Raw genomic sequence first — 72089 nt, 5'->3', positions numbered from 1 at the left:
CATCTTTAGAGGAACACATATTGTGTTTGATCTTTAAGCAGATCACCAGCTCAAGCATAGATATATATAGATATAGATATTTTATAAATCTATAAGTTACTAATAGAATTTCCTTTTTGTTCTATCTAAATTGAAAACTGTGTGATACACATCTCTGTACAATACTCAAAAGACTACCAGAGGACTCTAAAATGTATTATAATTCATCACAGAACTGTTCATTGCTAAAATCATGGGCCAAATTGATTTAAAACCAAATAATACTCTGGAGATTGTTTTACCCAGATTTAATATTATTTAAAGTATGATAGAATGAAATCAAATAGAAAATGTTTTATATATTCTCTCCCCACCCTCCCCCTCTTTGTATATTACAATAATTCCATGCAATATTATTATAACTCTATATATGTTTGACTAATAGAGCAAAAACAGTTCCTTATCTCATTTAAAAACATACTTAAAATATCTGTTTGGAAAAACATTACTTGCCATAAAATTTCAAATTAAAATACTGTAACACTTCCAGTAGCTAAATGATTATATTTTTATAGAATTTTAATATTGTAATTTATTCAATTTAGAAATTCAAAATTTAGAAACTATATTTTTTCTTTTCCCATTTTAATATTTCTACTTTTTGTAAACAACTTCATGTTAGAGTTCTAAAGATTTTAAAGCTTTTTCTACTACGCAGCCTCCAATTTTAGAATATTGGAAATTCCAATTATTAGATGTTAACTCAAATAGCAGACTTGAGCACAGGTACAAGATTATACCAAGTTGTTTAATATGTTGATTATTGAGTATTTTTCTAGGTTAGGTATATAGGCTTTGGATAGATAAAATCTAAATTGAAATCTGGATTGAGACATTCATGTACCAGACAAATATGTCCCTATACTACTGGTCCCACTGTAGTAAAGCTTTTATATATTTCTTCTTTTTTTTAGAACATAAAAACTAACCTTAAAAAACAGGGTTTTTTTTTTTTTTTTTTTTTCTTTTTTGGCCACATGATAACAAATTTCATTGAATTAATGGAAGCACTGTTTGGCTTGTGTTATTAGTAATGTGAAATTTTTTTAATTTTACTATTATAAGAGAATATTATATGTTTTTAAAAAAGATTTTACTTGAGAGAGAGTACAAACAGGGGGAGTGGCAGAGGGAGAGGGAGAAGCTGGCTCCCCACTTAGTAAACATATTTAGTCTTTAAATTTGCATTTTTATAAAGCTTTATTACCATTGTCACTACATTTCATACTATTTAAAATGTAGATTTTGGCATAATTACCATCCAAGAAGCTCACAAACTAAATGTCAAGTCTGCCAGTTAAACTAATGGTACTCCATGACTAAGATTTAAATCAAATTATTTATTGTTTACGGTATGTGCAAGAAACAATTGATGGTCCCACTAATGCCAAGGGGTGAACTCTTTCCCTTCCTTGTAGTTATTGCTGTAATAAATGTTAATAAATGCAAATTACAATTAATCCATAGAAGAGCTTTGTTTTAAAGACTACGTTATAATTAAATTGCTTGATTATCATTTGTTACCTCAGTTCTACTAAAGATATTTACTTTGGTTCAAAAAGGATTCTGTAACAACTAGTAGTGATAATAGTCAGCCTCAATATAACTCTTAAACTATATTAACCTACCTATCCCTAAAGCAAACTCATGGGATAGATAATACCATCATCTTGTTAGTTGTGATAAAAACTGAGACCTTAATATTCTTTCCCAAGGACATAGAATAGGACATTAGTAAAGGCTGACCTATTTTAAATTGGCTTCAGTTAATGCAACAGGGCTATCTAAAATGGGCTATGCTGGAGACCCAAGGGTATAAATTCAACTTCCTGAATAGTAGTTCTATATTCAGATCACTAGTTTACAGTTCATGGCCCCCAATCTGTCAATATGTGAAAAGATTACATAAGCAATGGAACAGATTGGACAAAATAATTCAAATGAGATGAAAACATTCATTTTGTCACTCTTAAATGTATATTCTTGTACTAAAATACCTGGGAGAGAAAACCTCTCAGAAAAAAAAAAAAAATGGAAACAAGAAAACACTGGAAAACCATTCTCTAAGTTATTCTGGGAGGCAAAGATCCTAAACATACAACCAATAGCTTATAATAAGATTATCAATATTGTCTGTCCCTAATGAAAGTATAAATTAGCCAAGGCATTTTTTTATCTTATTTTTTGGAATTTAATTTTTCAATGTATTTAATCAGTAAATGCCACTTCTGGAAAAGCACTGGAAAGCACTGGAAGCACTGAGGAGTGACAATGTGAGGCACTCTTCAACATTCACATTTTTTGCTTGTCCAAACTGAAAACACCCCTTATTACTTCTCATGGATAAAACATATTAAAATAAGGAAAATGTTTTGGGCAATTATAATAACATAAAAGAATCTTTCCTGAAGCAAGCAATGTTTTAAGTATATTTGAATTCATTGTTATGAGCTGAATAATTCTGACTACACTTTCAAAGGATAACATATTCTCAAAACTAATAGAAGACAAATCAGTAATTGATTCAAAAATGATAATCATAACCCTTTCATTTGAAACCAGTAAATACTGTGTATCAGGTATATCTTTAATTTTTATGAGAATAGTTCATCAGTGTGCATAATTCTAAATGGTTTCAATTCCAGTTGTTCTTTGCAAGAGTTATTAACACCATCAGAAACATAATTGGTAATTTTTACAATAAACTTAACTTCTTTTATATAATTTTAGGAGTTATCACCGGAGATGAAAACCTTTGTGGATCAGTATGGGCAGAGAGATGATGGAAAAATAGGAATCGTAGAGGTAAGGAACTAATGCATTTTTCTGATCTACTTTTTTGACAAATGAACTTCATTTTGTACTTGAATCCAACTCAAACAGGATGTGGCAAGACCAATTTGCAAAGGTTTATTTTGCCTAAGTAACATGTTATCTTCTATTCAGAACTATAAAATCAAAAATGCTCAGAAATGGAAGAGACCTTAGAATTTGCCTAATCCAGAGCCTAAATTTAATATATCATGAAACCAAAATGTGGAGAAGTGAAATGATTGGTCTTTCTTTGGTCATGCACCCATTTGCCGCCATAGGTATAGTTAGAAGCCCAGGTCCCAGACTTCTGAATGAGTATCTAGGCCATTATGTTACCCTGCCTCCCTTGGATAAAATACCAACCAAGTACCTGGTTCACTGGTATTTCTTGTTTAACAATGTGGAGTTTTCTATTAAAATATGAAAGGATATATTTGCAGTCCCCTTGACAGTGGCAAAAAGCTGCCACCTGGTTCCTGAAATTCTATTTTAGATTGACAGTTGGCCTTAGTAAAAGCAAAGAACTTAATTAAGTTAATGAATATTTTAAAATGTATTGGAGGTAAGGATTTCTTTTGAATCTCTAAAAGATAAAACTGTGGGTGTCAAATCTTATCTTCTGACAAAGACTATTCCTATGGAGGACAACTTTTGTTTATGAATCAAGGAAGCTAGACTTTGATCATACATCAGTTCTTCAGCATTCTCAGATTTGTGCAAGAGCTGTTGCTTTCCTAACTTGTACTTTTGGAAACTCTGGTGTCTCAGCTACTTTATCTCTACGACCTATTAGAGAAATTGAGTGGACAGCTTTGTCCAGAAAAATTAATAAGGTTATATTTTAAAATATCCCACATCAAAGTATAATTATTGTGATATGCTTAGTATATTAGGTTGTGATGTATTCTGTCAAAAATATGTAGTCATATTTGCCTTTGACTCAGAATTAACCCGGCTTTCAATTAGTTGATCTTATATGACATCTGTCATGTCAGAGTGAAATACTTATTTTTAAGCAGCTACTACAAAAGGAATTAAGAAAGGGCATACTATTATTATCCTTGTAATTAAAACATTTCCCTGGAGTATACATTTTCCCCTTTACCTATGTATAACTCATTACAATATAAATGAATAAATTAACAGTACTGGGACTTACAGATTGATATAGAGGCCAACTAATCAAGATATGAAACCATTAAGGATAAGAAAATAACTTTTAAAGGGACACAGATGAGGTAAATCTGTTCAAAATGAGCTGGAAAATCTAAAGTCAGTGAAATTACAGAAATGGTTATTTCAGAGTTTGGCATACTTTATAATCCCAATAGAGCAAGGACCATCATCCTACATATAACATGCTTCACCTTAAAGGACTCCAATGGTCTCAGCTCTTTATTTTCATTTCTTCAGTGATACATTAAACAATAGGATTTAAAAGCATGGGTCTCATTCAAATGCATTTCACACTTTTAAAAGGATTAGATGAATCTGTTTGAATCCAGATTTTACTATACATGATATAATCACTTGTGAATTATAATTTGAAGCTATATTTAAATGAGAGGCTGGGGGGGGGTGGTCACATTGTCCTGGAGGTTTGAGAAAAGAAATTTCTCTAAAAGTTTGAGATAAGAAACTGTTATAGAAAACTTTTACGTGTGAGAAAAGATAGGTAACAGGAGAGGATAAAGGAAGGCTGAAACAAACTGAGAAGCTTTTGTAGCAATCACAATAAGAAAATTTACACTAGTATGACAATATGTAATTTCTAAACAAATATATTGTCTCATTTGACCCTCCTAACAGAATAAAGTAAGCCTAAATATAATATGTGGATCTATTTTTATAGATGGGGAACCTGAGGCTTCAATAGACTTCGGCTAAAGTTAAAGAAAAAATATGAAATAAATGGTGAAACAGCCAGAACCCAGCCATGTTCCTTTAAACTACTTTCTTGGGAGTAATAAGTAATCTGTGCATTTTCTGCATTAAAAGAAAATAGTTTCAAGCTTCAGCTGGTCAATTATTTAGGGCAAGGCTTTATGTTTAGCCTGGTTGAACAGGATGCACAAAGTACAGAGAAGTTATCCAGCCAAAGCAGTTGAAACATTTGGGCAAAACTTTCTGTAGACTCTTCTTCAGTTGATCTGAAAGAATAATTCTTATGTGTCTCACTTAACTATTCCAGGATAGAATTTTTTGCTGGAGAGGACTCCTAGGGAAAAACTAACCAAAATTCCTCATTTTCAGGATGAAGAAACTGAAACCCAGAAAGGTTAAATGATGTGTCCAAGGTCCCCCTGGCCGAGAGTGACAACACATGTATACAAGCCTAGATCTGACCCTGATTCCAGAATTCTTTTCTTTAATCTGAATTATCAGCTACACATAAGACGGGTGGAATGGTGATTAAATGAAGAGAGGAGAATTAGAATGGGAGAAGAATAATCATTGCAGGAGTTTATAGGCATGTTGATCCGGTCTAGGGTGGGTAAGAGTGAAGAGAATAAAGAGAGGTTCTGAAAATCATTGGAAAGAAATTGAAAGTTACAGATTACATGTCGAAAGTGAGGGAAGTAAGAGTGGGAATGCCCAAATTATAGTGTCACCAGGAAGTTGTATAAAATGAAGTTCATCTTTTCTTTTTTTCCCCACTTGACATATATCACTTGCTACGAAATCCTATATATAACATGGGACACAAATACACAAACCCCATTGTCAGCCACGAAGGAATGGGAAACCCCATGTTTTCCAAAATTTTTACTGATTTACCTACTCACATCAGGATACTGTAGCTTTGATGTTCAAAGGGAAAAGAGGTTAGATTTGCCTATATATTTAATAGGCATACTGATGGGCTTCTCAAAATCTAATCAAGGTAAACCAAAGGATATTCATGTGGTAGTCTGCTTTCTTGTTGGAAATGGGCCAAAGTGATTTGGCTTTAATTGAAATATGTTGTTCAAAAGATCAGAAAATATAGTGATTAATTTTCAAAGTTCTGTCCTGAAGTAGACTGACCTTGCCAACAACAAGCTTTTGCTATCTAGAAATATATAAAATGAGGGGTGGTATGTAGATGTCATTCTTCTGAATTTTTAAAATGTCAGGTCTTTAGATTTTAAAATCCACATAATTACAGTTCATTTATAAAGAGATTGTTAATATGAACTCAAAACAGGAGCAGTAAAATTCTGAGATACTTTAACAAATACCATGACAGTCAAAAAATGTTCTAAATTTATTCAGACTAATAGCTCTATTGCAAGAAGGCTGATTAAAATAATTAGAAAGGAAGACTGAATGATTCAACAGATCATGTGGGTACCAGAGAAGAAATTTCTAGTAAGTATAGATATTTCCCTTAGTTGGATATCAGATCTGTTAGCTTTTCACCTGGTCCCTTGGGCAACGTGTGGGAACCTACCATCCTCTTCAGGTTTTTTGTGTCTATTTGTCCAGGTCAGTGCATCCACTGAAAATAAAATAGACCTAAAAGCTATTTTAATCCTGAAATTGTAACATCTCTCCCAGGGAAGCAGACACTAAACAGCTTACCCTCTTTTCTTCCACAGTAGGATTTGAGAATATGAATTTAGCTATAGTGAATGTAATTTTTCATGGCAGACTACTTTTCCACCTCAGAATTTGGAGAAATGATGGCCAATAGAATCAGATTAAAAACTTGCCTCTGTATAAATATTTTTAAGTGATTAGGAAAATATTTTTGATTGAAGATTTTAATGGAGGCTGATGGCTACAGACGAAGGCCTCAAAAGTCAAGAAAGTCAGATGGTCGGATTTCAAATCTGGCTCAAACTATAAACTATATAATAGCAGTTCATTTATTCTCTCTGCCTCTGTTTCTTTGTAATAAAGGATCGTATAGAAGCATCAACATCAAATGTGATAATAAAGCACGTCAAACAAATAGATCAACCCTGGCACACTGTAAAAGCTCAATAAATATATTTGCTATAATTTTTTTTAAAACTGAAAATCTACACCTTCTGAATGCCAAGACTTCTAACCACCTCTTCTATAACTTCTCATATTCAAATTATTAAACTCAACTAGCCTTAAATTCATATAAAATTATTTGCCTTCCAAATTTCCTGAAATCACTTACCTAGGAAAAATACTTCTCCGGTTCCCAAATGAAAGAAGTGAATACTTTGCTAATATGTGTTGAAGGAGGTTAACATGCACCAGAAATGTCTTTAGGAGTTAAGAATCATGCCTTATGTGTGCTTTGACTGACTGACCTCAGTCAGTTCTGTTTCTAGTAAAATTACCCAGTGTGTGTGCGCTCTCCATGCACCTAATACTTAGCTTTATCACTATATCTCCTTTTTTGAAATTGTGGGAATAAGATTTGAAATTATCTGCCTCCCCATAAGGTTCTTAACCACAGTGACTATGAATCCCCAGCATCCAGCACAGTGCCCAGTAGCTTCTGAATCATAGCTGCATGAGCTGTAGCAAGGAATTTCAACCTACTCCAACACATAGGCAAGAGTTCTACATTATGCCTAGGAAGAGGACAAAGATGTAAAAAAAAAAAAAAAAAAAAAGCCCCTGTGACATGTTCAGTTCCCTGGGAAGCAGATCTAGGTTGAAAATTAGTAATAAGCAAGTTTATTAGGAAGTATGTTGGGACCAATACCTGTTGAGGGGAAATGAACAGAACTGGGCAGAGGGAGATGATGGGCCATGGTGATAGTCTCAATAGAGACTTCAGCTGACCCTACAGTGGGCTCCAGAGCCTCAACAGCCCTTCATAAAAGTCCCAATTGAGTGACAGGGCTGTGCCTTTTTCTCTTCATGTGGATCAGTCATAGGACATAGTGTCCTTGGGAAGGCAGTGCTCTTCAGCCTAGATAATCTCCCAAAGGCTCTCCCAAAGTAACACTCCCAGCACCTAAAGGGAGCTCTGGGTGGAATAACACAATATCCACCCCAACCCTATCCACAATTCAGTAATAAGTTATTTGAATTATCTCCCAAGGAACCTTATTTATCTATACTCTGCTGACTCTAGACAATAGCCATTTGCCTTCATTCATAAGTTCAGTAAGTGCTGGGCAAAGAACCAGTAAGACAGAGATCCTACCCTCAAGAAGTATGTATGTAGTCTTCATACATCTCGGGGAGACATGCCAACTCTCTTCCCCACTCTCAGTGACAGGCACCAGTTCTTAAAACTGAAGCTCTGAGGGGTTCTGGTCACAACTGTCTGCCCTCTACTTATTCCCTGGATATTCTCTTTTCCAACCCAAAACAAATTTGGGGGAGTTCAGAGCAGGCAGGCAGACTAAGGATTAAGAAACTACCAATAACATTGGATCAGGCATTATTGAGTACTTCCAGGGACAGCAGAGACTCAGCAAATCGAGAACAAAGTGGCCTTACTTGACACCTATGATAAAAGACCTCTCCCTACTTTGTAGATACGCTCTAAGGCACTAGAGCTAGAGACTTCCTGCATCCAGCTCTGAAATTTGAACATTAATTCCCTATGTATTGATGGAAGCAGCCACAGCAGGACCATTACATTGTGAAACACACCCTTAAGAGGATTTCTTTATGTTCACTATAGTTACATCCTATCCACATGTATTCATTGCTTCTCTTTGAATGGCTGGCTTGTCGTACTAAAATCTTTTACATGTTTGAGACTCATTTCTAAGGTCCAAAATAGGATGGCACTATATTCAGTGTAACATTAACGGATCAAATTAATAGATTCAAAATGCACATATAGACATAATCTGTATTTTTTCAAAATAATGAAACTGAGTAGGACCAAAATGGCATGAGAAAGGAAATATATATTTATACTATATATGCAGCCCAATTTTACCACCTCTATATTTGATGTTCTAGAGACCTCTAAGCTTTATGCAATTGTATGAACTTTGATTTTTGAAACTTTGATGGTTATGCTTTCCTTTAGTCTACATTTGGTAATTGCTTACCAGTTCATTAATTTTCTTCTGTTTTCATGTATTTGGAGGATTTAGATAAGGGTAATTTTTTAAGAAAGAATTACTTTTGTTCAAAACAAAAATTCAAGTAATATAGAAAATTGCAATGAAGATAGTAAAAACGAATACTATAAATCATGTTAAGTTGGTATTTTTAATGAAGTAAAATTATCAACCAATCCACGAGCATTTACGTCAGGCATATAACGTGTGGAGCATCCAGCAGATGGACATTCAGCAGATTCAGACAAAGAATGATCCCTGTGATCCCGAAATGGATGGTCCAACAACAACTTACAAAGTGGTATCTGACAAGTTACATACCAATAAATAAAAGAATTGGCATTAGCTATTTCTTATCTCCTAAATGAATCCTTATGTTCGTGCACAACTATACTAGTGAACTCTATTTCAAAGTAACAAAACGTTTTCTGGCGGAGTCCTGTTAACATTCTAGTAGGATATATGGCCCTGTTCCTTAGTTTCACCTGCATATGTAGTGTCTGTCTGTAAACTGAATGGATCTAGTTTGAGGTATTATTTTCAAGACCTAAAAACAAGTTAAAGAATCTATTATATGACATTAAAAAAAAAAGATTACTTACACATAAATATAAAATGCACATAAATATAAAATCATTTCAACTTAAGGTTTTTAATATATCTAAATGGATGAAATTTTTTTTAAAGAGGCAGAGGCAGATAGCCTTTCCTATAATTTGGTAGAAATTTTGGAACTTATACTGAACTTAAAGTTGATCCATACCACAGGCTCTTGGTCTAAAATACAGAGATAAGGGTCCACGCCTGAACTTCAAGGAAACTAGAGGAAATACAATGTGTGTAGGTTCATTCTTTAATGGTGAAGATGTCGTGATTGTAACAGATTCTCAAGGTCATCTTGAGCCCAGTACATTTAAGAGACGTTGGTTTCTACTTCAACTCCTTATTTTAGTGATAAGGGTAGTAAGATCCAGAAGTGGCTGAGGGAGTTGCTGGGGGACCACAGCTAATTAGGAGATGAGCCAGGAATAGAACCCATGCCTGCAGTGGGGCCATCAATCCAGCTCCCTCCTTCCCTGCACATAATAGATAATGGTCATCTTAAAATGGGATCTAGAGCCCTTTTTTCCCCTTAAAAAAAAGGGCAGGGGGGGGTTACTGAAGTTATGAAAGGAGAGCTAAGGAGATAGGTCATAGGGTCACGAAATGGAAAGCATAAACCCAAGCCCTGGATCCTGACAGGGGACATCCTCTTAGCTGAATCCAACAGTTTGAAAATCTGATTTTCCCTATTACTATTCTATTTCCACTGTTCATTGTGAATTGGCTTTTCCATCTCTCTTTCCACTGCCTTACAACTGTCTTCAGTTTATCTTCTTTTCCTCTCTTAGGCTGTCTCCTTAGATCTGGGAATGCATTTTTCCTTCCTTCCTTCCTTCCCCCTACCTTCACATTTCTCATCATTTCCTTCCTTCTACATGACAAAGATTTCCCCACATATATGACATTCTATGCACCCTTAGAGGAGCAACACTGCTGTATGGCACAGAAGAGGTGAAAGGTTCAAGCCATAGGGATGAATGTGCTTGGGTGTCCAGCAGATGAGTAGTCAAACCAGTGCTATCTGAGCTTTCTGAGCACACCCATCTCAGATGGCTGCAGCCATCTCACTGACCAGACAGCCCACCACTCAAGGCCACCCAAGCATTGGAAAAGACAATGGCTCTCAGTGGGGACAAAGTATCAGAAAGGGAAGGTCAATCCTCATGTTTTTCCTCTCCTAGTTTTCTAGGTAAGAGAACTGCCTTGAACAAATACATTCAAGAAAAATTAAGCAGGAAGTAATGACAGAGGCTTGCTTTCCTTACAGCTTTTTAAATCTTTTTCAGTTGGCTCATGTATTACCCACAGAGGAGAACTTCCTGCTGCTCTTCCGATGCCAGCAGCTGAAGTCTTGTGAGGAATTCATGAAGGTAAAATAGAGCTCTGTCAATGAGTGCAGTCTTCTGAAAGCTACTTAATGTAGGAAAATTGTTGGCTTTTTTTAAAAAATATGTTTGGTTTTCTTTATCCAAAATGATTTACAGACATGGAGGAAATATGATACTGATCACAGTGGCTTCATAGAAACTGAGGAGCTTAAGGTAAGCAAATAAAAACCTAGGTTAAGTTTTTTTTTTCCTTTTAAATAGAATTATGAACTTTTTAAAAAGCCTCCCACAAAAGAAACTTATGTTGAGCAATGGCATATTTTCACCCACACTTCCACATCGTTAATGAAGTTCCAGATTAAAAAAAGAGACTTCAAGTACTTCTTCAAATTCTATTCAGCAGTGCAAAAAAAAAAAAAAAAAAAAAAAAAATTAGCATTTTCTGTGGTATAAACAAGTTGTTAGACTAGATAGATATAATATACTAAACCAAATAAGATACTCCTTTTCACTGAAATTTGCCATTTTATTTTATAAATTAAACAATATAGATTTCTCTCTCAAGAGAAACAATTGTTGAACACCAACTATCTGCTATGCACATTGTTTTATCTAATCTTCATGTGAGTTCTGAGATTAGTACTACCCTCATAAGGAAAAAGGTTTAGGGATAAACTGAGGCCACACAGAAAGAAGATCCTAGGCTGCAGTGTTTAAACCCACACTACTCTCCCTCCAAATCCCTACCCATTCCATAAAATCTCCTGCTTCTCGACAAGAACAAAAGCCTCATAATAATCAAACTTCTGAAAAATTGCAACTTTGAAAATGAATTTACCAATTCATCTCTCCCGGACGTACAGAGGACCTGGTCGGGGAGGAAAGGGGGATACAAAGGAGAAGGCAAAGAGATCTAAAAATCAAGTGATTTGGTCTGATTTTTTCATCTCTTTAATGAGGATAATAACTAATAGCTTCCTCTCATATTTATTGTGAAGCCCAAGTAAAATTCTGTACATGAAAGATTCTGTGAAATACACAAGGCACAATAAATTATATTATTCATGAACTCGATAATTTACTAGTCTTTCAGAAGTACGGCAACATCTTTCCCTCATTTCCTTAAATTGACCCCAAGACCTCTCAGTCCAGAGATCCTATTTTGTCTATCTTCAGGATAGAGAGTAACCAAAAGGGAGGCAAATGAATACTTATTGAGCACCTATGTGGTCCTCAATACTATGTGGCAGGTATAGCACTAGGTGCCGAAAATCTATTTTAACATTTAGTCCTCACAGAAAACTTGCAAGGCAGGTATTGCCATTCCCATTATACTGAGAAACAGAAATTTAGAAAGATTAGTTTTTCATTTACCCAGCTGCTTATGAAAGAATCTAGATTACCTGATAATGCTAATTATATTTTTTCCACCACCACACCACATGCTTCCAAGCTTTAGTCATGAAGAGCCGCCTCTCCTCCTGTCATGTATGGAAATAGGAATATCAAACCCAGTTTCCTTGTCATGGTTTAACGTGGTTTGAGTCACATACAGTTTTAGAGATAGATCTAGGACATTTGCACCACTGTAAAATCGCTAAAAACACATTCAACAGCAACCTCGGAGAAACAGAAAGATTTCTAATGTGAAAACATGATCTTTGATACAAACTTGTGGCACAACAACCCAGAACTCACAAGGCGACAGTTAAGCTATTGTGTTTTTATTCTGTAGAACCAAAAAACACAATCTATTAAAAATCATTTCAAGTTCATAATGAAAACCTTAGTTCATTTCTAAAACTGACCTTCTTTGTTCTACATTTTATTCTCAGAAAGAGAGTCTAAATAGAAATCCTCCTCTCTGGGGAATTTTGAAGATAAGTTGGTATTCTTGTTTAATGGATCTTTCAAGAAAGCTAATTTTAAGATCCATAATAGAGTAAAACATCACTTGTTCTCAGACACGACTTTGAATCTCAACGTCCCGAGGTTTCTCTCAGGCTATTTTTGTGACCACCATTTTAGTCTCTGATGAGGCTTTTTAACCCAATTAATCTCTGACAAAAGACTCATAAGGCTCAAAAATAAAATTCACCCCAATAGATAATTTTGAATTTTCCATGCTTCACTCTGGATTTGAAATGGAATGTTTGAAATGAAAATACATTTAATCAAACCAAGAAAAAGGTCTCCATCCTCAAAAAGAATAAAGTTAAATCAGCCCAGGAGAACCGGTACATTTGGGAAGAACATAAACCACTGCAGAACCAAAGAAACCCAATCCTTCAATAATATCCCAACACAGTATCTGCTTAGTTTTCCAGAACTGCATTAATTAATTTTTTGAAAAAATAAAGGAGTTGCAAATGAACAGCACTAGACAAAATGAATATTATATGCTTAAGTGCTAACAGTGTCATTTATGTGCCTTTTGTAAAGCTTTTGATTTATTTCTGTTTAAAAAAAAATTCAATTCCCTCCTAAACTCCAACTGTCAAATTAATAATTATCTTTTCCACCCTTCCCACAATAATCTCTATTTTAAATATGATTCAAATATCCTTCAAGGATTAGAGAGAACATCATCTGTGTCTGTCTTAGTCTGAACACAGCTGAAGCCAGCTGAAGCCTTCTAACCAACGTGTTTGGGACTGCATCCAGCCCAAATGCTACCTGACTGGCCCTTCGGTGCAACAATGTCCTACTGGCTATAAGCTAAGGTGAAAATACAGCTTGTGAGGGTAGAAAATACACTTAAAATTAGAGGTAGCTCTCCATCCTGGCTTACTAATACTTTTCACTTACATTACAAAGGCATAGAGAGGGGGCCTTGTGTTTCTTACAGAAGAGTCATGTGAACCTTTGTGAAGGTATCATTATGTAGAAATACATCCACTGGGCTGGCTGGTATACTAGCTTGTTCTCGGATTCCTGCACAGTGCTCAATCCAGATACTCATTTAATTGAGGTCATAAAAGCCGTGCAACACAGACCACTGCAGATCAGGTCTCAGTAAGAGGCAGATATCGTACCTGTCAAAGGCAGCATCATGGCTGGAATGCCAAGTGAACCAAGTGGAATAATTTCCCTTCTAAGGTCCTCTCCTCACCCAGTTCTAGTCTCAAAAAGAGGCCTTCTTTGCGTTCTTGGGACATTCCATTTCAAGGCAGGCTGAAATGGAAACAGACCGTAGGTGACTTGTGACATTTATCTGGGTGTTCTTTGTCTTAACAGAACTTTCTAAAGGACCTGCTGGAAAAAGCAAACAAGACTGTCGATGATACAAAACTAGCTGAGTATACAGACCTAATGGTAAGACTGATCTTGGAGAGACTGTAGACAAGAACCTATGAAACATTACTGTGTTCTCATTAGTTCTCAAGACTATGGAGAATGAAATAAGCCATGTGGGCATCACATGCATACAGGCATCATTTCACTTTTCAAGTGAAATGTGTAAGGATGTTTATACCTCGTAAGGTTGAGTGAATGCTGTTGTCATTGGCTTTAAGGCTCAACCCACGATCATTTCCTTTCTGGTGGAGCTAGGTAATTTATACCTATCAAAAGATCACTCATTTTTCTTACAAAGCCAGTGTAAGTACATCATTAAATTATATAATTTATATATATGCAAGTTATACTATAGATATCTATATACATGTATATAGATATATATATATTAGATCACTAAAAACATTATGGAGATTCTTAATCAGCTTTTATGATGACTCACAAAATCATAAATTTTTTTAGAGTTTAAATGCAACTTACAGTTACTTTCCTTACTGAGGGACTTAAAAAAAAAAAGAAAAGAGTATTTTGCAATACTGTCTGGGTGCTTTGGGTGAGGAGTTCCAAATGTACCCTGAGCCTGATGCTATGATAAATAGTATAACCAAGATCTCTCCTAGAATATTGATTATAGAACCAAGGAAATTGCTTTACACGCAGGCCCTTAATGTTTTAGGAATGAACACATTTATGAAGTTCAAGATAGAATAATTCAATGCCCATGAATTTTGTGAATTTCAAGTAGGCAATCTCCGCATTTTGACTCATAGCATTAGGGCTGTGAGGAAACTGATTAAGCTATGGACCAATATTTTGGAACATTTTAATTTTTGAAATTCAAGCAACATTTTAAATTATCCAGATCAGTACATATATTTATACATGTTTTAAGTGCTATAAAGGTACAGTAAATTCTTACCATAGATTTAAATAAATAACCTATTTTAAAAAGTGTATATTATAAAAACTATGACCTATTAGATGAATAAAGGAGTTAGACTTTTTAGTCACCCTGGAAAATCATGTTACACAAGATTTGATTACAAACCTTAGTGAGGAGGTTTACTTTCAACCTGTCAGCCTACAAGAAAAAAAACCCACTAGAACTTTACTATTGTCTTATTCACTATATAATGATATTTTAAAATGAGACTAATCTTTAATTTCAAAACAATTGAAAATTTTTCATTGCTAAGCAGCATCCTTTTTAATCTACTTATCAGAGCACTAGCATACAAATGTGTCACGGTGGGCAGGCTAAGCTCTGAATAGCATATGGGAAATGGACAATAACCTACATTTATCAATTTTGTTTTGTGCCAGCCTTATGGGATGTCTATTTAAAGTAAAGACTCCTTTCCAGGTAGAAATATGAAGCAGTCTTTTAAAAACTACTCAGATGGGAGTTTTCCCCCTGTTGGACTGGCCTGGCATATCTGATTCAATGTCATAAACCAGTTCAAATCTGAGAGGCAAGTTAATCAAGAACTAATTAAGGTTTAAATATATATGTAGGGAAATATTCCCCTATGGACACTAAATTGCGTGATCGGGTGTCCAGTGTCTTAGTAGACAGTTTAAGGATATCAGAACTATGGTCAACAGACTATAAAATGTGTCAGTATCAGATCCTGAAAAAAAAATCTGCCTCTTACAAAGGATTCTTAGAACATTTCAAGCCACAGACTTTTTTTTCTCCCCAGACTTCACTGAACCCATAAACATTAGGACCCTGATCACATTCCTTTCTGAAAAAAAAAGTTGCTTTTTCACATATGTAGCATGCAAACTTATTTTAGTACATTTCATCTATTGTCCCTCCATGTACTTTAGTAGAGTAGCAACTGTTACATGAATGCCTCCTGAATAAGGGTCTGAGTGCATTTATACCTGGACAGGTCTTGGTGTAGGATATGAAAATAAGTGCAACAAGGAGGTATCTAGTATCCAAGGGAAAATAAAACAATTGAAAATTAGTCAGAAATTCTGTTCTCTAAGAATTTATTCATACTGTCTGCCTGTTGCTTTTCTTTATACTTTTATGCTCTAAAAAAGGGAAGTATTTCTTTTCACATCATTGTTTGGAGAATTTTAGAGCATGCTGTGTATTGCCAGACACCATCTCTCCAACATCATGACACACACACACATTTGCAAGAAAAATGAATTATGGGCAGCCCTGGTGGCTCAGAGGTTTAGCACCACCTTCAGCCCAGGGCGTGATCCTGGAGACCAGGGATCGAGTCCCACATCGGGCTCCCTGCATGGAGCCTGCTTCTCCCTTTGCCTGTGTGTGTGTCTCTCTCTCTCTCTCTCTCTCTCTCTCCTGTGTCTCTCATGAATAAATAAATAAAATCTTTTTAAAAAGAAGGAAAAAGAAACTATAGTATTCTAGAACCTAAGAGTATGATTACCGTGTTGGGTTATTCTATATTGTCCTGATAAACTTTGACAACTGACCCAACTACTAGAACTGAAAATTTGCCAAGTCTAGTAAAAGCTGGTTTCTAGATTTTTCCTGTCTATACAAGAAATTGATAACTAACTCAAAGTACTTTACTTTTTCTTCTCCTTCCTGCAATAATTCTTCAGTGGTTACAGTAACAACATTCTGTCTTTCAGCTGAAATTATTTGATTCAAATAATGATGGGAAGCTGGAATTAACTGAGATGGCCCGGTGAGTTTAGGAAGTACATGAATATTAAAATAAGTTGATCTTTGTCCAAAAAAAAAATCTAATCTATTAATATCTCTCTCCCAAAAGGTTACTACCTGTACAGGAGAATTTTCTTCTTAAATTTCAGGTATTTCTTTTTTCCCTACCACAAACAATATTTTTCCATGAAAAGTTAGACTGTAGAAGATTTGCCAGGGTAGACAATGAAAAAAATAATAGTACTTTAATCTTTGCTCTCTTCTCTATCATCTAGGGAATCAAAATGTGTGGGAAAGAGTTCAATAAAGCTTTTGAGTTATATGATCAGGTAAAAATTCATTCTTATAATTTGATTGTTTAGAAGAATTTGGAAAATACTCACTTAAGCGGGGGGGGGGGGGAACCCCCAAACTCAAGGTCCAAATTAAAATAAACAAGAGCTATTAGAATTACTCAGGCAATTCATTCTTGTTGTAGGAAATGTATTATGATATCCCCCCAATTAGAGCAATCTTGATCCAAATCCCATGCTACAATTTCTCTATTTTGAGGCTTTGAATAAGATACCAAACTCCTCTAAACCTCAGGTTCCTCATTTGTAAAAAGGAGATTATATCCACTATACAGGGTGGAATGAGGATTGAGGTAGTTGAAAATATCCTGCAGAATCCTCCACCATGTGTATGAGGAAAGGTTTGCGAGGTCATTAGTTACCATCCTTAATTTTCTTCTAATTCCTCTACTCCTGGACCAAGTCAGTCCTCGTGGACTCTCGCACAGCTCTGCGCCTACTTGGTGTGGCATCAGGCTAGTCACATAGCCTCCCCAGGCCTCAGGGAATTCATTCACCTCAAGATATTTATGACCACCTACTTCCTTCAACAGTATGTGTTACTGTTAGCATAAATGTTAAATATGAAAATGTTAAATATGAAAGTACTTCGAAAAATTCAAAGCACTTTATAAATGCAAGGTGTTGCAGGAGAGGCAATTCGTGTGTATTTGGGGCCTTTGGAGCAATTAAGATCAAGGGTCTGACATTAAGATGTTGGAATATCCGCCAAGTATGCAGTAGGGAGATTTTCTGAAGAATCCATTTTTTCCGTTTTATTACATTCCTCATTGTTGTGGAGTTGGTTGCATACTGGTTTATTTCTGCTCCCTCAGGATGGCAATGGATACATAGATGAAAATGAACTGGATGCTTTACTGAAGGATCTGTGTGAGAAGAATAAACAGGTAATCTAGTTATGCCACTTTTTAAAGCAGACTAGAAGGATCCATCCAGAAGCACCGCACATCCGTTTTTGGAAATCTACTTTAAAGATTTATAGAGCAGAAGTAGAATTCAATTCTTAACCTGATTTGGTACTGGCCTAAAACAGCGTAACTGTGATAAATAGATTTTAAAACAACCTTGTGGTTACTCACATCTGTGTAAGAATTTAATCTAGCTCTTAATGGACCGATGTAACAAGCAGTTTTCATCCTACATTTTATCATTTGACAGTGGTTAATGGACTTCCATGTGTAGCTGGATAACAATGCCATCTATATTCTGTACAGGATCTGGATATTAATAATATTCCAACATACAAGAAAAGCATAATGGCTTTATCGGATGGGGGGAAGCTGTACCGAACGGATCTCGCTCTCATTCTCTGTGCTGGAGACAACTAGAGTTGGTGACCATGACTACTTACTAGTGATACATCGTATCTAAAAAAATAACTGTGCACTATAAGGGAGTAGGCTGTATTTTCTTTTGTATCTGTAATTTAACTGCATATAGATGATTACCCGGGATGTGTGGCACATTCTTTTCAGCTTGTTTCTACACTGTTTGTAATGTACAGTTTTTGTAACTACACGACTGGGGGAAAAAAAAAAGAAAAGTCTTAGGCTTAGGCCAGTCAACAGACCCAATTGATAAAAATTAACAACCAAACAGATTCCTGTTTTCACAAATATAGTTGGACAAGATTTCCCTGAAGATTCCACGAGGATCAGTCTCTAAGATTCTCGTCTGATGTGTGAATGCACAGGTCACCGAATAGGAGACTTCTACCCAACCAGAGACAATCATAGGTCTGTCCCACAAAATAGTCTTAAGCTGTATTTTCGATTATTAGGAAGAATGTGCTTTTACATCTAAAATACCAAAATATCAATAGTTAGCTATTTGTGGCTCTAGGAGTTTAAACAGTCTCACTAGAGAAGACTTAGTTCATCAATCAACATGTCTACTGCTTGAATCCATACCAAGCTATTGGTTCTAGGTAATCTGATGACAAGGAAAGGTAGCACCAGATGAAACAAATCTGTCTGATTCCACATCTGTACTTCCAAGAAGCCTACTGTCAGAGTAGGACCTTAATTCATTTTCTAAACTGTTTTCACGTGTTGCAGATTATAATTATTCTAGTCACCTGCTGTTTTTGTCATTGTGTGATCTCTGATTAAATTATATATGCCGAGTATCCTGGTGTCTACTTTGCATACTTCCTGGAGTTTCTTTCTACGTAGGACTGTCCATTTCCACCAAGGGTATCTGCTGCCTCTGAAAATATTTTTTTCTAGCTATGACAACTCTATTTTTTACTACATAATTAAATTTTAATGTAAAACTCATAGCACCCTGATTGTGGGATGTTCTATCATCAATAATTTTGTGTATTTTGCGAATTCTATATATTTCGTATTGAGATCAGCATTCAAGACAGCTCTATTTCTATCTGCAAATAATTTCAAATGAGTTAAAAAGGACATCTGAAGAGAATTACTAATGTAATTGTTTAACTTATTTAGCAAGGGAGGTTCTAAAACATTCTTTTGACCTACATCCAAGTCAGTTTCATAGATTTGTAGTTAGAACATCCTATGCTGGTTATACTTGACATGGAATGGGTGGTAATTTGATTCTTTGTGAAGCAAAGAGCTAAGAGATATGTGTCTGTATGAAATTTATAGTTACCTCCAAAGAGTTAATGGCTCTGGGTCAGTTTGAATGTCCCCAATTCTATAGATTCAGGACTACTTTTCTCAATTTATAGAAATCGCGAAGGAAAAGTAAGGTATCTCTTTCCCCTAAGGATGAACAGAAAAGAGACTTGCCAAAAAACAAAATTTATCAAATGATGTGTTAGATTGGCTTTGCTTCTAGTGTGTAAATGGAAGCACGGACCTTAGGTTGAATCTAACAACTAAGAATCAATAAAGAGGAAAATAACTCTAATCTCTTGTATTTTTGTTTCTTCCTCAAAAAGTCAGTTGACACATTAACTGGTAATCAATCCAGGTGAAAATGTAGGATGCTTAAGTTATGATGACCTAAGGAATCTAAGTAAATGTAAATCTGCCCGATTCAGTGAATTATTGGATGCCTTAAGAGGAGCCTCTGACATCAAGATTTACAAAGAAATCTCAAAGAATCCAAATATTTGGGAGTTTTCTGCTCCGACTGACATGATCAAATAGTTCTTCATGAAAGATTTTCTCCAAAGAAATCGGAATATACAGACTTGCCTGCATTCATCTGTTCGTTATAGATGCAATAGCTGCTCATTACCAAGTATACAACAAAATAAGAACAGGTTTGGCACTCTTAAACTTGTAGTACTGAAAAACAAAGAAAAAAACAGCAAAAGAAGTCTGATAGAGGAGTATATCTGGAGCACTTCCTAGAGAGACAATGATAGTAATGGTCATGTGGGCACCTGGGTGGCTCAGTGGTTGAGCGTGTGCCTTTGGCTCAGGGAGTGTTCCCGGGGTCCTGGGATCCAGTCCCACATCAGGCTCCCCAAGGCAGCCTATTTCTCTCTCTCTCTCTTTCTCTCATGAATAAATAATAAAATCTTTAAAAATATTAGTAACAGCAATGGTGATGACGCCAGCCCCTGGCCTATGACAGTGACCTTTAGCCCCTGAGCACTATGCGCAGAAGAGCCTCTTAGAGCTCAGCTAAAGCAGTCACACTTACCTGTGGGGAACAGGCCCGCCTCCTGGAGCGGAGAGCAGAATCGTGGAAAGTGACCCTGACAAGACAACCGTCGGGGAGCTCGTACCCACCTACCTCCCGTCACAACGTTCATTCCAGGTATAATCAATCCGAAGGCAAAAGGTATGCAGACAACAACCTATTAGGCTACCTCCCAACCCTCATGTGTGGAAACATTCCTCAACAACCAATTATGGGAAAAAAAAAAAAACAACTAGATTGAAAATTGGATCCTGTTAAACTTAAGATTTTCCCCCCCTGAAAAGTCACTATTAAGAAAGTGAAAAAAATCAAACATGAGAGTGGAAGAAGACACTGAAGTTGGCTCAAAGCCTCGGGAGCTTTCCGGGTGAAATCTGAAATTTCTTCCCCATACGTGGAGGGCGAGGAGGGACGAGAAAGAAGCGAGCCCCTCCAAGTTACAGGCACCGGATTCATAAACAAGGGGCCTTACTTAGGAGGCTTGTCTTGAGCAGCCCCACACCCAGCGCCCGAAGCTTAAAGCTCATATACAGGCCTTAAGTGGCTTCAGGCACCTGCATACCATCCAGGTGGTTTCCAACACATTGCCGTCTCCAGGCTGCTCCTTGAAAACCACTCCAGCCCCAAATGGTGGGCACGTGGAACCCACATGTCAATAGGGGGTGGGGGATGAGAAGCCTCTGATTGCCCAGGTGGTGCTCTTGGGTCAACCAGCGGTCATGCCCTCTTGATGACCTCCAACAATTCGCTACATACCCAGAGAGATATACAAACGTCCCTCCAAAAGTAAATTTTAAAAAGCATGATCCAACGGATGCGTAAGAAAGGTGAACAGGCTTTTCACAAATAAAAAAGATCTCTAAATAGCTAAAATAAATAAAAGTAAACGGCTTTACTAGTACTCAGAAGAAATGCAAATTAAAATAAATGAGAGAAAAAAAAATAAAATAAATGAGAGTGCCATGCGCTCATCACAAAGGTTTAAAATCAAAGAGATTTTTGATTGGCGAGTACTGGGGAGGGTGTGGCACAGTGGAAAAATCTTACGACGGGCTGGGAAGTTAAAGAGACGATGTGGGAAAGCACTTTGGCAATATCTCCTACTTTTGAATATATATACACACCTCATAACCCAGCAATTGCACTTTTAGGTTTCACCAACCTAACAGAGAGAGGTCTGTGTTGTCATCAGAAGAAAAGAATGTTGACGGTGGTGTTGTATCTGGCATAGCTCCAAACTAGAAACCCAAATGTCAGAACTAGTATATGGGGGGGTGGGGGGGAATGCAGAGACAACTGGCTCACGGGTAAAAACCAGAAGCAGAAGAACATCTAGTGTGTGATTCTATCCATATAAACAAAAGTGGCTTAGCTATGGTGTTAGCAGTCGAGATGGTGACTAGCTTTACAGGAAGGGGAGTCACGATGGGAGACGAGCAAGGCTTCTGGATTCCTGGGGTTTTGTTTTTTTCCCTGGGTGGTGGTTACACAAGCGTATTCAGTTTGTGACCACTGATGATTTGTGGATGTTAGGAGATCACACATCAAATAAAGTCTTAAAAAATTGATGGTGTGTGAGCAGGGATTTGGGGAAAGCCTCTCTGAAGAAGCCGGCCCTACAAAGATCAGGAAAAGTGCATTCCTAGGACAGAGAAGGAGGGAGGGCAAAGGCTCTAGGTCAAACAACCCCAAGAAACAGAAGGAAAGCGGCTGAGGCACAGCCTGGGGCCGGGGGAAGGCGTGTTTGGGGCGGAGCAGGCAAGCTCTCCTCTGCCAGGGTTAAGTTGAGATTTGACACTAAGCGCCATTCATTCTGTCTCCAAACATAAAGATTATTTGACCTCACAGTTGAGAAATATAAGACTTCAGAGGAAAATTCAAGGCAAAGGGACTGAAGTTGAGAATGAACTGATGAAGCCTAATAGTTTTATGTTCAATAAACAAAATAATAAAATTGGTCAAGAACAAAAGAAACTTACAAGCGCTTCCCTTCGAAGGCTTTCGCAATAAGAACCGTACCTCATAAAGACCCTGCTATTGCCTCTTGGTTTTAAATTATGATCCCAAGAAATGGCCAAATTGGGAAGGAAATGACCTTGACTAATGGAGTGACCTGGGGCAAGTCATAACTTCCCTGAGCTCGGTTTCCTCAACGATCAAATGAAGGGATTGAGAAGCATCTTCTAAGGTTTCCCAGCTCTAAAAGTCTATTATTCAAAGTCTCACTTAAATTCTTGCCACTTTAGTTTTTTTCCACAAGAACAATGTAACAACAGCTGTTACTCCATGCCTGAAACATTTCCTGGAGATGTTTTCATATTTAATTCTAAGATTGATGATCTTGTTACCAACAATTCTCACTTAATTTACTATTAATTCTTCCATTAGCGCATTGGAAGCAAGACCCTTCAAGAAGGTACTAAGTAGAATGACAAAGTCATCATTCTTAAAGCGAAACGTTGATTTGGCTACAGCCCCAAGGTGGTATGTCATTAAATATAGGAACTATTGATCAATAGCATCCTTTTCATACTTCCTGAAAACATTTCTTTCTTAGGAAGAAATTTCAATTAATTGATATCCTCATAATCTCTCTTTTCTGGTCTCCTCTTCCATGCTCACAAGCTTTTCTTCATCATTTATCATTTGTAATAGAATGTAATGACCAGGGGGCACCTGGGTGGCACAGTCGGTTAAGCGTCTGTCTTGGTTTGGGGTCAGGTCCTCATCTCGAGGTCCTAGGATTGAGTCCAGAGTCTGGCTCGCACTCAGCACGAAAGTCTTGCCAAAGTTTTTCTCTCCTTCTCTCTCTGCCCCTCCCCCTTGCACTCTCTCTCTTAAATAAATAATTATTGAAAAAATATATAATGATGAAGCAAACTCAAGAGATGATTAATAAAAGAAAAATGTATTTAAAAACTTGGATGAAACATTTTTACAATATCCAATTAAGACACCAATAGGTAAAAAAAAAAAAAAAAAAGGCGAATAGGACATTCACATGTGTAGAAAAGTATTCAGTATCACCAATAAATAAACACATGCTTGAAGAGAAGCTATTATTTTTTTACTTATGAAATTAGTAAATAGTTTGAAAATGAGAATACCCCATGTTGGTAGGTCTTTGTTGGAACTGACACTATCACACACAGCTTAGAGTGTTCTAAACCCATACAAATCTTAGGCATAACAATTTGGAAATGTGTATCAAGGGTCTTTAAAAGCTTTATAACCTTGGATTAGTAATATTACTCCCGGAGGGACGCCTGGGTGGCTCCGTGGTTGAGCATCTGCCTTCAGCTCCGGGCATGATCCTGGGGTCCTGGGATCGAGTCCTACATCTGGCTCCCCTCAGAGAGCCTGCTTCTCCCTCTGCCTGTGTCACTGCCTCTCTTTCTGTGCCTCTCATGAATAAATAAATAAAATCTTAAAAAAAAAAATTTCTTCCAGAAATCTGTTAGAGGAAAAAATTCAATTCTAAAATGTTTCATGTACAAAAATGTAAACCATGAAATACAAAAAAGTCATGTTTATGAGAAAACAGTATCTGATTTATCAGTCTAAACTTTTAGGAAAAAAAGAGGAAAGTCGAAAAAAAAATTGGAAAATGATATTTATAAAGTTCTAAAAAATATAAACACTGAGTATTAATTTAACCCAAATTAGGGATATGGTTTTATGGGTAGATTTAGTGGAGGGACAGATTACATCTCAGTGGAAAAAAAAAAAAAAAAACCTCAAAAAAGCTAAAGCGCTCACTATGGAAAGAGAGCTTAGAGTGAGGACAGCGGTAGTACTCTTTCTGTGAAAATTATATAAACAAATTACTTTCATAAAATATAAAATTGAATAAAAAAGCCAAAGGCTGAAAATAAGTATACCAAAATATTAACAGAAATTTTCTTTAGGAAATTGGTCTTTGATGTTTTCTATTCAATTGTATTCATTTCTCAAGTTTTCTATGATAACCAAGTCTTAAAAGTGAAAAGGGTAGAATGACAGGAGGGCCCACCTTTCAATGTACATTTGAATGTACATTTTACATTTTACAGGGTTTTCACTGGCTTCCCCTCCCTGAATCCTCACAAGAACCCCACAAAGCAGATATTAAAATCCTGGGTTTTGTAAGGAGGAAAATAAGAAGCCATGAAACTTATACAAGCTCATTTTTGTAATTACTGGCATTTTTCCCCGACACTATAAGAGCTATTGATCATTTGAAGAAGATGTAGGCAGACAAGGAGAAATGAGGGTTAACATCAAGGATAAAATGCAGAATGGGTGCCTGCAGTGTGAGAGTGTGAAGAAAAGCCCAGTATAATGGAGAATGTCAAGGCCACTATTCCAAACCTACAATGTTACCCGCTTATGTACACAATGTAATGTAATTTATGCACAGAATTAACTGTGAATGTAGTGTTTCCATGTGGGGCTTACAACATATAGATTCAACAGGAAAACTAGATTCCTTTACAGATCTATTCAGAGGAGCTAGGATAGAAGTTGATCCCCCCTCTTGGTAATTTGAGCAATGGGGACAGTCTAGTGAGCATGTTTATGAGCGATTCCTGTGAAAGCAAAATAAAATTAAAAATTTTTTTAATATAAGCTCAAAATGATAGCTGTATACATTTGATTCCCAGGATGACAAATTAGTCAAGCCAAATAGGAAATGAAATGAAATTATACACAAAAATATTTTATAAGCTTGTTCATCGTCTCTACCTAGAGAAATCTCTTCTTTTAATGCCATCTCCTAGGTGTCACTTTCTCTACACTCTGGAGATGGAATGAATTACTTCCTCCTCCACACCTTTAACACTGCTGGAATAATATTTATTACATTGCATCACAAATAATTATTTATAGGTCTCTCTATCTTGCTAGATAATGTTTCAAGAAGGCAAAGGCTGTAGATTGTTCATGTTGTATTCTCAGTACCAAATAAAATACCAGACTATAAAATAGGTTCCGGCTAAAGTTCGTTTGAATTAATACTGAGCTATATAAAGATAATTCACAAGTCCAGTGAAAAGGAAATATAATGCAAAGGTAGGGTCTATTAAATCAGAGTCCATTAAATTCATTGTATACCTTTCTTCTTTCCTTTTTTTAGGCCCCACCACCATAGCCATGGTTTAACAGGTAACTCAAATGCTATTTTGACCATCAAGATTCTCCTGATTGTTCCAGGTTATAAGAGCTATTTCTTTCTCTGCACTTCCAAGCACTTTACCTCTACTAAAGCCCTTTCTCACTTGCCTTGTTTCAATTCTTAAAAAAAATTCTTGAAGGGAAACTATCCCACCTTACGTATCTTTGAATATACAATGTCTACATACCGCTGGCCTGGCACATGATACACACTCAGTCCATGTTTGTTATTTAACAATTTATTAGACTTGAAAATAATTCAAAAGATCATAGATTGTATCATTTCCATCATAACCAAGATGAAGGCCAGAGTCATCTCAGGAGCCTTTTGTCTTCCTGATGAGTCCTTCTATTATGTCCCACTCCTCCTTGGTGACCTAACACAAATAGAAAAAGGCAATTTTATGTGGTTCTTGGATGTTTTAAAAATCTTGGTATCTTAGCTGCTAATATTAGAGTCACAAAATGGCATTACCTTCCTCAGACTGTTGAATTCCCCTGAAATAAATACTTCCTCTCCACCGTCAAATCTAATGACCTGGAAAAAAAAATAGCAAAACCTCTGACACCCTTTTTTTTTTTTTTTTGACACAAACTCTTTTTAAAAAGCTTCTGAGCCATTGGGCATTTTCCCATCTTAATTGGATGGAACATCTCCTTGGCACATTCAATCAAAGCCCAAATTTTGAAGACAAAAGTGATGATTAAACCTAATTGGATTCATTCATTTAGAATCCTCTTTCCCTCAACTCCACAATTTCAAATTCTACCCAATATTTAAGATCATCTTAAAGGCAAGTCTGCTAATTTGCATTTAATAAAATTAATTCATCATTGGATAAATTCCACAGGCTAAATAATCTATATTAATATTTTTCTGCTGTTTCCAGCTAAGTAAGTATTTAAGTCATATTTACACTCAGTATTGCCAGGACTGGTTCCACAATATGCCTTCCGACCCCAGATCCACCTCCCCAGGAAGTCCAGAGGAAACAGTACGTACTGCCCCATTGATCCAAGAAGCATAATCACTACAAAGGAAAGCGGCAAGGTTCGCAAGTTCTTCCACAGTTCCCAGCCGACCGCACGGAATTCGGTCGATCATATCTTTCTCAAATGTTCCAGTTGGGTCAAGACGGCTAAAGGCACCCTTGGAAATTAAGAAAATAGGTTGCATTTAAAAAATTCAAGAAACAAGTCTGCATAAAATGGAATATTACTGTGGCCGCTCATTTATACCTCAGGCCTTGGGAACAACAGAGAGTTTTGCCAAATTCTTCCATATTCATTTGAGCTCAGAACAGGTCATTTCATCTAATACTGACCTAAAAAGTCACCAGAAAATATCACCTTTTCCCCTTTTTACAACTTCATCTATAAAATGAGGATACCTGTCTTTAGCTACCTCACAAAACTGTTGTAAGCATCAAAGGAGAAAATACATATGAAAGTATTCTGAAGTCCTTACGAGCTCTGTGGGGTGCACATAGTGGTGCTAACATTGTTGGATTTAATAATCACGGAAAAGTCAGACGCCTGGGTGGCTCAGTGGTTGAGCACCTGCCTTCGGCCCAGGGCGTGATCCTGGGGTCTGGAGATCGAGTCCCACATCGGGCTCCCTCCATGGAGCCTGCTTTTCCCTCTGCCTGTGCCTCTGCTTCTCTCTCTGGGTCTCTCATGAATAAATAAATAAAATCTTAAAAAATAATAATAATAATCATGGAAAAGTGACTCAAGTAGGGAACCTTTAAAAGGAAATTCCTTTTCTTCTCCTTTCTTCCCAAAATAATTGGAAAGGAAGAAAACATTTGTGTAAGAAAATTAAATTCAAGTGGATCCTAGAGAAAAAACAAAAAACCTGTAACTAAATTTGCCAAACAATGTCTGGCTTCTGTTAATGATGTGAAGGTGCAGACCAAGATGAAGTTACGCACGTGCACTGATTACAGGAAAAAAAAAAAAGAAAGAAAAAGGACTGGATTTCTCTGTGCCAGTGCCTGGAAGTCTAGGTGACGGTTTTCTTCACTAAAACAGGTATGAGACAGAGCAAGCTCACAGGAGGCTCCTCATATGCCCTCCAGCCCTCCCTGGGCAGGTATGAATCAGCAGAGACAAAGGGTAGCAACAGGTCCCAATCCTGGCTCTATCGGGTTTGCTATGCAGTTTTTACACTTCAATTTTCTTTTCATCTCTTTAAAGCTACCTGCTTCTTATTCGTGTACAACTTATACCTCTACTGCTACACTATAAGCCCCTTGATGGCAAGTACTCTCTCACACATGTTTTTGTATCTTTCTCGGTACCTTAGCACACAATAGTCTCTCAATAAATATACGTTAAATAAATAAATAAATAAATAAATAAATAAATAAATAAATAAATAAATAAATAAATAAATAAAAAAAAAAAAAATGCAGGTGATCTTTCCGAGAGATTGAGGTCCTAAAGAAGAGCTTCTGTGACTCTAGGGTTCTCTTCAGACAGTGCTCAGCACAGTGCTGCCCTGAATCACGTGTTTTAATGTTTGCTTTTCAGTTATTTTTCCATTAATTAAATTAGATTTTTTATTATTGTGGTCAAACAAGATAATCAAGTTTCACTCACTCATGTAGTTCTTTCCATTTTCTACTTTTAAACTGCTAAATAAACTAATACAGCCATGTCCATATTGATATTTAATATCCAGAACTACCTACAATCTAAATGCTCCTTATCATTATTTTTGAACCTATTTATACAACCGAAACAAGTTATCATATGTCACCTAGGCCTCCAGAGCTACATGTCAGTTGGGATTGTAAATTCTTGCTTTATGTGAAAACAAAAAGTGATAGTGAAGCTGTCTGGGGCTGAGAGAACACAGAGCCTGGGGGCCTTCTGACTGTAACGTTAGTGATCATTATGAGTTGCAATGAGTATCTGTAAGGATTATTGATTATAGGAGAAATCCATGCCATCAGAAAGACTTGTCATCAGTTAAAAAAAAGAAAAAAAAGAAAGACTTGTCATCAGAGAGACATGGGAGTTAAATGACATGCATAATAGAGTGTTTGAAAGTGAAAGGAACAGACGTGAGTCAAAGAAAATGCTACCTATAGCAAGACCAAGCCTGTATGATAACTTTCTAGAACACTTTTCAAAATAAAAATTTCCATGAACTAAAAAAAAAGATGTCAGTCAAAGTAAGAATCCACAAAATTGGTGAAGATTAAGAAATATAGGTTAATAACAGATCACCAAAGCAAATCAGACAAAATACCAAAATGGATGGCACAAAAGATCCCAGAAGACTAAGATGCTGAAATAGGTCTTACCAAGAAATTACATAGCTGTTGTATTCCTGCCCACCTCTTTATTTATATTGGATAATGGCAAAACCCTCTTCCCTACCCCTAAAGCCCCAAACTCAGGCATCTCTGTACAAGTCCTGCACACACCAATCAGAATATTTCTATCAGTATTTCCTTCCTTAATCATTTACGAGATAATAGGCAAATTAAAACTTACTTTTGTTTTTATAGGCCCTGGTTGAATCACGTTAAATCGCATTCCGTATTTACCCCATTCAGCTGCAAGAGACCTAAAAATTAAAATAAGCGTCAAAGATTCTAAAATATCATACTATATGTTAAAAATACTACCAACCCAGACTCACGGCATGCTTACTACATATCATAAACAATCCCAACCGGTAGGTATTATTATTATTATTATTCCCCATGTTACAAGCAAGAAAACTGAGGCACAGAGAGGTTAAATCACTTGCTTTGAGTCATATAACTAGTGAATTGACCTCAAGTGGTCCAGCTCTATTCTAGTGTGTGCCTTTAATCACTAAGCTGTAATATCGACTATTTACATCTTAGAGTCCTTAATCACAATGCTCTACTACCTACCACTTACATTTCAGAACGAAGTCCAATATCAAAATATATTATTAGAGTAAGTATCATAAAGAAGTGAGAGACGCATGCATGCTCCTCCCCCATATTTTCTGGAGTTCAGTCCAACATGTACAAAGTCTGATGTAGCTTCACTTATATATAGTACATTGGATTACAATGTTTGCAACATCTTGAGTGCTTTTAAATAAGAGATGGATTACATAGATATAAAATATTAAACACATCCATGTTTAACGAGGCTTTAATACAATTGCTGAACTGCACTCGAAGGGAAATAGGAATCTAACAAAATCTTACTAAATGCCATGAAGCAAAATACAACAATAACAGCAAACATGGAAACTTGAAGCAATCGATTTTAAAAGCCCACTTGATAGACAGGTCTAACTTTTATTATCTAAACTGGTTGTAGGAATTTATATTCATATGCACATTTCTGTGTATATATACTGAATCTGGTTTTAAAAACCAACTTAAGGCAAGAACTTTAAAAAAATCATATAATGCAAATGAGGAAGATAAAATCGTGTAAAGGAAACAAAGAGAGAGGGACAGAAAAAGGGAAGCAGGAAAGGAGAAAGGAAGAGAAAAACAGATAAAGAAAGATAAAGGAGCCAAGAATGGAGTGAATGCCTGCATGTTTTATGGCATTCTATATAATCACAATAGGTGGGTCACAAAATTACATTCATCTTTCCAAGACATCGTGCAAAAAAGGTAAGCCTAAGCAGTTACACACTTGGCAGTACCTATAAGGAAAAGGCAAGCTAATTTCTCAGGAAAAGCACAATTGTTCCTGATTAAAAAAAAAAAAAGTCAGAAAAATATTTCTTTCAAGAAGACTTTTTTTTTTTTTCTTGAGGGTTCTTTTTTTTTTTTTTTAAGATTTTATTTATTTATTTGAGAGAGAGAGAGTGGGAGACCACAAGCAGGGGGAGCTGCAGAACGAGAGGGAGAAGCAGGCTCCCCACTGAGCAGGGAGCAGGACACAGGGCTGGATCCCAGGACTCTGAGATCATGACCTGAGCTGAAGGCAGATGCTGAACTGAGCCCCCCAGGCGCCCCACAAAAAGACTTCTAAGATGAAAACTGTGTAGGGATCCCTAGGTGGCGCAGTGGTTTGGCGCCTGCCTTTGGCCCAGGGCGCGATCCTGGAGATCCAAGATCGAATCCCACTTCGGGCTCCTAGTGCATGGAGCCTGCTTCTCCCTCTGCCTGTGTCTCTGCCTCTCTCTCTCTGACTATCATAAATAAATAAAAATTAAAAAAAAAAAGAAAAGAAAACTGTGTAATACAGTAACACAATACTGTATTGGGCAATAGATACAAAGACATAAACCTTATGAAATTATAAGGAATCAATTAACATGGTCTGACAAAATCACTTTAAAGGCCTATTCAGCAAAACTCATTCCATAGGATAAGGGCAAGTGCTCCAAGTAGAGTCCATTAATTCGTCGTAATCCATGGGTGCATTTTAGAGAATGGATGGACTGCGTCTCTTTTAGGCAAATCATACATAAAAACTGCTTTCCTCACTGGTGCTTTTGACTGAATTCATGACCATACCTACCGGACATGTACTTGTGGTGCACCTCCTCCAAGCTGCTAGGGAAGTAGCAACTTTATGTCTTAACAGAATTATGAGCTGAGCACAGTTTATAGCATCCTGTGAAAAAACTGAGCAGCCATTAAGGAAACCTGCCTAGAGAGATAACCATCCTATCTCTGCTCAAAGGGGGAACCAGATACACTTTTTCCAGTCCAGGCTCTCATTAAATTACCTTATATTCTGAAGAACTGTAACATGATAAGAAATCCACCTCATTAGCTTCTTCTGCATGTTACGGCGCTAAGCGCAATATACCCAATATATGTGAGCCATGAGTGTTGTTAAATCAGCAGATGTTACTGTGTACTTACTATGTGTTCAGATCCTGTATTATTTATCTGCAAAGGAAGGCAGTCCCAGCTCTCAAGAGGGCAATCTTTCTCTCTCAAGGGAGGTCAGCTTAGTTGTATAATAAACTAGTTACTCTGCTGGGAGTTGTGTGATGTGTGCCACGGCTGCTTACAGGAAGAAGTACCTAAGTCTACTGAGAATGAGAGGGAAGGCTTCCTGGAGGAGATGATATTTGAGTTGACCCTTGAATAAGGATTAGGAGTTTATTGTGGGAGGCAAGGGGGAGGAAAAAGAGGATGAGAGGTAACAGGGTGTAGGATGGAGAAAAACCAGTATGAGTAAAAGATGAGGGACACAAACAACATGTAATATCTGGGGACCTATGAGACCGTATCCAGTAGGACTGTGTACTATAAAGTATGAGAAGAGGACTGACAGAACTCAGGCTGGAGAGGAAGTACACATCTACTGAGTATCTAGTCCATGCAATATAGGCTATGCAGTAAAAGCAGCAGCACAGAATCACAGTCCCTAAAGGACACGAAATTGAAACCTCTAACAAGATCAAAGATCCCAAACAAGACAAATATTGATACTGTACAAATGATGCCAAAATAGTCAAGTTCTAATTCCTTATTTCCAATCCCATCTGACCTTAAAAAAGGTAATTACCTCTATTCCCACTAAGATTCAATCTCTAAGTACAGTAATATGTCTTCTTATCTCAAACAAATGTGTACTATTGATTTCAATGTCACAAAGTACTTTGCGACTAATGAAAGAAGAGAACACTTCTTTCTCTTGATGAAGTGCGGCAAACACTGAGCTTATTTTTCCTGCTGAGAAATAAGCATACTGAGATGAACAAGGTATGGTGCCTCCCTCACAGAACTCACATTCTAGTCGGGAGGTCACATAAGCTTTAACAATATGTTTGAAAGCAGTCTTGCATGTCCTTCTCTGTCCCCCTACCATATAGGTACATGACCTTCCTTTTAGAATCTATAACAATGGATGGCCAGATTGGAATGGACAAAGTTTGAAGGGTGCACAGAGCAGAGAATAAGAAATGAGAGAAAACATCCTAGAGGATGTGATATGATGACAGCCTTGAAAGTAGGGAAAATATCATAGCAACAGCAGCATAGCACAGACACAGAGAGATGAAAATGCATGGCAGATTTAAAGAAATACAGAGCAGTTCAATGGAGATTAAAACACAAGAAAAAAAATGGTATAAGTCTATATACTCAGGTAAGGATGAGAACTACCCTACCTCTATCACTGTCCTATCTCTGGAACCTAGCACAGTGCCAGGCACACAAAAGGAACACTATTAAACATTTATCCAATTAATCAATAAACAAAGGGCAGGGACAAATTTCTTTAGAATACCACATTGAGTTTTTGGCTTTTATTCCAAAGAGTAATGAAAAAATGATCTAACGTTTTAGCTAGGGAGTATCATAAGCAGACCTATATTTTTTAGAAAGATGATTCTGGTGGGAATAAGAATAAAAAATAAAGAGGGAAGAGACTGGTAGCAGAGAAACACATTCTAAGATTATTATGGTAAGCCATGATGACAACATACTTTACAACAAAGGCAGTGGAAAAGCCCAATGGGGAACAGATTCAAAAAACAATCATATGCTGCTGAGAAAAGGCCACGAGATCTGGCAAGTGGTCACTGGTTTATGTTAGTCCTATTAATCTTGCACAGCAGGTATAATAAAAGGATGAAGGTGTGTGTAACAGAGATCAGAAACAGCACTGATAAAGATATATGGGAGAGCAAAAAGGTTATTGTCCTGTGCTATCCAATATGGCAGCCATTAGATATGTAGCTATCTAATCTTAATTTTAAAATAATTAAAATTAAATAAAATTTAGTTTTTCAGTGACAGTAGCCACAATTCAAGGGCTTTCGTATGTGGCTACTGGATAGTGCAGATTTATAAAGGATTTCCATCACTGCAGAAAGTTTATTGGGCAGTGCTGATATAGACAGGACTCATCCAAGAGACAGAACTTCTGTTTCCAAGTGAATCCAAGTTAAACTTTGTTTTACTTTTCTCTGGATGGAGACTAGAAAGGAGAAATTTAGCCCCATAAACAAACAAAGTACATCATTTCTCTTCAGGGATAGCATTAACACAGTGGTACTCACTTGTTCATGGCTTCCACTCCTGCTTTGGCAGAAGCACTTGGTACTACAAAACCTGACCCACTCTCTGCAAAGATGGTTGTGATAGCAAGAAATGCTGCTCCTGAAATTTGAAAAGGATATAGTAATTAACAATACAGCTAAGTCAATTCACATCAGGAAAACATGATTTATAGGAATGGGATCTGGTTCAAGAAGATATAACAAAAATGTAGCATTTTTAAAGCTTCAGTAGTCCTACATTAATGAGAGAGTAATCTAATAAAATTGCTACATCTTTTGAGTAATCTTCCTGTCATTCAAGACGGTTCCAGTCTGTGCTGACTTGAAATTCTATGCCAAGTGAGTCAAGATGGTGACCCAAAACTCAGAGGCATGGCCCTATCACCCCCACATAATCAGCTGGATGGGATTTCTATTAACTAAGCACCCAGTTAAATAAGAATAAATTAGAATCAAAACTATATTAGCAGGGACTTGACTTTGAGCCACAATGGACTTGCCCTCCTCCTATAAACATCAAGAAAACTGTGTAAGAAATATAATTGTATGATACAACTATTCCCAGATACTGTACAGTAGGCAGGGAAAGGATGATCCCTAAGAGAAGAAAAATGAAATGAGCCCTAAGATCGCCTTTTTGCCTAAAGGTACTATACATATACACACTATAAATATACTATGGTGCATTCTACAAACATGCACATCTTATATGATATATATATATATCATATATATGATATAAATCACTATATATATATATATATATATATATGATATAAATCACTATATAAACTGTGAGATAGGGAGGAGAAATACAAGCCAAACACAGCATTCTCAGAGGTGAAGAAAGAGATCAGAGTTTGGGGAGACTGAGGAAGTTGGAATTTGTGAGGAGAGTTCCCCCAAGGACAGAAGTATGCAGAGATTGAGTCTTTGGGCAAATATCAAGCTGTACATGTTTAGGGTGAGATTTCATTAGGCCAGGTGAAGAACCATGAAGGAGCTATAACCTGAACAATTCCCAGCGCTCACATAGGCTGAGAGATAAGTGAGTTCTAAGCAGCTTCACTGAACATCCAGGACTTGCAGTGGAGAGTTCAGAAAGGCCTCAGTGATGTCTTTAGGAGAGTTAAATTAGCTCAAAAGTAAAGGCTACTCTAGATGCATCCAAAGAAAGCTTAACTTTCTTGAGTTAAGCTGAACTTAACTCAAGAAAGTTAAGTTGAACACTGAAGTGATTGAGCTGATCCATAGTACCTTAACTATTTGCTAAAATAAAACTCAATACACTTCGAAGGAAAATTTTAATACACACACACACACAACATTCAACAACATAATATTCATAGCATGCAATCGAAAACTGCTACACAAAAAAGACACAGAAACACAACTGGGAGAAAAATCAGTTAATAGAGCCTAGAAATGACAGAAAAGACAGAATTAGCAAAGACTTTTAAAATGATATTGTAAATATGCTAAAAGATTTCAAGGAAAATGAGTGTAATAAGAAAACTGAAAAATATAAAAATAAAACCAAATAGAAATTCTAAAGCAAAAAAATACGGTATCTAAAATGAAAAATTAAATGAATGGGCTTAGTTGTAGAAGAAAAGATGCATACTCTTGAAGACATAGCAACAGCTGTCATTCAAAATGGATGACAATGGAAGGAAAATAGTTGGGAAAGGGGGAAAAAAACAACCAGAGCCTCAGTGAGTTGTAGGACAGTATCTAGCACACTAACATGTGTACAACTGGTATCCCAGAAAGAAGGAGCAGAAAAATCACTTGGAGAAATAAAGACTGAAAATATTCTGTATTTGGCAAAAACGATAATCTATAGATCCAGGGAGCGAAACAAATCCCAGGTCGGATAAATACAAAGAAAACCACACCAGGGCACATCATAATCAGTCACTCAAAACCAGTGACAAAGAGAAAATTTCTTTTTTCAACATGTTATTTTTAAGGAATCTCTACACCCAACGTGGGGCTCAAACTTACAAGCCTGAGATCATGAGTCACCTGGTCTATGAACTGAGCCAGCCAGGCGCCTCAAAGAGAAATCTTAATAGCAACCAGAGGAAACAGGAAACAACATAAATAAGGGAACAGGTATGGAAGATATTCACTGACATCATCAGAAACAAGGTTAGCTAGAGAAAAAGGGAGTATCTTTAAGGTGCTGAGTGAAAAAAAGAGTTAACCCTGTTTTCAGTATACAGCAAAAATACTCTTTAAAAATAAACGTGGTATTTTCTGACAAACAAAAGCTACAAGAATTCAATGCCAGTAGACGTGCACTACAGAAATATTGAAATAAGTTATTCAGGTGAAAGCAAAGTGATACTAAAAATGGAAACTTAAATCTTCAGATGAAATAATGGCTGTCAGAAACAGTAAATGTGTCAGTAAATATTTCCTTTTTTTGTTTTCCAAATTGCTTTTGAAAATAACTGACGGTATAAAACCACATTAAAAAGTGACATCAAACATACAGTAATCAACAGTGCTTAGGATATAATAGGTTCTCAATAAAATGACTGAATGAGTCAAAGTTTAAAATAATAATCTTTAGCTGCTAAGAAATCAGTGGTTTTCTAGTTCTTATTTAGCCACTACACTAGAAAATACTGCAAGTTTAATACTTGCAAAAGGATGAAGCTATACTTACATGTTTTATCAAACAGTACATACTTTAAGGAACTTAAAGAGCTACAAGGTTGAAAGACAATAAAAATAATTCAAAGAATATTCAGATACATTATTCCTCCTCCAAAAATATTTAGTTTCTCTTCCCCTCTGCGTTTTCCAAAGTCGTAACAAAACTCAGCACATCCCGGCCAACACAGAGATGAAAAAGGGGGCAGGAGTGCCGTTTTGAGGGTATGAGAAATAAGAATAGTTATGTTAGTCATTATGGTAACTCTTTTGGTAGATCAAACTCTGCCTCTTTCAGAGCTCTGAAAATTACTTTGCTTCCAAAATCACTCTATGAAAAAGGAGGGATGTAGAACAATCGTGTACACAATTACAGTACATTGACACCAGAAGCTAACTGCATCATTCTTGCAAGCAAAATCATAAAAACTACTTAAAAAAGTGATAATTACTTATACAAAGCAAATACTGCAGTAGAAAGTGCTCTAACTTCTGATTTGGAGTAAACAAATGTTTATTCACGGGTGGGAGAGGAGGAATTAAGCCATTTTATATAATTCAGATAATGAAAATGGAAGATACTGTCCTCTTTTCTCTCCTTTAGGTTTTATTTTTCTCAACCTAGAAGATCTGGGTCACCCACTGCTTAGAATGAGACAGTGCTGCCTTTAATTTTCTGAATGTAAGAAGGAGGTAAAATTTTAAAACCGTACTATGCCAACTGGGTTCATGCTGCAGAGTATTAGTAGGGGTTAATGCTGCAGGGTATTTAAACTGGACTTTAAAGAATGAACAGTGGTGGGGCACCTGGGCGGCTCAGTTGGTTAAGTGTCAGACTCTTGATTTCATTGCAGGTCATGATCTCGGGGTCCTGGGATCAAGCCCCATGTTGGGCTCCATGCTCAGCATAGAGTCCACTTGAGGATTTCTCTCCCTCTCTTGCCCCTACCCCCACTTGCGTTCACTTTCTCCCTAAAATAAATGAATGTAAATCTTTAAGAAAAAAAATGAACAATGGGGCTAAGAGCTCAAAAATAAAGAAATCTCAGATTCCCAGGGTCAGTCATTGATATATTTTTCTTTTTGCAAAAAGGCCAATTCTTTAAATTAGCATAACTTCCTATAGAAGAGGTTTGGAAATGACAAATTTCTAACATCCCAGTGCAGACAAGCAGAAATGAATCTGTTATTTATTCAGGTCAGATAAATGGAGAAATGGGGCAACAGCCTGTCCTTCATTACTTCAAAATGGGAAAAAATAGTAACAAAGAAACACTAAAAATTACGTTGTCTAGAGGCACCTGGCTGGCTCAGTCGGTGAAGCATGTGACTCTTGATCTCTGGTTGTTAAGTTCAAGCCCCATGTTGGGTATAGAGATCACGTAAAAATAAAATTTTTCTTAAAGATCACATTGTCTATTAAAAATAATAAAATGTAAGATTATGTCCGATTTCAAGACTCAAAAGTTCTAAAATCTAGTTTCAGCCCAAGCTATGCATACTAAAATAATAAACAATTTTAGTTCAATAACCAACAGAGGTAGAACAGTATAAAAATATCTGGGCCTCAATATTGATTCTACTTTTTAGTTGTACAGCTATGTGACCTTGACCAAGTCACTTCCCTGCTCTGGGCCGAGGATTTAACATCCATAAAATAGGAAGACAGGGATAGTTTAGCAAAAGTCATTAGATTCCAAGAATTACTCAATTAATTGTTGCTATTGATTCTACCTATTATTCTTTTATCCTCATGCAAAAACACTATTTTGAAACTGATAATATCCAGTTTTTTTACTACTATCTGGAACTTCAACTGATGTTTGACTTCCCAATTAGTCTGCCAATTTTGCTGAAATTTCACTCCTGGCCGTGAACCTACACAAGTATCTGTAGCCACAGTTCGAACCCAACTTCCGTCATCATCTTGATAGATTTCAACAACCAGATGGACAAGATTAGAAATCTCAAATTTCTATGATCTCCCCATCTCCAACGACTTTCACTGCTACCCAAGAGCCACAACCTAAGCTTTGCCATCATGCCAAAATACTGATACAGTGCCTCCCTCTCTGGATCCTGTCCTTCCAGTTCTCTCATACCCTCGTACTACATGTGCTCCTTGAGACGTCATTATAAATTCTTAGTTTTTCCTCTCATATTCTTTAGGCTCATAATTCCCTCCAGCTCTAACTTGCCAATTTACCACCTAGACAATTATATGAATTAATCACTTAATGCCTGGCCACCATGTTGTCTCAACATAGCCACCCTCAACTCCTCAGTACCAGGACTGCTCTCTCCACTCTGAAAAGGAAGGGGTTTTATCACTGTTACGAATTGTGGGTAAATGCCATTGGAAAGATGGAGCTGCAATTTGACCTAGGCTCTCAACATCACTTATCAACTCTATCAGTACCCAGGGTTAAGAGCCTCCACCAGTTTCGGATTCACAGCTCCTGGCAATAGACCATCCTTTTATTGGTTCTTCCTTCTTTTTCCTTTAATACTTCTCTTCACTGGGCTCTCCCCTCAGTCGTTAATCACGCTTCAATCTCCACTCAGAATGTATCTCTTCTTAAGATCCTTCCACTAAACTTTACTAATCTCCGGAGGGTAAACTCCACACCGTCTACCTTCATTTCTTGCCTCCCCAGGCAGTATACATTACACATAAGAACACTGAACTCCTTATACTTCCTAAACATATGACTGGGCTATTGTTTGCTTTAATTACTCCATTTTTGCCAGCAATTAATCTTATTGCCAATCATGGCAAGAAGAGAATACTGCGTTTCTCTGTCTTTTGGATTAGGTTAGGACACAGAGGACCCTGTCTCTTAGCCATTTTTCAATAGAACCTCAGATTAAATTTAAATCTAAAAATCATCAGTGCTCTAAAAGTTAAAGGATTATATAGTTTTAAAAAAACAAAATAACTTCTTAAAAATATATTATTTACTAAGTGAAGACATTTCAGTCGAACATTTATTTATTTTTTAAAAATATTTTATTTATTTATTCATGAGAGACAGAGAGAGAGAGAGAGACTCAGAGACACAGGCAGAAGGAGAAGCAGGCTCCATGCAGAGAGCCCAATGTGGAACTCGATCCTGGGTCTCCAGGATCACGCCCTGGGTCGAAGGCAGCGCTAAACCGCTGAACCTCAGGCTGCCCCTTAGTTGAACATTTAATATAGACACATCCTTCATACAGATTAAAACTTGCAAGTTTAATTACAATAAGTGGTATTAGGGCTCTGATTTTTCTAGTCTATTTTAATTATAGGTCCTGGTCTCAAGTTCAGACACTTTATGGTCCCCTTATAAAAGAGGGAGTAAAAATACATTTATCTTGGAGTCACCCAACATTTTCTTTAAAAGCTAACACTTACTGAGCACTAGTCTGGGCCAGACACTGTTCTTAACACTTTACAGGTACTTGTTCACTTAACCATCATAGCAATCTTCGGGAGGAGGTTCTACTATTATCTCTGATTTACAGAAGAAGACACTGAGGCACAGAGAAGTAAACTGTCCAAGTTCACATGAATATTAAGTGGTATAACCAGGATGAGAATAGGCAGTGTGATTCTAAAACCTACACTCTTAACCAGTATGTAAAACTGCCTCTCCAACAAATTTCCAATTACATAGTTTAAAAGAAAAAGATTCCTTTCAAATTTTCCAAATTGCCTTACATTTATATTATCTTCATAATACACCAAAGTAAGGTACATATGGTGCTACAACAAATTTTAACAAATGAGGTTTAAATGTTCCAACAACCTAGCAAGATAACTCTAGCAAAAAGTGATTTTAAAAAGGATATGAAAAAAATTAAAATAAAATAAAAAGGATACGAATGCTACCTTAATAAATTCCAACTGATAACTAGAAATGTATTTTTAAACATTCTTTAAATGTGCCCACTATTCTAAGGAAGGCCTGGGTACAACTGACAGAAATGCACCCATATGGTCCTAATATACTTTAAAATCTACACTGTATTTAACTTGCACTCATACTACTGAAAGATGGGAAAGCCACATTCTACTCTTGGTCTACTATTCCTTGCTCGTGAAACAAGGAGCACTACTTCCATACTACTCAATTTTGTCAAAATGAGTGGTCGTCTTCTTTTCTTCTAGTAGTGAAGATGACAGACATAACTGACAGAAGTGTAAGTGTTAAATGTGCCCTCCACTCCTCTTGTTTTTTTGGGTCTCAGGAATGTTTCATGTCATAAATAGTGCATTACCTCTGTGCTTAGGAATGAGTGAGGAACTCGCAGAGAGAGGAATGGAGACATGGTTATAGGGTTTGCACGTGGGATAGAAGTAATGTCTCCCGTGAGGGGAAAGCATTTCCAATCTTGAAGGATGGGAAAAGCGGACTTACAACATGGAAAAGTAACAACCTGGAGCATGCATATTTTCAAATACTAATGTGTCCATCATAGCCTCTGAACAGGCATCTTTCATTGAGTTGTGGAACTAGAGTTGGGCATGAAGGTTCTGTATGGCTTAGAGATAAATGGTTCTAGTCAGAATACGTGTAAAAGAACAGCCCATGGGATGCCCGGGTGGCTCAGCGGTTGAGCATCTGCCTTCAGCCCAGGGCCTGATCCTGGAGACATGGATTGAGTCCCACGTCGGGCTCCCTGCATGGAGCCTGCTTCTCCCTCTGCCTGTGTCTCTGCTTCTCTCTCTCTCTCTCTCCTCTCTCTCTCTCTCTGTCTGTCTCTCTCTCTGTCTCATGAATAAATAAAATCTTAAAAAAAAAAAAAAAAAGAACAGCCCAACAAGGGGTGATTATAGAGGGAGGTGAGATTGGACAGCCAAGGGCACTGATGATGGAGAATGAGGGAAAAGAAACTGGTCAAGTACAATATCAATGGACTGGAAATAAGAATATTTTAAAATTGATTTTTGTGTTTACAAGTTCACACACGAGGTAGCAAAGCAAGATCATTAAAAACCTTGGATTTTCTGATAATTTATTAAAACAGCATATGAAAAGTATAAAGTATTTTACCTAGTTCAAGCTTTCAACTATTTCTTTATATCAACCGACCAAAAGGATGCTCTCTTTTTTAATTCTTTCTTTAGTCAGTGAATTGGTTCAATTTACTCTTCCTCTACACGAAGCTGCTGATAAGATTACCTTAGGGATACTTCCAATGACACTCATCCACTGACAATTTCCTTTGGAGACATTTCTTAGTTACTGTCCTCTTTCCCCTCATTTTACATGATTAATCTGCCTAAACAGTGACCAGTCACTCCCTCCCTTTCCCGTACACAGGCTTCATATGGTTCAAGCTGTCTGGGACTGCTGCTGACTCTCGCTGACTCTTAGATACTCTGAAGGTCTGAAAATTATCTCCATCAAATTCTTTAAATTGTCTAAGCTACCATGTGTTTATTCACATGAATGAAGAAGGACAAGCACAATGGTAAAGCAATTTATATTTTTCATGAAGCTTTTGTATCTATCAGTTTGTTCCGTTACTAAATCTTGGGTAAGTAATGAATTATATAATCTGTTTTATACATGGGAAAGCTGAGTAAAGGTAAAAACATCATGACTCCCTAAGTGTCCAAGTATCACATGTAAACTAGGTGACCATGACTTAAACTGAACTACCGTTCCTTCTTTTTTTTTCACTAGACCACTTTAAAAATATTATGTCAATTATAGGGAAACCTGGGTGGGTCAGTTGAATTCAATCTGATGTTTGGTTTCTGCTCAGGTCATGATCTCAGGGTTGTGAGATGGAGCCTGCTTAAGATTCTCTCTCTCACTTCTCTCTCTCTCTCTCTCAAAAAAAAAAAAATGTCAACTATCAGTCTTAACAAAGAGAGTTAATGCTTATTAGGTACTTAACAAACCATAGTTTCTTATCTGTCGAAGTGAAAATTTAAAATATTGGGAGTGGGGGTGACTGGGTGATGGGCACTGGGGGGGGCACTTGATGGTATGAGCACTGGGTGTTATGCTATATGTTGGCAAATTGAACTCCAATTAAAAAAAAAAAGACATACACACACACAAAAAAGAAAATTTAAAATATCTACCTCCTATATTATAAAAAAACCTAACCCGAGCCACCTGTTACTATAAGGGAATAAAATAATTTTCATACCTTACAGAGTCACTGCAAGTATTGAATGAATTAATAAATGTTTAGCATTTAGAACAAAACCTGATACAGAATAAGCACTCAATAAATGGTGTTTAAAAAAAAAAAGAAGGAAAGATGAAAGGAAAAAAGGAAGGAGGAAACAGGAGGGAGGGAGGGTGGGAGAAAGAAAGAGGAAGAAAATTTGGTTAAAATTAAAATATTTCTTTATAAATAATGTTTTGCTTTGTGCAGTATTCTAACACCTGTTGGTTCATCTATCTTTATTTAATAATTATAGAAGTTGCAGTAATGACTACAGAATTCTCATATGCTCTTATGTGGAAGGAATTCTGTCTTTTTGGTGGAAAGTAATCCACATGACTCAGTTACCAAAGCTAGTAGAAAGTCAAGTATCATATCTGGGTAGTCTATCCTATAATAAAATTTAAGAAAAATCTGTTTTAGTTTGAATCTAAACAAATATGTTTTTCAAAGACAATCATGGATATGTGGCCAATATTTTCACTTGAATGTCAAGTGATTTAAGATTCTGATAAACAGCCAAATAGGACATTTATCATGCTGTGTTGAACACTCATCTAATATGTTTTTGACAGTGGCACAAAAGACATTTTTTGGATGTAGGTTAAACATGATATCAATTTCAAAAGACAGGGCTGTAGCCAATGTATCATCTGTTCACAAAAAAAACAGAGCTAAGGACTGCCAGTGCAGGTAGAAAAGAGGAAGCAACATCTGCATATAAATTCCCCTGGCTGATCCCTAACCTGAACAAGCACTACAATGGCTCTAAGAAATTCAAATCAATGTTAATAGCTGGAAGCTGAAAAAGTGAGCCTTAAGAAAATATTAGCAAAACACATCTAGCAATATACAAATAGGATAATTTATCACAACCATGCAGGATTTCGATTTGGAATGCACTGTTGGTTTAAAAAGTCAAAAATTAACCAATGGAATTCATAATATTAATGGGCTTTTTAAAATGGGCATCTCAACAAATAGAGAAAAAAGATTTGACAAATTTAATACCTATTCATGATTTAAAAAAAAAAACTGTCAGCAAACTAGATACAGAAGCAAATTTCCTCAACCATAAAGAGCATTTAGGAAAAACTACAGGTAAACTAATAATTAATGATAAACTATCTGAGAGCTTTCCTCTTGCCATCAAGAGGAAGCATTTGCTTTCACCACTGCTATTCAACACTGAACTGGGGGTCCCAGCTGATAAAATGAGGTGAAAAAAGGAAATACAAATTAGAAAAGAAGATGCACAAAATGTCTTTTTTCACAACTATCAAGAATATAGAAAATCCTAAGGAATCTACTGAAAAAGCTGTAAGAACTATTAAGTCATTTTATTTTAGCAAGCTCACAGAATAAAGGTTAGTATACAAAAACAAGTTCATTGTATTTCTAAATATTAGAAGCAAACAATTATAAAATTTAGAAAACAGATTTATTTTTTTTTTAAATTTTTATTTATTTATGATAGAGAGAGAGAGAGAGAGAGAGAGGCAGAGACACAGGCAGAGGGAGAAGCAGGCTCCATGCACCGGGAGCCCGACGTGGGATTCGATCCCGGGTCTCCAGGATCGCGCCCTGGGCCAAAGGCAGGCGCCAAACCGCTGCGCCACCCAGGGATCCCTAGAAAACAGATTTAAAATAGTGATAAAAATATAAAATTATTTAGCAGAAATTTAATAAAATTTATATGACCTGCACACTGAAAATAGCTTAAAGACCTAAACAAATGGAAAGATATTACATGCTGATGGACTGAAGGATAATATGGTCAAAATGTCACTTCTCCCCAATATAATCTATAGATTTACTACAAACCGGGTCAAAATTTCAGTAGACTCTTTTGTAAAAATTATTGAATTCTGAAATTTATATGAAAATGCTAAGAACACAGAACAGTGAAAGTAATTCAGAAAAAAACTAAAGTTGGAGGACTCACAATAATTGATGTCAAACTAATATGAAGCTCAAATAATTTATATATGATATATTGGACTCAGTATTAGATATTCAGATTTTCCACAGAAGTACCAAAGTATTTCAATGAGGAAAGGATGGACAGATGCATGCAAAAATTAACCTTGACTGTTATCTCATACCAAATGCAAACATTAAATCAAAATGGATAACCTAAATATAACAATGAAAACTATAAAAGTTCCAGAAGAAAACAATAGAGAAATGGTTACCTTGGGTTAAAGAAATATCTCTTAGGACTCAAAAAGCATGAGTCATAAAAGGAAAATTTCACTAAGCTGAACAACATCAAAATGTAAAATGTTTCATCTTTAGAAGACATTGTTAAGAACGTGAAAAGACAAATCATAGACTGAGAAAAAATATTTGCAAAAACATATCTGATAAAAGATTTATATTTAGAATATGTAAAATAACTTTTCATTCAATTCAATACCAAAAAGACAAACAACCTAATAAAAAAAAAAAGATTAGAACAGACACTTCGAAGAATGTATACAACTGATGAATAATCACATGAAAAGATGCTCAACTTCATTAGTCAGTAGAGAACTCTAAGTCAATATCACAAACGAAGGACCACTACACAAACTGAGGAAGACTAAAATGTAATATAACCAAGCCAGCGTGGGGCAGAATGAGGTGTAAATGCATCTTATAAAGTGATGCTGGGAATGCAATCTCCTAGAGCCAATTTGGAAAACAATTTGATAGATTCATCAAAATTTAGTTCCTTCAAAAAAAACAAATTTGTTCCTTCTGCTCAGCAAAAGATAACTGATAGGGAAATGAAAAGAAAGCAACAGATTGGGAGAAAATATTCCAAATACATACTATTATCTCACAAAGTACTCGGTCCAGATTAAACAAAGAATTTCTAAATATCAGTAATAAAAAAGACAATCCACTAAAAATGGATTAAAAGCTAAGAGTGGGGATGCTTGGGTAGCTCAGTCAGTTAAGTGTCTGATTCTTGATTTCACCTCGGGTCATGGTCTCAGGATCGTGAGATTGAGCCCTGTGTTGACTCCACACTCACCACAGAGTCTCACTCAAGATTCTCTCTTCCTCTCCCTCTCCCCACCTCATGCTCTCTCTCTCTCTCTCTCTCTCTCTCTCTCTCTCAAAAAAGAAAAAAAAAAAAAGCTAAGTCAGAAGATAGGAGAGGAACCCTTTGGTGGTAGTGGAAATGTTCTGTCTTGGTCGGTTACCTAAGTGAGTAAGTGTATCAGAAGTTCAATTTAAACACATAAAATCTGTGGATCTCACTATATATAAATTCTACCTCAATTTTAGCAAAACAAATTAATATATTCAAGTTATGAACTGGTTTACTCTTTAATCAATTTATAATAATCTTGATTTCATACTGTTTGCATATTGGTATATGAAAGTACTTTGTAAATTAAAAAGTACCATAGTGGTATAAAATATTATTAGTACTACCTCAATAAAGTATTTATTTATTTATTTATTTATTTATTTGTTTGTTTGTTTGTTTATTTATTTTTCCAAATATTTTATTTATTTATTCATGAGAGACGGAGAGAGAGACGCAGAGACACAGGCAGAGGGAGAAGCAGGCTCCATGCAGGGAACCCGACATGGGACTCGATCCCAGGTTTCTAGGATCAGGCCCTGGGCTGAAGGCGGCGCCAAACCACCGAGCCACCCGGGCTGCCCAATAAAGTATTTCTTATATGTCCTGGGGCATCCGGGTGGCTCAGTTGGTTAGCGGGACTCTTGATTTCAGCTTAGGCCATGGCCACTGGTCATGGGATCAAGTCCCATGTCGGGCTCCACGTTCAGTGGGGAGTCTGCTTGAGATTCTCTCCCTCCTTCCCCTCTGCCCCTGCCCTACCACACTCTCTCTCTCTTTCTCTACAATGATAAATAAATCTTTAAAAAAATACTTCTTACATGTCCTAAAATCACCTCTTGTGAGTTTCAAGAGGTATCTCTTCAGTTTCTAGTGATCTAGGGTTTAATGGAAAATTTCAGTATTTATCCTATCCCTTGTGACTAGATTTTAAAAAAAAAAAAACCATATTAGTCTTTTAGTCTCTTTCCCATTGCGCGTTCTCTCAATTCTTTAATAAAATTAGGTATTCTCTTCCATACTGTTCACTAATTTGTACATTGATACATGGTATCTTAAAGATGGGGGGACCTCAGCATATTTTCAATATCCTTCCCAATAAGGAACAGCCACTTTTTTACTGACCTTTGTGGTTTTATAAGAGCACACTGGGCTAAGGTCTTTAAGAGTTTCCTAAATCTTTTATTTGTTCATATCTATTAATTTTGCATCAAAAAATCTGCTATTCGTAAACATATTTTAATAATGTCCTTTTGATTCTTTGCTTCTCTAGCTAAGGCCACTGCTCTCTTGATCCTCAGTCACCTGCTATTCCCTCTCTGAGTGCATGTCATCAACAATTCCTATAAGCGTCTATCTTTCAGTTGCTGGCATCCTCATCTTCTCTAGTCCGACTTCCCTGGGTATCTTACCTTGACTGACATCTTAGATCCCAGACCGCCAAACATACTTCTGACCGCAGATTACCATAGATGGCCTGCTCCCTGAACTGACTTCCACTTTGACACACTCCCGAGATCATTAGCACCTGAGATCCCCAACTGCTGCTCCAACACCAGACCAGGCCCCGTACACTGTGCTCTCCAGGACCCAAGGGCACAAGTCCTTCAAATTCTGTCAAGTTATGGCATCAATAACTGACAGGGATCTTGGAGGAATAAAAACTGGCTTCCATCTTTTAAAAAGTCTTAACTAATATATTTTTAATGAACCCCATAGAATTTTAATCCAATGTGATGAATAAAAATAGATCATAGCCTGTTAAAATGAAAGACAATAAATGAGAAAAGAAGGGAGAGCCAGACAGAAATCAAGAGTCACAGGGATGGGCAGCGGAAGGAATAAGAGAGAATGAGGAGAGAAACACAAAAGGAGAGATAAAGAGTGAAATAGGGAACCAAGAGTGAAGAGGTAACAGAGAGGAACAGAGAAAGAGAGAAATGAGTAAGAGATAAAGAGAGAGAAAATCAGACAGAGGTAGAGGGAGAGAGAAGAGACACAGAGGTCAAGGATCCTTGGACAGAGAAAGGAAGAGAGAGGAGCCAGCCCATTCTTCTCTGTCTCCTTTCTCAACCATCCATCTTTCCTGAAAAAAAAAAAAAAAAAAAAAAAAAGAAAGAAACAGAATAAAAAACAAAACAAAATAAAAGCATGGAAACTCCAAAAGGAACTGATACCCACTTTGCTGCAGTGGGAATGAGTGACCTGGAGCTTCCATCCCAGTGAGTACATGAGAAAGGATGGAGCTTATAGGGGATCCCTGGGTGGCGCAGCGGTTTGGTGCCTGCCTTTGGCCCAGGGCACGATCCTGGAGACCCGGGATCGAATCCCACATCGGGCTCCTGGTGCATGGAACCTGCTTCTCCCTCTGCCTGTGTTTCTGCCTCTCTCTCTCTCTCTCTCTCTGTGTGACTATCATAAATAAATAAAAATATTAAAAAAAAAGGATGGAGCTTATACATGTACAAAGACAGCAAGCACCCTCTAGCAGCCCTCTGCCTGCCCCTACATCCTTTCTCAAGCTGGCTCGAGAATCACTCACACAGTAAAGAAGAAATTAAATCTAACGAGGTAAAGATTTCCGAACCAGAAGAAGGAAACTGGCCAGCTCCATGCCTTCCTTTCTCCCGCCAAGACCCAAAGGACATCCTTCAAAGAGCACCAGGACTCTTCCTCCTTTTCCTTGCTCAGAATACTCTCCACCCTGAGAAATACCACGATCTATCAAGTCCCAACCCCTCCCCACCTTGTTTGGCGACAGAGTCTCGTCCACCTCTGTCATTTGGGCATATAACACAAGACCTGCTACAGTAAAGTCATCAGTAAGTGTCCATTAAACGAGCAAACATACACGGATTCTAGACATATATGTATACACACATATATATCACACATATATTTATATTGCACAGACTTTTATAAAGTTTGTTCATAGTACTAAACAAAAATGTTCTAGTAACTTCTCTCTACATCTAGTCCCCCAGATGACTACACTGACGTCATCATCATCCAAACTATTCACTCAGCACAAACTCTCTCATCTAATCAGTAAGGCCTGTTGATTTTGTCTGCTAAATGTCTCCTAATTTATCCCCTATGTCATGCAGCCACATACCAAAGGAGAAGTCAAACCCTTCGGAATGTCTTCCTAATCTCTTCCATCCCCCCACATTGTTGCCAGTATGCTTTCCAATCAAGTCACATTCTTCATGAGACAGCTTCAAGAGAAATCCATAAGGAAATCTCTCCCCATTTCCTTCAGAATTAACATCAAATTTTCTATTTTGGTACTGGGAACTTTCCTAATTATACCCAAACCACCTCCCCATAATCATTTCCTGCCATTCTTCTTCCTCCTCATCTCTAACCACATCAAATTTGCATCATCTCTAAACCCTGTTTTGCTCCTCCAGCAGGTCTCTTTCCATGAACTTCTCACTCTCCTTCCCCCACTGCCCCACTTCCCCACATCTAGATCTTTGGAAATTCAGCTCAAATTGCATCTTGCTCCTCAATCTGATAACCATAGCTAGGGAGAGTTAGTTGTTCCTGTCTCTGGGTTTCCCACACACATGAAATATATATTTATTATAGCTCATATCATAGCATGTGATAATCACTATCTTTCTTCTCCATTAGACTATGAGTTGTACAGGTATCGACACTGTCTTATTGACTTTTATAAATATCCCAGGGCTTATCACAGAGCGTGTGTGTGCTAAGGACCCAATAAACACATGAAAAATTAATCAACATACCTTTCTGTGCTTTAATTAGTTGCTTTCCAATTTCTAACGTCACATAGGCAGTACCATTTAGAACTATGTCAGTTATGGTCCTCCAAGCATTAGCAGAGAGTCTTTCAGTGGGAGAAATAAAATTCCCTGCTGCGTTGTTTATCACAATCTAATAGATGAATAAGGCAAGTTATAGAAATTTCTATAGAAGTTATAGAAGGAAGAACATTTTCCCTGAAGAGATTTTACTTCTGAAACTTATTAACCCAAATAATACGATAAGGCTAAAGTTGATAGTGTGCTATAAATTAATACCATGGGATTTGGTTTGGTTTTATTTTTTGAGCCTGTGAAAATCTCACCAATTTACCAAATTTCAGAATCCTATCTTTGTCTCAAAATCACAATAGAATCTATCATTAAGAAAACAGATGTGGACTAAGCATATCTACCATTTGTCTAACTGTATTTCAAGGAATCTCAAAATGTCCTTTAATTTCTGGTGACATGTTGGCTTAATTTAACCCAATGAAATTCTTGGTTGATAACATGTTTCCTCACCATCAATAAAGATTCTTCTTAGTTCTACTAGCAGATTCAATATTACTGGTCTGAAACTATCTTTAAGGTAGAACAGTCCTCTCTTGGGGCGCCTGGGTGGCTCAGTGGTTGAGCGTCTGCCTTCAGCCCAGGGTGTGATCCTGGAGTCCCTGGGATCGAGTCCCACATCGGGCTCCCTGCATGGAGCCTGCTTCTCCCTCTGCCTGTGTCTCTGCCCCTCTCTCTGTGTGTTTCTCACGAATAAATAAATAAAATCTTTAAAAAAAAAAGAGACTATTGGAAGAAATTGCTTCTTTCCAATACATGAACCAAAACAACAGCAGAAATGCCTATGCACATCTCTGGTCTTAAAGGAAAAATCTGCAGTATCTTACAGGTTTCTTTACTTGTATCATTCTCCACTATTGATAGAGATAATCCAAAATTATTAGGAAAAGCAAAGCGCATGAATCATTTAAACTAGATATTATGCCCTTGGATAACTGCTCTTCTTATTTCATAATCTTATTACATAAAGTGAAATCAGGTTTGTTCTATACAACTGTAAATGCATTTTTTAAGTATTTCCGAAAGGCAGTGGTGTAGCAGTTCACCTAATCTGTTCGCTGCTCTGAGCAAAGCCAGCTCTTTGCTAAGGACAGAAAACAGGTGCTTCTCAACACAGCACTTGCTCACATCAATATTTTATTCCCTTAGTGCATCCTTAGCACATCTTGGTGGGTGTCATCAACATCAAACACCTCATACTTTGGCCTCAACACCATTACACTTACAGCAGGATGTCCTGCAACTTTAATCAATTCCGACACAGTCTTTTGCACCATTTCAGGATTCCTAATATCACACTGAATTGCATGAACCTGAAAAATACCAGAGAGAAAAGAGAATCCTAAATTTTTCAGACTTCTTAAACTAAAAACATGAATAAGTTATTTAAGCATGTTTTAATTCCTCAATCTGAATTAAATAACTATTTTACCTTATTTCCAGTCTGAGAAGAAATTTGTTCCGCGGTATCTTTTAAAACGTCAATGTTTCTAGAAATAAAGCACATGGTACTTTGTGTAAGCTCTGAAATAAGTTCATATTTTTCATCTTTTTAATTCCATAAATTAAAACACAAAGAGAATCTATAGCTTAAACTGATGTAATTTTGACAAAATGCAAAAGCTGTATCTACAGTCAGCTTGAATGAATTCACTTTCTAAAAGTTAAACTAGTACAATTTTTATATATCTAATACTCAATTACTGAGTTATTTACTTTTATTTTTTTTTAAAAATTTTATTTATTTATGATAGTAACACAGAGATAGAGAGAGAGAGAGAGAGAGAGAGGCAGAGACACAGGCAGAGGGAGAAGCAGGCTCCATGCACCGGGAGCCCGACGTGGGATTCAATCCCGGGTCGCCAGGATCGCGCCCTGGGCCAAAGGCAGGCGCCAAACCGCTGCACCACCCAGGGATCCCCGAGTTATTTACTTTTAAACTAATTATTTTATATCTACTCACAATTTTGAAGTTATTTCCTTAATAAAAAATACTGATTCAAAGGGGCACATGCACTCCACTGTTTGTAGCAGTGGATCAACAATAGCCAAATTATGGAAAGAGCCCAAATGTCCATCAACTGATGAATGGATAAAGAAGATGTGGGGTATGAATAAAGAATGGAGATATATATATATATATATATATATATATATATATGAATGGATAAACAAGGAGTGGTGTGTGTGTGTGCACGTGTGCATGTCCGCATAATGGAATATTACTCAGCCATCAAGAAGAATGAAATCTTGCCATTGTAACAATGTGAATGGACCTAGAGAGTATTATTATGCTAGGGAAATGAGTCAGTCAAAGAAAGACAAATACTATATGATTTCACTCATGTGGAATTTAAGAAACAAAACAGATGAACATAGAAGAAGGAAAAAAAGAGAGAGAGGGAGGGAGGCAAACCATTGGAGACCCTTAACTATACAGAACAAACTGAGAGTTGCTTGAGGGGAGGTGGGTAGATGAGCTAAATAATGGGTAGTTAAGATGAGCACTGGGTGTTATATATAAGTGATGAATCACTAAATTCTATTCCTGAAACCAATATTATACTATATGCTAACTAGAATTTAAATAAAGACTTGAAACATGAAAAAAAATAAAATAAAATTATTTCCTTAATATATAATCACTTCTGTTCCCTTGCCCAAACCTGCTTTAGAAAGAAAACACATTCATGATATAATGTAAACTTACATTATACTATATAAAATCTGTTATGTATAAGATTTATGTTAGTAGATTTTAGACCAAATTTAAAGATATAAAAGCATTATATGCATTCAGTTTCACACTCTTGAAAGAAACACAAAAAAGAAACCGTAAATATAAAATATGTAGTGTTACAAAGAAAATAATACTTTAATATTTGTAAAAACACTATAATATTTTTAAAAAACGTTCAGGCCAATTTGCATTAAAGGAAACATCTGAAAGAAGTTCCTTTGGGCCTTTGTAAATTACATAGTGACTTGTCCTCATTCAGATTCCTATTCAGCCTATCTAAAAATTTTGCACTTTTCAAAATAGGAGGAAGTTGTAGATTTTGGGGCCTGTCTCTAAAGTTCTAGACTTACATACACTGTTAGAGGGTCCCAGGATATGCCTAAATAAGAAATTCCATCTACATCGCCTTATCCTTCCTACATTTATCACAATAGATGTTTTGAAACATCTGCCCATCTTATAGAAAATGGAAGGGTTATACCCATTATCTTAGTACAAGGCTAACTATCCTTTGAAGCAGTAACTATAATCACTCCTAAATGAAAACAAAGCAGCCTCAATACAGTACTTTTTAACTTAAGCTTCAGGTTTAAGGAAAAAAAATTCTATCACTGAATTTGGTTAATATATACATCATCAATTTCATAATCAATCATTACTGATCTTCCTCAGCCTAAAAATGGGGTTACATCCTTGATAAACCCATCGTAAGTTAAAAATACCATAATTTGAACATGCATTTAATACACCTGACCTAGTAAACATCATTGCTTAACCTGGTCTAAAGGTTAAGCCAGGTTGACTTACATTAATGATTAACATTAGCCTATAACTGGGCAAAATCATTTGACACAAAGCCTGTTTTATAATAAATTATTGAATATCTCATGTAAACTTATTGAATACTGTACTGAAAGTGAAAAAGCAGGGCAGCCTGGGTGGATCAGCGGTTTAGCGCGGCCTTCAGCCCAGAGTGTGATCCTGGAGACCTGGTATCGAGTTCCACATCAGGCTCCCTACAGGGAGCCTGCTTCTCCCTCTCCTGTGTCTGCCTCTCTGTCTCTCATGAATAAATAAATAAAATCTTAAAAAAAAAACAAAACAAAAAACAGAAGGGCTGTATGGGTACAAAATGGGTGTGAATATTATCATTTCCGTACCCTTATGACCAAGTGGCTGACTGGGAGCTGAAATGCACTGCTGGCATCATGAAAGAGTATCTTACCACATATTATTAGTCTGGGAAAAGTTTCAAGTTTCCAAGTATAGTTTCTACTGAATGTGTATCACTTTCACACCATTGTAAAGTCAAAAAGTCCTAAATTGAAATCAATGTAAATCATGGTCCATCTGTATTTCTAGCATTACAAATTATAACTGATTTTTCCAAGTAAATTTGTTTAAATAATCTAAAGGATATTTCATAGAAAATTAAAATCAAAAAACTCTGGTAAATGGTATTTTCAATATCATGGCACAGAACTATTTTATAATAGACTCTTGTCAGGCAATTTGCTGACCATGACTTACCGGCTGGCTATCACACACTGAGCACCCAGGCTGGACAGAAGGGCTGTCATTCCTTTACCAAGGCCAGTACCTCCTCCCGTAATAAATGCCACTTTTCCTTGAAAACTATTGGGCGGTAGCATCGCTTTTTGAAGGGGTGGGAAGAATTTAGACTGAAAAGCTTCATTGTTTTGATACAATATTTGTGTTCCATAACTGAAAAACTGAAAGGGAAAAATAGATTAATTGAAACTTTTGTAAATGCATTTCCACAAAATAGATGAATTTCAAAAAATTTACTCTTGAATGTACTGTTAATCAAATTCTTAGTTTAACAAACTCACTGTAAACATATTGTACTGTATTTAATCAATTATGACTCTTTTTCTACTGGGATGTTAAGTAAGATAGCAGAACGGTTAAAAGCATGGGCTTCGGAGCATGACTACATACGACAGAATTTTCTTCCTAGTTGTATAACCTGCAAGTGATTTAACCTCTTTGTGCCTCAATTTTCTTCTATAAACGGAGACAATAACAGAACCTTATTCATAGGACATTTTAAGTATCACATGAATAAATACAATTAAAATACCAAGACCATTCTTTAGTATATACTTATTATTTACAGGGGTTCTGCTTAAATTTAACTTTAAAAAGAACTAACCAAACAAGAAACAGTCAACAAAACTAAAAGACAACCTATGTAATGGGAAAAGATATTTGTAAATGTCTTATCAGATAAAGGGCTAGTATCCAAAATCCATAAAGAACTTATCAAACACAACACCCAAAAAATAAAGTTCCAGTCAAGAAATAAACAGAGGACATGAACAGATATTTCTCCAAAGAATACAAACATATGGCCAACAGACACATGAAAAATGCTCAACATCACTCCACATGCAGGAAATACAAATCAAAACCACAAGGAGATGCCACCTCACACTGATCACAATGGCTAAAATTAACAACTCAGGGATCAACAGATGTTGGCGAGGACACAGAGAATGGGGAACCCTCTTACACTGTTGGTGGGAATGCAAGCTGGTGCAGCCACTCTGGAAAATGGTATGGAATTAAAAACAGAGCTCGCCCATGACACAGCAATCACACTACAAGGTATTTATTTAAAGGACAGAACCATAGTGATCCGAAGGGGCACATGCAATCCAATGTTTATAGCAGCAATGTCCATAATAGCCAAAATATGGAAAGAGCCCACATGTCCATTGACAGATGAATGGATAAAGAGGATGTGGAATATATATATAATGGAATATTCCTCGGCCATCAAAAAGAATGAAAACTTGCCATTTGCAATGATGTGGATGGAACTAGAGAGTATCATGCTAAACGAAATAAATCAGAGAAAGATAAATACCATATGATTTCACTCATATGTGGAATTTAAGAAACAGAACAGATGAACATAGGGGAAGGGAAGGAAAAATAAAATGAAAATTGAGAGGGAGACGCTGAACTCTAGGAAACAAACTGAGGGGTGCTGGAGGGGAGGTGAATGTGGGATAAGGTACCTGGGTGATGGGCATTAAGGAGGGTGCTTGATGGAATGAACACTGGGTGTTATACGTGACTAATAAATAACTAAATTCTACCTCTGAAACTAATAAAAAATTTAAAAAGATGTTAGTTGAAAGATGCATTCTTTTAAAAAGATGCAAAAAAAAGAACATAAAGCATATTCATCTTTTAACCAGAATAATTTGGATAAAAATCACATTCCATTTTTGAATCACTGAAGAAAATTATTAAAATCTCCTCATAAGGCTTATTAAATCAAATTCCTCTTCCTATATTGTCCTTTGGATAATAAATTTACAACAGATGACTACTTGTTATATTTGAAATAGGGGAAAAATAACAATTTACACTAAAAATATATGTATTGTCCTATCTTATGTCTTACAACTCACATTCTCACATTACTTGTGAAAATCACTGCCATTCTCTCATTTAATTATAAAAACAAACTTTAAGTGTTGAACATAATAACAAACAATAAAGAGCTAATTTTATTAAGTGCTTACCATGTGTCAGGATTCGATATCAAACCAGTTCATTTTCACCACCCCATTAAATAGGTATTATTTTTACCCCACTGTACAGGAGGTCCCAGAGAAGTTAAATATATTGCCCAAGTTATGGAACCAAGATTCAAATGTGATCTGGCTCCAGAGCCCTCCCCATCACCTTGTGTATTTCCTCCCTGGCTGAACTCCTACAGAGCTTAATGATCACACCAAAGAGGCACATGATATTCCCCATCAGGTCATGGTTGGAAGATTAAAATCCCAGAATCTATCATTTCCTGCTAGAATATTCCTGTAAGCCAAGTGGGCTGCCATCAGTTGGCCTGGGATACCCGGAAAATTTCTCTTAAGGAAACAACTGGTAATGTGGGCAATGATTTACACAAGAAAATGTGTACGATATGATATTAAGTAAAAAAAAAAAAAAAAAAGTATATAATATGTTAACTACAAATAGAAATACATGCTTAAAAAAAAGATTAATGAAGTAACAACAGTAAGTAGTAGATTCAACATTTATCATTTGCCAAGGTCTACTAAAGACTTTCAGTGCATTACCTCACAACAATCCTATATGGTGAATTCTGCTGTTATCCCCAATTTATAGATGGAAAAGCTGAAAAATAGAAAGGTCAATTAACCAACTTTTAAAGAAGTAGAAAAATAGGAAGTAGAAAAGACTTGATGTGTCCAAGATGTCTGACTTCAGAGTCCATCCATTTACCTTCCTTACACAGTTATTATCTCTAGATGATGAGTTTACAGATTATTATTTTTGCTTTTTGTTTGATTTTCAGTATTTTCAAAATCTTTTCAATAAGAATGATTTGCTTTTGTAATCAGGAAAAAAATGTTGGAAGACAAAATTTGAAAACATGTATAAAATAATTGAAGATAAATTTGTGAATCTGATTATGTTCCATGCTGGTCATTGTATTTCCTTTAGCTTCATGTTGACAAAGCATTTTCTTTTTGCATCCTTTTGCCAAAGCATAATAACCCAAGCGACCTACAATAATCTTTCTCTACAAAAATGGCAGTTTTACTTAAGGCTGCCACTGCCTCCAGGACTATTACATTAAGATGATGAATCAGTAAATTTGCACAAGTAGGCTGGTGAGTTTGTCATTTCCTGTTAATAATGAAAAAATGTGTTCTAATTTTCCAAAGGCTCTAAAATGAATTTTTACTTATTTAGTGCTGATTTGTATAGGGAATGTGACACGGTACTTTATGAAAGATAAATTAAGTAAATAAAATATTTGTATACAAACATTTTGTATTTATCTTAAAACATTTTCTCAATTTCCTCAATAATGGAAGAATATAGAGGTAAAAATATAATCACTTTGATAACAATCCCTAGTAAGTGTCTATAAGGTATCAGGTGACTACACAGCACAGGCATACCTGTTGTGTTTTACTTGATCTAATCAATACTGATTTTTTCCCAGCAAACAAAACTGAAGAAATTGATAGGCTATTTTATTTCATTACCTTCTGATAATTCATAGCATAAATGCTATTAAATATTAAATCCAAACCATCTGTCTGCCTAAAAACAAGTTGTTCATTTTAATATTAAGACCCATAGGAAAAAAAAAAAAAAAAAGACCCATAGAAATGAACAGACCTCACAGAATCTTGTGGTATTCCGTCTCCTATTTCTACAGAGGATCTTGAATAACCTGAAACAGCATTTTGGCCATTTCTTTTTGAGTCATAGAAAGTGGATACAAATTACCTTGCTTTGTGTTTTTTCCAGAAATAAGTTGTCTTTTGAAAGTAGATATAACATCTTTCATATCAAGATTGATTTCTTTGAACATCTTTATTTTTAAAAATTTTTTAATTTAAATTCAAGTTAGTTAACATATAGTGTATTATTAGTTTCAGGGGTAGAATTCAGAGATTCACCAGTTGCATAGAATACCCAATGCTGATTCCATCAAGTGCCCTCCTTAATGCCCATCCCCCACCCACCTCCCCTCCAGTTACCTTCAGTTTGTTCCCTATAGCTGGGTCTCTTATGGTTTGTCTTCCTCTCTCTCTCTCTCTCTCTCTCTCTTTTTCTGTTTTTATCTTATTTTTCCTTCCCTTCCCCTATGTTCATCTGTTCTGTTTCTTATATTCCACATATGAGTGAAATCATACGGTATTTGTCTTTCTCTGGACATCTCTAAAATCTAAAACTCTTAAAATTCTCTAACATCTTCCACTTTGGCAAACAAATTTGCTTACTAGAAGTTCTAAAATTGGGATGCCTGGGTGGTTCAGCGGTTAAGCGTGCCTCCCTTCGGCTCAGGGCATGATCCTGGAGACCCAGGATCGAGTCCCGCATCGGGCTCCCTCATGGAGCCTGCTTCTCTCTCTATGTCTCTGCCTCTCTCTTTCTGTGTCTCTCATGAATAAATAAAATATTTTTAAAAAGTTATAAACCCCCCCCAAAAAAAAGTATCAGCTATCATCTGCCCTCCCTCCATACTCATGACTCTCTTACATCATATAAATAATATCTTCCTCCTTCATATGGTTCTAAATGATAGCATCTAAACTAATGAAAAGCGATCATACTTCTAATTGTCAGAATGGCAAATCCTTTAAAGAGTCTTGACTGTCTCTTCCCTGGAGGATGAGAACTGTATAGCATCGAGATTAATTCTTAAATTACCAAAGTATTTTGACTGGTCTCAAATGTCTAGAATAAACACCTACAATAAACACAGACTGGTGACCCAAGCCAGATGTTTTGTTATTAGGCCTGCTCAATATTTTAAAATTTTTGAGCCAATATTTAGAATTCAGGTAAAATGCAAAAGCTCTACCAACTCTTAGGTCCAGCTTCTGCAACCACTGTCATTTGAGTGCCTTACTCCTCATCTAAATAAAACCCAAGAAACCAATACAAAATGTAAAGGGGAAAAATGGTTTTTCCTCTTTTATATAGCAATGTAGAAATAATTGTTTAATGTTCTAGGTACACTATTAAGAAAATTGAGTTTCAAATCTATAAATATCATTAACAACATGCAGAATTTGTGGAGCTAAAGAAGGTAATTTAACTCTTAGCTTCGCTATCTCACCATCATTGTCACTATTACTAATTGACCGGGCCTCCACATTAAAAGCCCATACCTCAAAAACACTGATGTCCATGAGGCGCCTGGGTGGCTGAGTTGGTTAAGCATCTGTCTTCAGCTTAAGTCATCATCTCAGGGTCCTGGGATCCAGCCCCATGTTAGGTTCTCTGCTCATCGGGGAGTCTGCTTCTCCCTTTTCCCCACCTCACCCCACTCCTACATGCACTCTCTCTCTCTCCCAAATAAATGAAAACTTAAAAAAACAACAACACTGATGTCCTCTAGAGTCAAAAATACAAAAATTAAGCTGTTTAGCCTGCATTCAAGCTGGACAATATGGCCTCAACCTACCTTCCCAGCTCTACTTCTTACCAGTTCCACCACTTAGAGGTATATACTCTATGCTCAACAACCCCTCAGCATTCCTGAAACTTGCCAACAACTTTCTCCTTCTGGCCTTTGCTTCTGATTTCTCATCTACCTGAACTACTCATTTTATTCTCCCACCTTGCAGGACCAGCCTTCAAAACCAAGCCAAAGTGTCAAAAACTGTTGATATTTTTAAAACATGTCTCAATTAAAAATGGGCCCAATGAATCCCTCCCTCCAATCAGAATCTGTTTTCCTCACCAGACTGTGAGCATCCAGGAAGATAGAAGAGCATCCATTCACTACTAAACAGGGTTTCTAACACCAATTAGAAATAAGCATTCAGTAAATGCTTGTTCCATTGACTGTAACAAAATCACATGAGTGCAGACGTAGAGTCTTAATGGTGCTATGGATATAAATTCAGCTCTCTGTACTTCATCAAGTTGAAATAAGTTACTTCCAATAACTCTAAATTATGCCTTTTCAAAAATTAGCCCCTCGAATCCAAATCTATTGATTTGTGAATCAGTCATTTGCAAATGGAAAAACTGGGCAAAGGCCTTAAGATAGTCCGCATGCAAAAAAATACATACTATCATATTTATAAGTAAGTGAATGTTAATTAAACAAAGATAATCATTTTTTTCTCACAAGATTGGTAAGGTTCAAGATTTCATAATACATAATACAAAACAAAATAGCTTATTAAAGTCACTCTTACATTCTGTTGATATGAATTGGGGCAACTTCTCTGGAGGCCAATTTGGTAACGTATTATCAAAATATTATCTAAACAATACACAACCTTTGGCCCAGCAACTCCACATTTAGGAATTAACCCAAAAGATATACTCATTCATTTGGGTGGGAGGGAGAAGCTATGTTCAAAAATATATACTAAGATGAAAATGAAATTAACAATTTTATTTACAATCACATCAAAAAGAAAAAGTGCTTACTAATAAATTTAATAAAAGAAGTACAATACTTATAAATTAAAAACTATAAAATGTCATTAAGTCTTATAGAAGGCCTAAATAAATAAAAAGACATCCTGTGTTCATGGATTAGAAAACTTAACTTTTAAGATTGCAATACTCCCCAAATTGATATACAGACTCAATAAAACCCATATCAAAATCCCAGTTGGCTTTTTGCAGAAGTTGACAAGCGTATCTCAAAATTCACTTTTAGGGACTCAGAAATGCAAGGAACACAGAACAGTCAAACATAATATATGAAAGCATTGGTTGTAATAAAAAATACTAGAAAACAATAGATCAGCATTTCAGTAGGGGGTATACCCAGCCAATTAGGGCACATCCATATAACAAAAAACTATGTATCGTTTAATATAGTCTATTCTAATAATAGTATGTACTTATCCAAACTTTCAACAAATATTTGTTGAATACCAACAATGCGAAGCATTACATTTAAGGGAAAAATCCAAGGTAGGGAAATAAATATAAAATGCTCCCAATTGTGTGGTCTTTTAATGAAAATATCTTCATACATATGCTGATACATGAACAAAAATTGTTGGGAGGATCCACAAGAAACTATTCATAGCACTAACCTCTTGGAAGAGGGACTTTTTGTATAGTCAGTGCATATTGTAATGTTGAGTGTTAGGTATGTTCATAAATTAATATTTTATTAAAAATAGTTAACACAGGGGCACTCACATGGCTCAGTCGGTTGAATGTCCGACTCTTGGTTTTGGCTCAGGTCATGATCTTGGGGTTGTGGGACTGAGAGCCCAGCACAGGGCTCCCCACCCAGTGGGGAGTCTGCTTCCCCTCTGCCTCTTCCCTCTATCCCCACCCCGCTCATGCACGTGCTCTAAGTAAATAAATATTTTTAAAAAGTTAACACAAATCAAATCATATATGCAAGCACACAATATAAAAAGGATATAGAGGAAAACAAAGTTATAGCAAGAACACTAGCATATGATCAGTGTTACAAGGATTTATTTAAAGTTTAAGTATTGTATGTTCCATACTTAAGTGTGAGCTATACTTAGAAGGAAAATGAAAGATGTTCATAATCTGTTTTTTTTTTTTTTTGGAGTTTCTAAATACCTGTTGGTTTAGATTGACACGAATTTTTTTTAAAGATTTTATTTATTTATTCGTGAGAGACACACAGAGAGAGGCAGAGACACAGGCAGAGGGAGAAGCAGGCTCTCTGTGGGAAGCCTGATGCGAGACTTGATCCCAGGATCCCAGGATCACGCCCTGAGCTGAAGGCAGATGCTCAACCACTGAGCCACCCAGGCATCCCAACATGAATATTTTTTTTAAGAATAAATTTATCCTGACTCCGGTTCACAAGATGAGAGCTTTGCAGACTGTCATATAAAAACATCAGCTTGGTGAAGACCTGACAATCTTAGTTTTCAAAGGATGACTTTGAAAAATGCATATTTTTGCATTCCCAATGCAACTCAATAGTCTATGCACACAGTAAGCCTCCAATAACTGCTTCTTATTTTGTCCAGTTGCTAGAAGGCACACGTCTGTGCCCTACTATGCACTTTTTTTTTAAACATTTTATTTATTTATTCATGAGACACACAGAGAGAGAGAGAGAGAGAGAGAGAGAGAGAGAGAGACAGGCAGAGACATAGGCAGAGGGAGAAGCAGGCTCCATGCAGGGAGCCTGACACAGGACTCGATCCCGGGCCTCCAGGACCAGGCCCTGAGCTGAAGGCGGTGCTAAACCGCTGAGCCACCTGGGCTGCCCATGCTTGTACTTTTCAATGCCTAGACCACTGCCACTGCAGCCATGGAGGTAGCTCTCAGCTGGATGCATCTGGAAATACAAGAGGGAGCTGGGCAGGATGCTCTGTATTGATACTCCAATACAGGAACAGATAATGCTGCAGAATGAAGAACTGTCCCACCCACTAATACCATTAGTGATCCCACCAATTGGAAAAGAAACAGAGAGCCCAAACTCTACCCACACCTATGGCTTGCCATGGGCCGTTCTGCGCTCAAGCTCGGTGCCTGTGTGGATTGCTTGAGTACCTCCGCCCTCTGCTTAACTGAGAGCAGGGCACAGCACCAGAGGCCACTGATATTATAAGCTTCTGCAGAACACAGATCTCGTTGCCACAGCAACTGGAAGGTAAGGCTGAGCAAATATAAAAGAAAGTTAGCTGGACTCCAGGTTGCAGTGGCTAGGCTGAATTACGCAGCTGTTGCCAGTAGCAAGACAGAAATTACATTTTTAAGTAATGATACATCTTATAGCAATGAACAGGAGTCCTTGAAAAAGGAGCTGCTCTGTGCTTCAGGGTATACTTCCCATTTTTATTACAGTTCTTACCGGTCTACAGTGAGATGTGGACCAAACAGATGCTTCACCAATACTTCCCAATAAAAGGAGATGAAATCAAGGAGATAAATTAGCAGGCAGTTTGAAATTTTGGGTTTTTTTTGTTTTGTTTTCTGGTTTTTTTTGTTTTTTTTTTTTTTTTTTTTTTTTTTTGCAGTTTGAAATTTTGAACGTGGGTCTTCACTATGCTTACCTCTCATCTGAGTAATCCCATCGATCCCCATCACATTAGCCGTAACTAACATAATTATCTTTTTTAAACCAAAAAAATAGAACCGCTGCTCTTGAAAAGGTTTTGTTTTGAATTGAGATTTGTGCATATGAAAAAAATATTAGAGATAAACATGATATTATGATTTGGGATAGTTAATTCATTTACCTATTTTTAACAAGTTTTGTTTTTTTTAAGATTTTATTTATTTACTTGAGACAGAGAGAAGGAGAGAGTGAGCTTGAGCTGGGGCCAGGGGGCTGGGGGAGAAGCAGAGAGAGAAGGAAAGGCAGGCTCTCCACTGAGCAGGGAGCCTGACTTGGGGCCCATTCCTGGGACCCTGGGATCATGACCTGAGCCAAAGGCAGATGCTTAACTCACTAAGCCACTCAGGTGCCCCTATTTTTAACAAGTTTTTAAGGAGCATCCCCCATGCCCCAGGCACTATTCTAGAAAATAGCAATACAGCAGGGAGCAAAATAAATATAATATTCTACCTTGAGAGATTATTTTTGGATGGAGGGGCATAAATTAAAGAATACGTATACTTACATAGTATATTACAGGCTAACACACACGGTGTGGGGTAAAAATAAGGCACAGCATAGGGATGGAGAGTTGCTATTTTAAATAGAGTGGTCAGGAAGGGTCTGAGGTGAATTTGAATAAAGACCTAAAAAAAGGTGAGAGAATGAGTGCCACAGTTCTTTCAGGCAGAGGGGAGAGTAAATGCCAGGGCCATGACCAGCAAGCCGAGGAAGTCAGAGGGCCAGTGTGGCTGGAGTGGAAGGAGGGAGGGTGGCAGGGGTGGGAGGCCAATCAGGTCAAGAAGACTGGATCGGGGGGATGCCTGGGTGGCTCAGCGGTTGAGCACCTGCCTTTCAAGGGCTCAGGGTGTGATCCTGGGGTCCCGGGATAGAGTCCCACGTCGGGCTCCCTGCATGAGCCTGCTTCTCCCTCTGCCTATGTCTCTTCCTCTCTCTCTCTCTGTGTGTCCCTCATGAATAAACTTTAAAAATCTAAAAAAAAAAAAAAAAAAAAAAAAAGAAGAAGATTGGATCAGGGGCACCCGGGAGCTCGGTGGTTACACACCTGCCTCCAGGTCAGGTCATGATCTCAGAGTCCCGAGATCAAGCCCCTATAAACGAATAAAATCTAAAAAGATGAAGAAGATTGGATCATGAAGGCTGAGTCAACCACACGATGTGCACTAAACTTTTACTCTGAGTCCAGTGGAAAACATCTGTGATGTTTTGAGCAGAGGATCTGCCTTAGGTGTTCAGAGGACTGCTCTATACTGTTTTGCCTGCGATGCTGAGAAGGAATGTAGGAGGCAAGGCTGGGAGCAGGGATGGTGCTTTTGCCGCAGGTGAGGCAGGAGGTGACCTGGATGCCATCATCAGAAGGGACAGGACTTAGCAAATGAAATTACTTGCTGGTAAAAAGGCCCCAGAAAGTGAGGATATAATAAATTATCGCCGTACCTCAAAGCCCAACCTCAGCACATACTGACCTATTTCACGGAAGGCAGATAAAGCGTCCCCCCACTTTCCTGAAAAGATGAAGCCCATTCAGCTGAGAGAGCCTTCTCCACCTCTCTCCCCTTTACCTCACTCTTAGCACTGCCTTTGTGTTTTGGACGGGAAGGTTCAACTCTGAGCTAGAAGGAAGTGGGGCTCATCAGACGGAGGGTGTGGGTCTAGGGGAGATAAGGAGGGCGGCAGTGATCCAGACAACACTCTCCACTCGTATGTAACACGTAGTCTAGCCTGAATTCGGAAGCCAAGCAGCTGGAAGCGCTGAGCAAGGAGGGGAGAGCTGAAGATGAGCAAAGTTTCCATGGCTACTCGCTGGGCGCTGCTACAAAGGACGGGATCGACGTGGGAAGACCCAGGCCGGAGGACTGAAGACAAGGAGTTCTGTACTGGAAACGCCAGAGCTGCAACACCTGGGGGACACTCAGGTGAACACACCTAACCCGCAGCTGGAAATACCGGGCTCGCAACATCACTCCGTAACTGTGAAAGCAAGCACTTCCACCGCCACGCAATGTGGTGTGGGAGCCGCCCCAGCCTGGAAGGGACCAAAGTATGGTTGTCCCCTTACTCTTAACCTACTTATATTTACCCAGGCATTTCTTTTTTTTTTTTTTTTAAGATTTTATTTATTCATTAGAGACACAGAGAGAGGCAGAGGGAGAAGCAGGCTCCATGCAGGGAGCCTGATGTGGGACTTGATCCCAGGACTCCAGGATCACGCCCTGAGCCAAAGGCAGATGCTCAACCACTGAGCCACCCAGGTGTCCCATACCCAGGCATTTCGGATTCCAAGACGAACCATCACCTCAGAAAGAGAACAGCGTAGGACAGCTGAGAACGCTGATCGTTTTCTACCTGGAATTTTCTTCAAAAACCAAGGGTTGCCAAACCCTGATGGAATGCCTTCTATTATGGGCTGTAGGCAACCCTGGCTCACTTCAGACATGCCCTCCTCTCTCGATGTGCTTTGTAACGATCTTTGTAGAGATCTACATATTCTTTTAATATTATAAAATGAGCGTTATTCGTTTTGGGAAGGAGATTGTTTGGACATTTCTTCACATACATATATCTGAGCTCTGAAGCCACCATTCATCCAAGTGACTGCCTCTAAGGACTCCTCCAAGTCGTCTTTCTCTTCACCTGACACATCCCGTCCATTGCCAAGACCCCAGTCCGTATCTTTCCTCTCTATGCACTGCTCAACTTCAGAGGCCCGTATCTCCTGTCGCCCACAAATACGGAGGTCCCACCTTATGTCATCTGTTACCTTGTCTCTAGCCGCCAGCGTCTCCTCTCTCCAGTCTGTCTCCAGAACACTGCAAACCTGCTCATGGCACTTTTCACCTTAAGCTCAATCTACGGCTCCTGGGAGCTGCACAAAGTCCAGATTCCTTAGCTTCACACATCTCATCAAGTCTTTGTGACTTGGCTCTTGCCCATCTCTGCCGCCTCTTCTCCCTCTGCTTTACCTCCTGGAAATCTGCACTCAGGAAAACAAAACACTCAGGGTTCCCCAAATATAGATTGTCTTCTACCTCCCTATTTATACCAGATCGATCCCACATCATACAACACTCATCACTCGAAGTTAGTTCTGAGAGTTCCGATGCCTTTCCTAACACTCCCAGACACAGTGAACATTCTCATCTCCATCCCTGTAGCCAACGTCCCCCTGCAAGTGCCCTCTCTCACTGCCACTGCCCTTAGCTCAGGGGCCAAAGACAGAAATCAGGGCTTCCGTCTCATACCGCACATCCAAACCAAAGTCGTCTGATTTAGTCCTAAATAGCTCCATTTAGGACTGTGCAGACCCATTGCTTGTTTGGACTTGTAGTCTCCCTAGATCAAGTCTTACCTGCTAAGTATCACTTCCCTGCTCACAACTATGATGGTGCCGTATCACCTCAACATGGCCCAATCTTCCTTCTTCTTGCACACCAACAACCAATCACAAGGCCTCTCAATTTACCTCCTAAATATCCCTTGACTTGGGAGTCTCTAAGCATCCACAGCCACTCCTATCTGAGGCCACCATGGAGAGAAGAGTACCCGGATTTGACTACATGCCTCTGTTTTTATCGCCACTCCCACGCACGCTGTCAGGACGGAGCTCTCACTCCTCAGTGTGGCCCACTGGCTGTCCACCAGCTTGCCTCTCCACTCTCTACCTGTACACTTTAGCCTGGACCCGTCACACAGGCCACTCTCCCACCTAGAACCTTCTTACTCATACTCCTCCCCTTGGCTAACTCCTATTCATCCTTCAGGTCTCAGCCTAGGTGTGTACTCCAAAACACATTCCCATAAAATTGCACACTCCTCCCACTGGGGGTGGGAAATGCTTCTCTCCTGACCCAGATGTTTCCCTGCAACCCCAGGCTTCTCTGCACACCCTTAGTTTCCCTGTCTCCACAGAGATAGTTTATCTGACTGGTAAATACTGAAAGAATAATTGGGCACACCAATTCCTCCTCTTGAGTCAGCTGCCCTGAGAGAGCAATTCTGCTGTCCTTCTGAAGCAGCAAGTCTGCCTAATGCAGGAGGTCCGGTTAACAGGTAACAGGGGCAGCTGGCTCTCACGTGGAATGGTAACAAGTGACACTTTGGCCTCAGTCTGTACTCTTATTTTTCAAACTGGAGAAGACAGATGCTTTTTATGTTGGACCTCTTCTGAAATCAAGAGCACTCATCATAATACTTAACTATATTATACCAAAATGTCGTTAAGAGTATAAGCTTCCTGAGAGCAGGAACCAGCCCTTTTGCTCATCCTTATACCCCTGGGACCCTGTCTAGCACCTAATAAAGGCCTAAAATACGCCCACCGTGTCCTGCCCCCAGCAACCTGTCCAGTCTCATCTCCATGCACTTCTCTCTGAAACCGTATTTTAAACTCTACAATACTAAACCACTCTTTTTTTTTTTTTTTAAAGAAATAGGCTATGCTCCCTTACTTCTTGATATATGCTATTCCTCAGGTCCAGATCACATACATGTGAGGCCCCATATATTCCAACTCCTCCTTTAAAAGTCAGCCCTGGAAGCCACCTCCTCCATGAAGCCTTCACCGCCTCCTCCAGACACACACCATTCTGCTTACATATGCATTCCAACATACACCTGCATTTTCACAGTCTACTCACATCTTGTGTGACCTCCTAGACTATGGTTTTTCAGATATTTATATGTTATATAAAGCATACTAAGAAATACACCTTATATGGCAACACAGTATACATTCATTCATGTGACAGATATTATGTTTATTCTACACTAGGCAATATTCTAGGCCTAGAAGTACAGCAGTAAACACACAAGATATAAATCCTTGCCTACAGGAAGTTTATATTCTGGAATTTTATTTTGGGTACACAAAGATTTCTTAAGCTTTCCAGACAGAAAATACAGAAGGAAAAAAAAATCCACTAGCCTTACATTTTTCCCTGACAATATTCAGTGTTAGAAGACAATGAAAACGATGTTGATTCAGTTCTGAGGGGAAAATAAATATAATACATCCAAGTAAAATGATGCCTGTGTACCCATCTTTTTTTATCAGCATAGACACCTGGAATGATGTTCACCAAATCTCAACCCTGGTTATTTCTGGGTGGCCAGATTAGGGTCCTATGTTACTTTTTTTAAAACTATATTACCTGAATCCATATTGGTCGGGTATCATTTTTATAAAAATCCTAAAGTTACGACCCTTGATAAAAACAAAAGGAAAGAAGGTATGGCAGTGTGCATCACAGACACCTAATATTTAGTCCACAATAAAAAAAAATGATATATTAAAAAAAAAAGATTTCACAAAGTAAACTTAACCTTACTACACTTACATGAGATGAATTCTGGTATTTTGTATTCTATCCCAATTTTTTTTTCTTACTCATCTTGCCCCATAAGACTGATTTCTGTGTCCACTCTCGTTTATCCATAGCTTGAAAAATATATATGAGACTTAATGATGGTATAGATATCTTTCCCGCCAAGTAGCTCCGAACGATGCCCAACATGTAATAGGCACTTAAATAGCATTTCCTGATAAAACAACTGAGAGTGTGCCCCTTTTCCTGAGTACAACTGACAGCGACTTGAGAGCAGAGATTGTTTTTTGTTTTTTTAATCTTTATACCCCACACAGAGCTCATTGGCAATAAATATTTGTTGCGTTGAATTGAGGCCTACTAGCTAACCAGCACGATTTAAGACACTTCATAAACACGTTTAACAAAGAAAACATTTTCCTTGGTTCTTGCTCAATAAAAATACTCAAATTGGGAGTTCTAACTGTAATAACTAGTATTTGTCCACGGAAACATGATGTTCCCTGGAACCACCTCCCACTTCACAGACAGGAAAATGCTTCTCCCAGGAATTCAAACCCAAGGCGGCAGGTGCCAGGAAAACAAAACACACCAAAAGGAGCTTCTGTTGGCTCTGAACTCTGACCCTCAAAACTTCTGTTTTTCTTAAGCAAAAGAATTCCAAAATTGTCAGAGTACAATTAATTTTTAAATGAGTTCCGCTTGCCCCCCCCAACTGTTTTTTGTCTAATGGTGTCCGATGAATTGGGATACAGTCTGCGTGATTGATTTTATTATCTTATTATTACAGTCCTAATGATTTGGGGGAAGGGAGGGTTGTATCAAAAAACCTCTGAAGACTTTTCTAACCTCACAGCTAGCTGTTGTACAAAGACAAGGTTCTTTGAGAAGAGGTCAGAAAACAGGCTTCTTTCACAGTGACCTACAACCAGAATATTTACAGGAAAATCATATCAGCAAAACCTTATTGTCAAACAAACAGCACTCTTTAAAACAAAGTTCTGGGGCAGCGGCGGGGGGTGGGGGGGTCAGATGGGGTTGGAGGGGGGGCTCAGCGGGTTAGCGCCGCCTTCAGCCCAGGGCCTGATCCTGGAGACCCGGGATCGAGTCCCACAGGGATAGAGTCCTGGGGATAGAGACGCGCGGGGATAGAGTCCCATGGGGATAGAGTCCCACGGGGATAGAGTCCCGCGAGGATAGAGTCCCGGGGATAGAGTCCCATGGGATAGAGTCCTGGCGATAGAGCCCCGCGAGGATAGAATCTCGGGGATAGAGTCCCATGGGGATAGAGTCCCACGGGGATAGAGTCCCACTAGGATAGAGTCCCACGGGGATAGAGTCCTGGGGATAGAGACGCACGGGGATAGAGTCCCGGGGATAGAGTCCCACGGGGATAGAGTCCCACTAGGATAGAGTCCCACGGGGATAGAGTCCTGGGGATAGAGACGCACGGGGATAGAGTCCCGGGGATAGAGTCCCACGGGGATAGAGTCCCGGGGATAGAGACGCGCGGGGATAGAGTCCCATGGGGATAGAGTCCCACGGGGATAGAGTCCTGGGGATAGAGTCCCACAGGGATAGAGTCCTGGGGATAGAGACGCGGGGATAGAGTCCCATGGGGATACAGTCCCACGGGGATAGAGTCCCATAGAGTCCTGGGGATAGAGACACGCGGGGATAGAGTCCCATGGGGATAGAGTCCCACGGGGATAGAGTCCCGCAGGGATAGAGTCCGGGATACAGTCCCATGGAGATAGAGGACCGCAGGGATAGTCCCGCGGGGATAGATTCCCACAGGGATAGAGCCCCGGGGATAGAGTCCCATGCGGATAGAGTCCTGTGAGGATAGAGACCCACGAGGATAGTGTCCCGAGGATAGAGTCCCATGGGGACAGAGTCCCATGGGATAGAGTCCGCAGGAATAGTCCCATGGGGAGAGAGTGGGTGGGGCATAGAGACCCAGGAGGGTAGAGTCCGGCAGGGATACAGTCCCATGGGATACAGTCCCATGGGATACAGTCCCACAGGGATAGAGTCCCATGGGGATCGAGTCCCACGTCGGGCTCCCTGAATGGAGCCTGCTTCTCTCTCTGCCTGTGTTTCTGCTTCTCTCTCTGCATGAATAAATAAAACCTTTAAAAAAATAATAAAACGAAGTTCTCTAACTTAAGAGACTGACCATACTATTTCCTCATGTTCACATTTAGAGCCGCTACCTCCATTTTCCAGAAAAGAACAGCAGGGCTGGCATCCCACTGGACTCAGCAGGATTTAGTTAGTCCCTGACTTGGGGGTAAGTACCCTTGGCAGGAGAGATACTTCTTCCACCTGGCTAAGGAAGCTGAACTTTTAGGTTTAGTGTATTAAGGTTCCTAACTTTGCTTGGGGGAAGGGACTGTCTTGGATATCACAGCTTCTTCTTACAACCTCCTTTCGCTCTCTTAGCCTCTCCAGCTATCTTCGCTTGCATTTTTAAAAAATATTTTATTTATTTATTCATGAGAGACACAGAGAGAGAGTGAGAGGCAGAGACACAGGCAGAGGGAGAAGCAGGCTCCATGCAGGGAGCCCGACGCAGGACTCGATCCCAGGTCTCCAGGGTCACGCCCCGGGCTGGAGGCAGGTGCACAACCACTGAGCCACCCAGGTGTCCCTCGCTTGCATTTTTTTTAATTCCTGACTCTGGGTCCCGTGGACGCACGTTGACAAAACACACCAGCTGCGTCTCCCAAAGCTGAGGGGTGGAAGGCCGCCTGAAAGGTACCCACCTCTCTCCCAGCTTTGCCTCTAGGGAGGAGAATAGAGAGCGAGGTTTCGGGGTTTTTTTCTTCTAATAGAACGTCTGTTTGCACGAACGTTTCATTTGCACAACTAACGCAGAAGCGGATCTTCCCGGCGAGACCAGGCCGCCAGGGAGGCCAGCGCCCCCTGCGGACCCCCTCCCGCCGCCGCGCCCCGCCCCTTCCGAGCCGCCGCCCGCAGGGTCCAGCTGCCCCCCCGCCCCTACACACGGCTCAGAAGCTGCCGGGGCACTCGGAGGAGCCCGGCCCGCCCTCCACACCCACGGTTCTCCGACGGCCGACCGTGACCTTGTCCCCCCCCGCCCCGGTCCGCACTCCTCCCGCGGCTCCGCGCGCCCCGCATCCCGGGGTCCAGATGTTCGCCGCGCGCGCCCCCGGGCGCCGTCCCGGGGACCCGCACGGGCAGGGCGCTCGCTGGGGGGCGAGCCGGGCCCTCGGTCCCTCCAGGCGCCGCCTTACCCGCCGAGGGCCGCGGCCCCGAACGAGGAAGACGCGACCCAGCAGCGCCATCTTGGACCTCCCGGACTCGGGCTGCAGGTGCTCGGGGCTCCGGGGGGCGGGGCCGGGGCCGGAGCGGGGCGGGACCGCGGTGGGGCGGAGGCGGGGCCGCGGCGGGGAGGGGCGGGGCCAGGAGTGGGCGGGGCCACGATGGGGAAGGGGCGGGGCCTGCTGTGGGTGGAGCGGGCCGCGGCGGTGGTGGGCGGGGCTAGGAGTGGGCGGGGCCACGATGGGGAAGGGGCGGGGCCTGCTGTGGGTGGAGCGGGCCGCGGCGGTGGTGGGCGGGGCTAGGAGTGGGCGGGGCTAGGAGTGGGCGGGGCCACGATGTGGAAGCGGGGGCGGGGGCTGAGGAGCCTTGGGGAGCCACAGCGGCCAGGTTGGGGGGAAAGGGGAGCGGGTAGCGGAGTGCTGGCGTGGGGGCGGGGGTAGGAGCCGGGAGCGGGGGGGCCGGAGCGGGTGGGGTCCAGGAGGGGAGGGGGGGAGAGGGGAGGGGAGAGAGTA

General features: G+C 38.3%; 2 protein-coding genes across 3 annotated transcripts in view; one reads left to right on the top strand and one right to left on the bottom strand.

The window, feature by feature from the left end:
• The window catches only part of CALB1 (calbindin 1), a 21087-nt gene extending 1871 nt beyond the window's left edge, over positions 1-19216 (top strand). Inside the window, exons 3-11 of the mRNA XM_038579717.1 lie at positions 2770-2844; positions 10739-10822; positions 10937-10993; positions 14018-14095; positions 16700-16755; positions 16843-16882; positions 17009-17062; positions 17902-17973; positions 18301-19216. Coding sequence (XP_038435645.1) covers positions 2770-2844; positions 10739-10822; positions 10937-10993; positions 14018-14095; positions 16700-16755; positions 16843-16882; positions 17009-17062; positions 17902-17973; positions 18301-18414 — 630 coding nt within the window. The 3' untranslated portion in view covers positions 18415-19216. The remainder of the gene's footprint in view (positions 1-2769; positions 2845-10738; positions 10823-10936; positions 10994-14017; positions 14096-16699; positions 16756-16842; positions 16883-17008; positions 17063-17901; positions 17974-18300) is intronic.
• A 6874-nt stretch (positions 19217-26090) lies between these two features.
• DECR1 (2,4-dienoyl-CoA reductase 1) lies at positions 26091-71664 on the bottom strand. 2 transcript variants are annotated; one of them, XM_038579716.1, is made up of 11 exons: positions 71550-71654; positions 56466-56523; positions 53875-54077; positions 51037-51094; positions 50831-50917; positions 49518-49665; positions 33846-33945; positions 29375-29447; positions 26871-27017; positions 26343-26405; positions 26091-26244 (listed from the first exon to the last, which is right to left on the bottom strand). In XM_038579716.1, the coding sequence occupies exons 3-11, from the start codon at positions 53994-53996 to the stop codon at positions 26185-26187; spliced, it is 858 nt and encodes a 285-aa protein (XP_038435644.1). In that variant the 5' UTR covers positions 53997-54077; positions 56466-56523; positions 71550-71654; the 3' UTR covers positions 26091-26184. The 2 variants fall into 2 exon arrangements, with proteins under 2 accessions (XP_038435644.1, XP_038435643.1); XM_038579715.1 differs by lacking the exon at positions 56466-56523 and having other exon boundaries at positions 71550-71664.
• Between the last annotated feature and the right edge of the window lie 425 nt (positions 71665-72089).

This window comes from Canis lupus, chromosome 29 (genome assembly GCF_011100685.1).
Source record: "Canis lupus familiaris isolate Mischka breed German Shepherd chromosome 29, alternate assembly UU_Cfam_GSD_1.0, whole genome shotgun sequence".
In the NCBI taxonomy this organism is placed as follows: domain Eukaryota; kingdom Metazoa; phylum Chordata; class Mammalia; order Carnivora; family Canidae; genus Canis; species Canis lupus.
This window is presented reverse-complemented; position numbering and strand designations above follow the sequence as displayed.

What these genes read in the sequence shown, in the direction of transcription:
- DECR1 (XM_038579715.1), bottom strand. Translation starts at nt 71,600, where the DNA reads ATGGCGCTGCTGGGTCGCGTCTTCCTCGTTCGGGGCCGCGGCCCTCGG. An exon ending in GGGGCCGCGGCCCTCGGCGG is followed by an intron (nt 54,078 to 71,549) that starts GTAAGGCGGCGC and finishes TTTCCCTTTCAG; the next exon opens with TTTTTCAGTTATGGAACACA. An exon ending in AATTCAACAGTCTGAGGAAG is followed by an intron (nt 26,245 to 26,342) that starts GTAATGCCATTT and finishes TATTTGTGTTAG; the next exon opens with GTCACCAAGGAGGAGTGGGA.